At 44.1% G+C, this 72,089-nt stretch overlaps 1 protein-coding gene across 2 annotated transcripts; it reads left to right on the forward strand.

Annotated features, from left to right (window-relative positions):
• Positions 1 to 13,276: 13,276 nt before the first annotated feature.
• On the forward strand, positions 13,277 to 54,570 carry CCDC34 (coiled-coil domain containing 34). 2 transcript variants are annotated; one of them, XM_040328346.1, is made up of 7 exons: positions 13,277 to 13,368; positions 15,320 to 15,576; positions 17,781 to 17,889; positions 21,610 to 21,717; positions 41,634 to 41,792; positions 44,430 to 44,571; positions 54,073 to 54,570. In XM_040328346.1, exons 2-7 carry the CDS (start codon positions 15,338 to 15,340, stop codon positions 54,288 to 54,290), a joined length of 975 nt encoding a protein of 324 aa, XP_040184280.1. In that variant the 5' UTR covers positions 13,277 to 13,368; positions 15,320 to 15,337; the 3' UTR covers positions 54,291 to 54,570. The 2 variants fall into 2 exon arrangements, with proteins under 2 accessions (XP_040184280.1, XP_040184279.1); XM_040328345.1 differs by having other exon boundaries at positions 13,280 to 13,379.
• The last annotated feature ends 17,519 nt before the right edge of the window (positions 54,571 to 72,089 follow it).

Raw genomic sequence — 72,089 nt, forward strand, 5'->3', positions numbered from 1 at the left:
TGAAGGCTGGTAATACTATACTATTGTATTATACCAGGGTCCTCCAAAATTTCACAGTAAAGGCCAGTTTACTGTCCTTCAGGATTTAGGGGGGCCGAAATGTGCCCAGTGAGAAGAAAAAAAATGCCTCGGCATCAGTGCCCCATCATTGGTTTTAATGAGAGAAATAGTGACCCATTCTTGATATCAATGAGGAGAATAGTCCTCCATTGATCGTGTCAGTAGCAGTAGAGGGAATGGTGCCCCATCAATGGTGTCAATTGGTGGAATGTTCCCCCGAGGTCCAGATAAAGGCAAGGGGAGGGCCACATCCGGCCTCCGGGCCGCAGTTTGGAGACCAATGTATTATACCATAAGGGCATTGTATCAACGCTGTATCCTGGCCTAGGCCAACAAGGCCCAGGCCAGCACTTTGCAGGGGGGCAGCGCGGAAAGAGTCTCCGCCGGCTTGCGCTACACTGTTATTGTAGCACCAGTCTTATGGGGTAGACTGGGCTTAGAGGCAAATTAGTCCAGTGCCCCCATAAAGCTGCCGTCTTATCATCCTGGACCACAAACCTTCCTCACTGTGCTACATGTTTTCTGCTGCACCATTGGCATGGTTATATCTTCTTAGTCCTCGCCATAAAATTATCAGAAATTTTTGCTTAAAGTAAAACTATAGGCAATACTTTAATTTTCATTTTGGATAGAGTAAGGGAGGGTTATAACCCCTGTCAGTTTATTTTTTACCATCCCTGTCCCATTGCAGAGATTTCTCTTCACTTCCTGCCCCATAGCTAAACAGGAAGTGAGAGGAAATCTATGCAAATGAGGGGAATTCATTAAACCGAAAACTTCAGGGTGGGTCTTAAACAGAAAGGGATGTTGGCATTGATAGGAAGTTGGGTCATATTTAAATTGGGGGGTGCGCGAGTTTAGTCAGGCCTAGGGCAGCACAAAACCTAAATACACTACTGCATTGTACATTATGTCAGCCTGTTACCATCAAACAATGCCCCCCAAAACAGCAACATTTTCATGTCTACTTACAGTATGGGATTATAGGCAGGATGCCTGGACACACCAAATAACTTGACACTACACCATTGTATAACTTATTTTGTTTTTTGTTTTTTTATAAAAAACACACATACTTAATTAAATATAAATATTACTCAAATATATTACTATTTTTTTTTTGGATAAATAATGGCCGCGGTATAGCTATTGGATTAATTATTATAACCATTAACTTAATCACGTATACACCTTACTCAACCATTTTTTCAAACTAAAACACAACTCAGCCACTACGACTCGAGCTGTAATAAAATGCCTTAAAACAATACAACTATCCCCTTTGTTACTGCAAAGAGATTTATCCACATAGCTTTGCCGCGACAGGGGTGGGTGGGTGGAAAGCTCTGCTGAACGGTCCTCCTCAGGAACGGCTGGCCCCGGACCCCCTCAGCCAGCTCCTTAACCACTTAAGCCCCCGGACCAATATGCAGCCTAAAGACCCAAGGTGTTTTTACAGTTCGGGACTGCGTCGCTTTAACAGACAATTGCGCGGTCGTGCGACGTGGCTCCCAAACAAAATTGGCGTCCTTTTTTCCCCACAAATAGAGCTTTCTTTTGGTGGTATTTGATCACATCTGCGGTTTTTAGTTTTTGCGCTATAAACAAAAATAGAGCGACAATTTTGAAAAAAAAGCAATATTTTTTACTTTTTGCTGTAATAAATATCCCCCAAAAACATATATAAAAACATTTTTTTTCCTCAGTTTAGGCCGATACGTATTCTTCTACCTATTTTTAGTAAAAAAAATCGCAATAAGCGTTTATCGATTGGTTTGCGCAAAATTTATAGTGTTTACAAAATAGGGGATAGTTTTATTGCATTTTTTTTTTTTATTTTTTTTTTACTACTAATGGCGGCGATCAGCAATTTTTTTCGTGACTGCGACATTATGGCGGACACTTCAGACAATTTTGACACATTTTTGGGACCATTGTCATTTTCACAGCAAAAAATGCATTTAAATTGCATTCTTTATTGTGAAAATGACAGTTGCAGTTTGGGAGTTAACCACAGGTGGCGCTGTAGGAGTTAGGGTGCACCTAGTATGTGTTTACAACTGTTTGGGGGTGTGGCTGTAGGAATGACGTCATCGATCGTGTCTTCCCTATAAAGGGAATGACGCGATCGATGCGCCGCCACAGTGAAGGACGGGGAAGCCGTGTTTACACACGGCTCTCCCCGTTCTTCAGCTCCGGGGAGCGATCGCGACGGAGCGGCTATAAACCAATAGCCGCGCCGTGGTCCCGGATCGCTCCCCGAGCGGACCCGACCTCCGCATGTAGCGGGGGGGGGTCCCGATCGGACCCCCCACCCGCTAATAGGCGAGGACGTACCTATACGCCCATGTGCCTGTACGTGCCATATTGTGGACGTACATATACATGCGGTGGTCGGGAAGTGGTTAAATAGGACTTTCCCCACATTCTGGGATGTTCCTACCCCTCAGATGACCCTATCTGACCTATCAGGTACACTTAACATCTTAAATTCTCCCCAGTAACCTGTCTGCCTAGACCAATCCCTGCCTTTCCCGCCTAAGGGCCCTACTGACCTATCCTGGCTTTAGCTTTTACCCCTAGCAACAGCTGCTAACTACCAATCCCTGCTGTTCCCGCTCAAACTAATCAAAAAGGCCTTGAAACTTCCCCTGCCAGGAATCCCATAAGGAAAAGGGGGGCCTTGAAACAGTCCTTTCCCCTTTTCCCTCCATTCCACAACCACAATTTGCAATGGAACGTTACATGCACTGCTATAAGGTGGGCTCCAAATTTCCTTTCCTCTGGTGGCCCCAGTGTCCCAGTCTGACCCTGTACATTTGTTATTCGTTATTTTCAGGGCCACCTGTGACCCACCTGGAACATCAGCATCGTACATTGTTTTGTTCCCCATCTCTTGTGTGTTATCAGCCATGGTGACCCTGGCTTCATTCCACCATGTCAATAAGTACATTTTTTTTATACACATCTTAACAATGGCTCCAGTGCAGGTGCTTGTGCTAGTAATTAAACACTGTTGACTATGAGCACTCAGCAAAATTATAACCTCTACTGACTAGACAGCAGGAGAGAAATAAAACCTCTACTTTGTTTAGACTTGTGTAACACAAGTTTGTTTGCTCCTTTAGGGCTATTAAATATGCAATCAAAATCATTTTGTTATATCTGTTTAACCCCTTCCATACAGGGCATTTTCACCCCCTTCCCGCCCAGCCAGACCAATTTTTAGTTTCGGTCACAATAAAAATTCGCAAATCGCCGCCAATACTAGTAAAAAAACTTGCGTGCTTTGAATGACAATTGCGTGGTCATGCAACACTGTATCTAAACTAAATCTTTATGTTTTTTTCCCCCCACAAATAGAGCTTTTGTTTGGTGGTATTTGATCATCTCTGCGGTTTTTATTTTTTGCGCTATAAACAAAAGAACAGCAATTTTTTTTTTTAAAAACACAGTTGGGTAGATTCACGTAGGGGCGCCTAACTTTAGGGCGGCCTAGCCTAGCCTTTTTAGGCTACACCGCCGTAAATTATTTAGGCTAGTAGTGATTCACAAACCAGTTACCTGCTAATCTACGGCGGTGTAGCCTAAAACGAGCGGGCGTAAGGGCGCCTAATTCAAATGACTTGGAGGGGGGCGTGTTGTATGGAAATGAGGCTTGACCTCACGTTTTTTTAAGTTTTTTGGCACTGCGCATGCGCCGGGCGACTACATTTCCCAGTGCGCATTGCGGCTAAGTAGGCCGTACGGGCCTATTGATTTCGACGTGTACGTAAACGACGTAAATCCCGATTCGCGGACGACTTGCGCAAACGACGTAAGAAATTTGAACCTCGCGGCGGGAATGGCGGCCGTACTTAACATTGTTATTCCACCTCATAGGTGGAATAACTTTAGGCGGCCTATCGCTTACGGAAACGACGTAATGCGACGGTGTAGGCCTGGCGTACGTTCGTGAATCAGCGTATCCCCTCATTTACATAATCTACGCCGCAATGGAAGAGCCATCTAGCGGACAACAGAAACATTGCAAGCTAAGATAGAACGGCGCAAGCCGGCCTATGTTAGCTTTGTTTAAGTGTATCTCTGTTTGAGAATACACTTAAACGCCGGCGTAGATTCAGAGTTAGGTCGGCTTATCTACTGATAAGCCGGCCTAACTCTTTGTGAATCTACCTAAAATATTTTTTACTTTTTTATTTAATAAATATCACAATTTAAAAAAAAAAAAAAAAAAAAATTCCCTCAGTTTAGGCCGATACGTATTCTTCTACATATTTTTGATAAAAAAAATCGCAATAATCGGATATTGATTGGTTTGCGCAAAAGTTATAGCGTCTACAAAATAGGTGATAGATTTATGGCATTTTTATTTTATTAATTTTTTTTTACTAGTATTGGCGGCGATTTGTGAATTTTTATTGTGACCGTGACATTGCGGCGAACACTTTTGACACGTTTTTGGGACCATTCACATTTATACAGCGATTAGTGCTAGAAATATGCACTAATTACTGTGTAAATGTGACTGGCAGGGAAGGGGTTAACCACTAGGGGGCGCTGAAGGGGTTAATATGTTCCCTAAGGTGTGTTCTAACTGTAGGGGGGAGGGGACTCACGAAGGGGAGGAGACCGATGTGTGTTCCTCAGTACTGGGAACACACATTGGTCTCCTCACCGCTGACAGGAGGTGGGTCTGTGTGTTTACACACACAGATCCACACTCCTGCCGTGATCACCGGCAATCGTGGGTGCCCGGCGGCAATAGCGGCCGCCGGGGTCACGAGCGGTGCCGCGGGCGCGCATGCCTAGATCGCCGGGAACACAGGACGTCATATGAAGTCCACCCGGATCGAGGGAGGGTTCCTGCCGGCATCATTTTACAATGCGCCGGTAGGGAAGGGGTTAAAGAAAACAAAAACCCCCCAGCTGATGACTTTCTGTATAAAGCTGTGGTCAAAAGTTTTGAGAATTACACAAATATTAATTTTCACAAAATCTGCTGGAAACCCTCCAAAGTGAGAGAATCCCCTAGACCGGAACTAGTGCCCCCATTGGAGGGTTTCCCCTCTATTACCGTTCTAGGGCCAACCCAAAATTTAGGAATTTTCTTTTACATTCACTTTTGATAATAAATGTAAACAGGAAAAAAAAAAAAGAGTATGGCCCGGATTCACAAAGCACTTACGCCGACGTATATTGAGATACGCCGCGTAAGTGTAACTATGCGCCGTCGTATCTGTGCGCCGTGCCCACAATCTGAGATACGCCTAAAAATAAGCTTCCTACGACCGACGTAACTTGCCTACGCCGTCGTATCGTGGGCTCATATTTACGCTGGGCGCGTTTTCCGCTCCCATTGATTTTCTATGCACATATGCAAATGAGGGAGATACGCCGATTCACGAACGTACTTGCGCCCGGCGCATAATATACGTGGTTTGCGTAAGTTGTACGTCCGGCGTAAAGATATTCCCCATATAGGAGGCGCAACTCATGCAAAGGTAGGGACCAGGGAACACAAGGCGTCGTATCTTTTGGCGTTTACGTAGTACGTGAATATGACTAGGCGTAGGTTCACGTCGTAGGCAGTGATTCAACGTATCTTAGGCAGTTGTTTCGACGTGAATCTGAGCATGCACACTGGGATGCGCCCACAGGACGGCGCATGCGCCGTTCATTTTAAGTACTTCTATGGCGCTTGGCCCATCATTTGCATGGGGTCATGCCTCATTAGCATGGCTCATGCCCGCTTCCACCTACGCTGGCTTACGCTGAGGAAACCCAGCGTATCTTTAAGAGTGAGTGGGAGCAAGTGCTTTGTGAATCCAGTGCTTGCCTCTGTGCACTGCGCCGGCGTAGCGTAAAAGATATACGCTACGGCGGCATAAATATGCGCCGATGTATGTGAATCCGGGCCTTCGAATCTCCCGAACGGGCACAGACGGCAATAAAAATGGACAAGTGCTCTAATCCCGCTACACTTTGTGCAAAACCAAACAAAAATTTTTTTTCCTTTAGTTATACTTGAAACGGCATTCACAAAGTTATTAACATTTTATGATTTTTTTTTCTGATCACTTTAGATAGCTTTATGGTGTTTTTGCAGCACTCCTGTTCTCATAAGCAGCAGGGTGGCGAATGTCCCATTTATTATTTATACTTACAATGTGGAATACTTATATCCACCTCAAAAAAGGCCTTTACAATACATACATATGCAAAACTAGGTATCCAATCAACATTCTTTCTGCCTGACAGAATCTTCTTAATTCCAGAGACATACTGCCACATCCTTTTGTGCCAAAGCTCACCACATTCTTTCTTTCCAGTTATCAGTCATCTCCGTGCATCTGAAACTTGGCTACAGTGTTGCTGTGGATGTCTCTGATCACAGATATTTTGAAAACTATGGCCCGGATTCACAACGGACTTACGACGTCGTATCTCCACGTACGCCGTCGTAAGTCCGAATCCGAGCCGTCGTATCTATGCACCTGATTCATAGAATAAGTTACGCATAGATTTGGGCAAGATACGAGCGGCGTAAGTCTCCTACCCCGTCGTATCTTGGGGTGCATATTTACGCTGGCCGCTAGGTGGTGCTTCCGTTGATTTCCGCGTTGAATATGCAAATGAGCTAGATACGCCGATTCACGAACGTATGTGCGCCCGGCGTATCAAGATACGTCGTTTACGTAAGGCGTCGGACCGGCGTAAAGTTACCCCTCATAAAGCAGGGGTAAGTCATGTTAGGTATGGACGTCGGAAACGCACGAACAGCGTCGTATTTTACGTTGTTTGCGTAAGTAGTCCGTGAATGGGGCTGGGCGTAGGTTACGTTCACGTCGACTAAGCATTGAGCGGGCGTAATTTACTTTGAAAATTCGAAGTGATACTGAGCATGCGCGCGCATGCGCCGTTCGTTCGGCCATGTATCTACACGACCTGCCTACTTTGAAATACGCGCTCTTATGCTTATGCACTTTGTGCATTTCTTCCTGGTCGGTGAAGTAATCCAGTGTGGATGTGTATCTCGGTGTAGGAGCTTCCTGTAATAAAGACCGCTCACTGCTGCTCTCTTTCCTTGTACAGGGTGACTGGTCTCGTCTCTGCCGCAGTGGTGGCTGCTCCATGCACCCGACCCCTAATCTACATACAATGTGCCGGACACATGTTTTTTAATGAGTTTTTTTTTTCTTGAAGCACATGATTAGAGCCTGAGGCTCTAATTGGTTTAGAAAAGGAGTGGGCTTGGCGCGCAGAGCACTGTGCCCTGAGTCCACCCAGTTGTGTGACAACGGTGATGGGCCAGAAGGAGAAGTGACCGTATTGGCCAACCCAATTCATGCAGTATTTTGTTATCTCTCTTCAAGGTGCTAAGTCCCGTTGCTCTCTCCTGACCCGTTCCTCTGTTATCAGCCTGATAACCCCTGAAAAATTCTCTGACACATCAGATAAAAGCAGCCAGAAATTTTTGTCAGGGGAGGTTGCTAAAACAGATTAACAGGGAGCTGGCCCTGTTACAAAACACCTCTGAGAGTCTCTGCCTATGTGGAGAGGGGGTGTGCGCCTTTCCGCCAATCAGCAATTTTAGCTATCTTGGCTGTATGCCCAGACATCACACTCTGTGTTAAACAGGAAGCAAAAACTTCCTTACACAATTTGAACATTATAAACAGTATATAAATGTGAAGACAGCAGATATACATGTAAAACTTATGTAGGGAGATTTGTCATCTCTGTGTATCATCTGAGGCTGTTCACTTCACTGGGTGTATGGAGGGTTTACATCCACTTTAAACAAAGTATTGAGCTGCTTTTTCCAGGATTTGGCTGATTGACAATCCTATGCATTTTCTTTTTCTACTCAATTAATACAAGATACTGTTGAATTCAGTTTGCATTGTGTCTGTGTGTCATTCACTAGGGTATTACTCTATCGCTACCGTGTTTCCCCGAAAATAAGCCCGGGTCTTATATTAATTATGCCAACAAAAGACACAGTAGGGCTTATTTTCGGGGTAGGTCTTACTATGTAATTTGATGTCTTCTCTCCCCCTCCCTGCCTGTCAGGAATCCCCAATGTGAACTGAGTTAAAATGCTTGTAAAATCCTATAATCCACTCTATTACAGTATTATATAATGTACAATGTGTGTGTTTCTGTAATATAATTGTGCCAAATACATTTGGTATAGAGCCGATCTGTGCTTCTGTTACCCGCCGGAGCTCTCTTCCCCCGCAATTATATTACAGAACCACACACATTGTACATTATATACTACTATAATAGAGTCGATTATAGGATTTTACAAGCATTTTTAACTAGGGCTTATTTTCAGGGTTGGGCTTATATTGCAGCCCTCCTGGAAAATAACGCTAGGTCTTATTTTCAGGGTAGGTCTTATTTTTGGGGAAACAGGGTAGGTGTGGTAGAGGGGCTGAGGCGGTTCTTGGGGGTTGAGAGGCAGAGTATCGAATCAAACATATTCTGCTTAGACACTACATGATACCACAGTGCCCAGGGCAGCCGTCTCTCCTGCCCACCCCTTGTCTCAGCCCTGATTGGGACTGAATGTTAACAGTACTGTACCAACATCTTATTCTGGAGAATGTATGGTACAGATACAACTGGATAAGCTGTACCGAAAATGAAGTTATAGTACATTTGTACTTTTATTTCTGGATCTAGTACAAACACCACCCTCCATACCGGTGAGCCTGAGAGACACCACAGGAATTGCGTTACACACCCAAAGAGATTTGAAGTATTCAAACAACGGCGCCAGTGTGAATTAGTATACATTGTTTGCTTTATTAATAAATAAATATAACAATGTTTGACAGATGAACTAATTGTCTTAAGACAGTTTAGTAAACCCCGTCTTGTGAGAACACTACTTAAAAGCTTATCAGTTTTAATGAGAAGCATAACAGGGGCTTAGGGATTGATTCCATCCACTTATCCCGGAAAAACCTTTAAAAAGTAAAATCTCAATTTTACCATGGCTGTTGGGGATTCATGATGTGCCGTGCATCGCCTGGCTTTTATAGCTTTTTCGAAATTCTTGTTGTATGCTGAATTTTATAGAGGAAATCTATCATCACGCCGCTGGATAATATCTACAGCCTCAGGTAGTGGATGTATTTGCTGTCACATATTTGCTTTCAATTATATCTTGAATTATATCTAAAGCCAAAACCTTTTTTAAGTTTTAGATTGAGTATGGAATTGTTAAAAGCCTTGCCAACTTTTTTTTTGTTTTTGCTGTCCCATTAGGGAAATTTTTCCTGTAATGGTGACATGGCAGGAAGTTAGAAAAAAAATCTCTATGGTTGTCAGGATAAGAGGTGTCCCCATCTGCAGATTCCCCATTTCCTGTTCATTTGACAAAAGTCACATTTTGTATTTTTCACTACCTTCTGTCCTGGTGAAAGGGGTCACCAGGGACAAAATGAGAGAGGTTCTCCTATTTGAATGCAAACTGTTCTGTTTAAAATGCCACTTTATGCATTGGCATCCCTCCTTAGACTCAGTGGGGCAGATTCATCAAAGAGATACGACGGCGGATCTCCTGATCTGCCGTCGTACCTCTGAGTTCAGCCGGTCGGATCTATGAGGCTGATTCATAGAATCAGATTCCACATAGATATCCCTTAGATCTGACTGGTGTAAGTGACTTACACCAGTCGAATCTTAGGCTGCAATCTCCCGCCGGCCGCTAGGTGTCGTCGCTTTTTTTTACGCCTCGGATATGCAAATGAGGACAACCGCCGATTCAAGTCCGTACGCCCGCCCGTTGCTTTTTTTTAACGTCGTTTGCGTTCGGCTTTTTCCGGCGGACAGCTACCCCTGCTATATGAGGGGTAGCTAATGTTAAGTATGGCCGTCGTTCCCGCGCCGAGATTCAAATTTTTACGTCGTTTGCGTAAGTTGATCGGGAATTCTGATGCCCGCAATTGACGTAGCCGCCGGAAACAATGACGTCCTAGCGACGTCATTTGGAGCATGCGCACTGGGAAATTTCAGCCGGCGGCGCATGCGCAGTTAAATCGGCGCGGGAACGCGCCTGATTTAAATTGTACACTCCCCCTAGCCGCGGAATTTGCATTCCGCCGGGGGAGTTACGATCCGACGGTGCAATTTTCGAGGTAAGTGCTTTGTGAATACTACACTAGCCTCGCTAAATTGCACCGGCGGATCGTAAAACACGTAGATCGAGCGGATCTAAAGATCCGCTGATCTACATGAATCTGGCCCAGTCTGTCTGGACAGTATGGTCACCTGTTGACTTGACATCATCCAAAGGCAGCTTAACGCTTCAATAAGACACACAAGTTGAATCCAACCAGGGGCGGATCCAGGGGGGGGCAACGGGGCAATTGGCCTCGGTTCGGCGGCGAGTGAGAGTCAGAGAGTGGGCGGTCAGCTGGTCATCTCTGTGGGTGAGTGGGCACCTGGCCAATCAACAAGCCAGGGGAGCAGAGAGATGACATCATCTCTCACCACCCAGCGCCCGCGCTGCATCACTGCAGTAACTTCCGCCCTCACTGTGCAGGCAGCAGAGAGATTACATCATCTCTCTGCTGCCTGACTCTGACAAGCAAAACACCATCTTAGCAAGTGACAATCCGTAACATGTGGCAGGTGACGTGGCAAGTGACAATCTGCATCTGGTGGCAGGCAAGTGACATTCCGCAACTTGAGGCAGGTGATGTGGCAAGTGACAATCCGCAACGTGTGGCAGGTGACGAGCTGCATCTGGTGGCAGGCAAGTGACATTCCCCAACTTGTGGCAGGTGATGTGGCAGGTGACAATCCGCAACGTGTGGCAGGTGACGAGCTGCATCTGGTGGCAGGCAAGTGACATTCCCCAACTTGTGGCAGGTGATGTGGCAGGTGACAATCCGCAACATGTGGCAAGTGACAATCCGCAACGTGTGGCAAGTGACAATCCGCAACGTGTGGCAGGTGACGAGCTCTTATGGTGAGTTGAACCATTTAATTTTATATTACAATGTAATAATATAAATAATGCGCTTCAATCATCCTGACACCATAAAAACCATGGTGCCGTGACCATTGAAGCGCTAACACCAGTCATTTCCCTGATAATTGCGCCCCCCAAAAAAATATTTTCTGGTAGTGCCCCTCCCGAGACTAGACTCTGGATCCGCCCCTGAATCCAACACAATTTTACTTCAGCTAATAGCAAAACAGAGGATGTCTTTTGAAGTGTAAGAAGACAATGACTTACCTGAGCACTCTGTCTGTGAATAACTAACATTGGCTGAGGGAAGAATTGGCGAGAATCTAAGGTCGGCCAAACACCTGATGTAAGAAGGGACTCCACTGGCTGGGGACACCTGATGTCTTTCTTTTTTTAAAGGAGTTCTCCAAGCTAAAACTTTTAACCCCCGCTGTGCCCGGGCTGTAAAACTATACAAAATAAACTTTCACTTACCTGCCTACGATCCCCCCTTGTTCCGATATCGCCGTCCCGTTCTCCGGTCCCGGTCTCTTTCACTTCCTGCGGGTCGGTGACTCACAGTGCGCTCAGCCTATCAGCGGCCGCGACGGGACATTGCTTGTTTTACAGCCCGGGCACAGCGGGGGTTAAAAGTTTTTGCTTGGAGAACTCCTTTAATTTCTTTTTTTATTCTTTTTTTTTTTTTTCAATTTCTTTATTTTCAAAATAAATTTTCCTCTACATTTATACAAAACATGGGAAATAGCAATCATCTAACAAAAATAAATAAATAAAATCAAAGTACATTCAATAGACTTATTACTGTTTTCATCCGTTTGGGTCAATTTCCATTTTTTTTAAATGGAACAAAAATAGAGACTTGTTCTGTTTAAAATAAATGAACCTCAATTGATATGTAACTATAACTAAGAAAAAGAAAAGTAATGCAGCCAGCCATCACATCTAAGAATTGGCAAGCTGCAATCTAATCAATGTTTGCTCTTGGGCTTAACCACTTGAGAGCCGCGTTATAGACAAAAGACGTCCACAGCGCGGCTCTCAAGTGCCGAGTGGACGTCTTTGGACGTCTTTTTCTGTGCATTACCCCTGCGCGCCACTGGGGGGCGTGCAGCGGGTAAACACTGTGCCGGTGCATCGCTGGGAAGCTGATGCGTGTACCTGGCGGCCGCCATGTCCGCCGGGTACACGCGATCGTCGGTAATACAGCAGGGACGTGGAGCTCTGTGTGTAAATGCAGAGCTCCACGTGCTGTCAGAGGAGAGGAGACCGATCTGTGTCTCTTGTACATAGGGACACAGCATCGGTCACCTCCCCCAGTCACCCCCCTCCCCCCACACAGTAAGAACACACCCAGGATACACATTTAACCCCTTCCTCACCCCCTAGTGTTAACCCCTTCCCTGCCAGTCACATTTATACAGTAATTAGAGCATTTTTATAGCACTGATCGCTGTATAAATTTGAATGGTCCCAAATTTGTGTCAAAAGTGTCCGATACGTCCGCCGCAATATCGCAGGCCTGACAAAAAAATCGCAGATCGCCGCCATTACTAGTAAAAAATAAAAAAAATAAATCATAAATCTATCCCCTATTTTGTAGGCGCTATAACTTTTGCGCAAACCGATCAAATACGCTTATTGCGATTTTTTTTTTTTAACAAAAATATGTAGAAGAATACGTATCGGCCTAAACCGAGGGAAAAAATATTTTTTTTAAAAAAAAATTGGGATAATATTATAACAAAAAGTAAAAAATATTGTGTTTTTTCCCCCAAATTTTCTGTCTTTTTTTGTTTATAGCGCAAAAAATAAAAATCGCAGAGATGATCAAATACCACCAAAAGAAAGCTCTTTGTGTGGGAAAAAAATTATAAAAATATAATTTGGGTACAGCGTTGTATGACCGCGCAATTGTCATTCAAAATGCGTCAGCGCTGAAAGCTGAAAATTGGTCTGGACACGAAGGGGGTTTAAGTGCCCAGTAATGAATTGGTTAATAGGACGTCTCTTTCTGGTAGTAGTGTGCTGCTTTGTGTGTATTATATGGAGCAGAGAATAGGCGGGGATAGCCCGCCCAGACGCTGACAGCGGCGGCCACAATGTGCAGCAGAGCCGAAGCATCATGCGTCGCCAAGGAAACGAATCGGGACCGTTTCTGGTCTCTATTGGCAACGCCGGGCGGGGCTACAACAACCCCGAGAAGCGTGCTCTGTGATTGGTTTGGTCTCGCAGTGGACGACGGGATTGCTCTCCGGCGCCGCCATCTTGAACGCTGGCTGCTTTTGGTTCTGTGAAGTAAAGGCATCGTTCTGTCGGTAATTACCGGGTAGGCAGACACTTGTGTGTTCCGGGCCGGACGGGAGTTGTGTTGTGTGCATGTTTATTATTGTCTGTAAGCTGTAGTGCCGCTTTCTGTACCGTGCTAGGCCTGGCAAGTCTCTGCAGGTATAGAGTGTTGTTGTTATTAGTCTGTGTGGGGATAGAATATTCCAGGGATACAGTCCAGCGAATGTCTTATTACTGTTCTAATATAATAGAGAGAAGGCTGGCAACGTCCTGTGTCACATGCTAATGTCCTTGTCACATGCAGACACAGACTAGGGCACCCAGAGTACAGGAGCCGCCAGGTAAGTCTGGACTGATCACTAAAAGCCAAAGCTTTGCATAGAGTGGAGAGGGATAAGAACACCGGATTGTTTTCATTGCTCTTAGTGTCTCCTTTATTTAATTCTCTAAATTGCCGTGGATTATTTCACCTTGGGGGGACTTCTTCTCACTTCCGGTTTGGCTATAGGACAGGAAATGAAGGGAAATCTCCCCTGAATTGGACAAAGATGACAAAAATCTCTGACAGGTTCCCTTACTCTATCCAACATGGAAAAAAAAAGGCTACTTTCACACTGCCAGCGCGGGGGCGTTGGTGGTAAAGCGCTACTATTTTTAGCGTAGTTTTTTGCGGCGCTATTCGGCCGCTAGTGGGGTGCTTTTAACCCCTGCTAGCAGCCGAAAAATGGTTAAAACCGCCTGCAAAGAGCCGCTGCGCTTTGCCGGCGGTTTGGCGGCGCTGCCTATTGATTTCAATGGACATGGGTGCTGTAGGAGTGGTGTATACACGGCTCTTACAGCGCATCAAAGCAGGACTTTTTTTTTTTTTTTTTTACTGTCCTGACAGCGCCAGTGTGAAAGCAGAGGTTCTTTAACAGGGCGCTTTGCACGCGTTATTTTTATCACTATATCACCTGCAAAGCACCTCAGTGTGGAAGTAGCCTTACTTCTACTTTAACTGGCACTTTTACCCCCTTCCTGCCCAGGCCAATTTTCAGCGCTGTCATCGCTTCGACCAGGTGTTGCGGTGTGTCAGTCTGACACACCGCAACACCGATCTAGGTAAAGAGTCTCCATCTCAATTGCGGCTGATCACGATGTAACCAGGAAGAGCCGCTGATCGGTTATTCCTTACTCGCGTCTGACAGACACGAGTAGAGGAAAGCCGATCGGCTGCTCTCCAGGAAGGGGGAGGTCTGTGCTGATAGTTTATCAGCGCAGCCCCCCCCTCGGATCCCACCCAGGACCACCAGGATGGTCATCCCACTGGACAACCAGGTATGCCCCCCCTAGACCCCCAAGGAATGCCAATCAGTGCCCACCCACAATACCTACCAGTGCCACCAGGGATGCCTATCAGTGCCCCCTATCGGTGCCACCCATAAGTCCCCGTTGGTGCAGCCTATCAGTGCCGCCTTATCAGTGCCCATTATTGAAGGAGAAAACTTACTTATTTACAACATTTTATAACCGAAACAAACAAAAAAACTTTTTTTTTTTCAAAATTTTTGGTCTTTTTTTATTTGTTTAGCAAAAAATAAAAACTGCAGAGGTGATCAAATACCACCAAAAGAAAGCTCTATTTGTGGGGAAAAAAGGACGCCAATTTTGTTTGGGAACAAAATGATAGCATTTTCGTTTGGGTACAGTGTAGCATGACCGCGCAATTGTCATTTAAACAGCGACAGCACTGAAAATTGGCCTGGGCAGGAAGGTGTTTAAGTGCCCAGGATGGAAGTGGTTAAGGTAAAAACCTTTTTTTAATGTATCACCACTAGGTAGACATGGCCCTCTGTAGACGCAATGCAACAGATGTATAGAAATTAATTCTGCTCACTCTTGGGCGTTTGTTGTGCGTACACGAGATAGTACCACCCATGTGCAAACTTTTTTTTTTTTTATATAATGTCTCACGCTTGCCACTTTATTTATTTTTTTCAGGAAGTTGGGAATTCAGACATGTCTTCGAGTAGCAGTGGTTCCCGATCTGCCGAGAGACGCCGTTCTCATTCCACCCCTCAAAAACACTCCAAGACAGAATCCTTCTCTGGGCGCTCAGCGAGCTGTGACGTTGACAATACAGAAGGTTCCCCTCGTTCTTTTTCTCCCATCTACCATGACACTTTTGAAAGTGAGAACAAAGACCGTGACTCACAGTCAAGGATGCTGGAGAATGACTCTGGATCAAAGTGCCCTAGGTATTGCTTCCAATTTAAAGTAGCGCTTTAGCCACGTGCAGATATTTACATACTTATAGTAAGCAGTTCAAAATCTTTAAACTGCTCTCCGTACGCTCTGTAGCTGTTGTTTGACTAAAAACTGAACTGCTGAAAGGGCAACTTGAACAGTTTTAGTGCTTCTGCTGTGAAATCTGAGAATGAATTGTTCCACTGTGTCTACATCTGCGGGGGTCAGTAAGGGCTTGCTTTACATGTTCATAGACTCAATTGTGGCTTCATAGCCAATTCTACTTTAACCACTTAAAGCGGTGGTTCACCCACAATAACAACATTCTAGCATTAAATTAAGCATAGTAGCGCGAGCTACAGTATGCCTTTATTTGTTTTTTTTGCCCCGTACTCACTGTGTAATCCTATAGTGAAGATTCCGACTCCCCGCGGGGAATGGGCGTTCCTATCCAGAGGGAAGGTGATTGACGGCCGGCTCTGGCACGTCACGCTCCCTGAAGATAGCTGGAGTAGGTCTCGGCTCTATACGGCGCCTGCGCACAGACTATGCGCAGGCGCCGTGAAGAGCCAAGTCCTATTTCGGCTATTTCCGGAGAAGCGTGACGCGCCAGAGCCGGCCGTCAATCACCTTCCCTCTGGATAGGAACGCCCATTCCCCGCGGGGAGTCGGAATCTTCACTATAGGATTACACAGTGAGTACGGGGCAAAAAAAACAAATAAAGGCATACTGTAGCTCGCGCTACTATGCTTAATTTAATGCTAGAAAAAAAAAATGTATAGGGTGAACCCCCTCTTTAAGGACCGCCTCCTGCACATTTACGTCGGCAGAATGGCACGGCTGGGCACATGCATGTCCTGGGCTAGTACTCAGCCGTGGGTCGCGGGCGCGCGCCCGCGACCCGGTCCGAAACTCCGGGACCTGCAGACCCAATCGCCGCTGGAGTCCCGCGATCGGTCCCCGGAGCTGAAGAACGGGGAGAGCTGTGTGTAAACACAGCTTCCCCATTCTTCACAGTGGCGGCATCGATCGTGTCATCCCTTTTATAGAGATACACAATCGATGATGTCACACCTACAGCCACACCCCCCCTACAGTTGTAAACACACATGAGGTGACACATAATCCCATCAGCGCCCCCTGTGGTTAACTCTCAAACTGCAATTGTCATTTTCACAGTAAACAATGCATTTTAAATGCATTTTTTTGCTGTGAAAATGACAATGGTCCCAAAAATGTGTCAAAATTGTCCGAAGTGTCCGCCATATTGTCGTAGTCATGAAAAAAATCGCTGATCGCCGCCATTAGTAGTAAAAAAAAATAATAAAAATGCAATAAAACTATCCCCTATTTTGTAAACGCTATAAATTTTGCGCAAACCAACCGATAAACGCTTATTGCAATATTTTTTTTTTTTTACCAAAAATAGGTAGAAGAATACGTATCGGCTTAAACTGAGGAAAAAAATTTTAGTTTTTTTTATATATTTTTGGGGGATATTTATTATAGCAAAAAGTAAAAAATATTGCATTTTTTTTCAAAATTGTCGCTCTATTTTTGTTTATAGCGCAAAAAATAAAAACCGCAGAGGTGATCAAATACCACCAAAAGAAAGCTCTATTTGTGGGGAAAAAAGGACGCCAATTTTGTTTGGGAGCCACGTCGCACGACCGCGCAATTGTCTGTTAAAGGGGCGCAGTGCCGAATCGCAAAACCTGGCCGGGTCCTTTAGCTGCATTTTGGTCCGGGGCTTAAGTGGTTAAAGGGGTTGTAAAGGTTTGTTTTTTATTTTCTAAATGGGTTCCTTTAAGCTAATGCATTGTTGGTTGACTTACCTTTTCCCTCGATTTCCCTTTTAAATGTTTTTTTTTTTTTTTTTTTTTTTGTCTGAATTTCTCACTTCCTGTTCCTCCTCGGTAAGCTTTCCACCATCATCCGAGCAGTGGTTAGTCAGCTAGAACAGCTTACTGAGGAGAAACAGGAAGTGAGAAATTCAGACAAAGAAAACAAAGAATAAAAACATTTAGAAGGGAAATGGAAGGAAAAGGTAAGTGAACCAACAATGCACTAGCTTAAAGGAACCTATTTAGAAAATAAAAAACGAACCTTTACAACCCCTTTAAGGATATGTAATGTATGCATTATTTTGGCAGTTAAGTGTAATGTTGATATGTGACCTGGTGACACCCCCCCCCCCCCTTTTTTTTTTTACAGTGATTTAATTGAACAATCTCTAGCGGATATGCACCTCTCCCCTTGGGAGATGTGGTTGCTCAACAAAGAAAGAAAATCTCGCATCGAGCTGCAGAAAAAATTGTCTGAGGTAAATATGGTGCATGCTATCAAAAAAATTAAAAATAAATCTATACATATATGTTGTGTTCTACATATAGGTCCTATTACATTTAGCCTGTAAAGTTTTTATTGTCTTTGTTAAATACTGGTGCGCCTGCTAGTTTCCATTGGTCCTAGCATGGTCCCTTTCTGTGGGGCCTGAATGCCCTGGCTAGAGCACTGGATCACAGTTTGTGGATTCTTATATCGGCAGTGGAGCTGATCACTTTTTATGGTCACTTTCTGTGTCTTCTTCTGACTTGGGAGATACAGAATTCCATGGCTCTGCATGGTGTGCCTGTAGCCTTGTAGTCAGATTCCACTGCCATGCCCCTGTCCAGCCCTCTACACTTTGATTAACAAGTGCTCTGTGGCTCCTGGTATGATGACGGTGGAAGACACTAGAGTATCTTCTGCAGGCTTCGGCCTCAACCCCAGTGTGTATTGCATTATTTTTTTACTCTGATTCAGCACTATTATATGTATCGTATATACTCAGAGTATAAGCCGATCCAAATATAGGCAGAGGCACCTAATTTTACCACAAAAAAACTGGGAAAACATATTGACTTGAGTATAAGTCTAGGGTGAGAAATGCAGCAGCTACTGTAAGTGGAAAAGAGGGTCAACAGTGTCCATCTGCATGCCTCGGTCTCACTGTGCCCATCTGCATGCCTCGGCCTCACTGTGCCCATCTGCAGGCCTCACTGTGCCCATCTGCAGGCCTCACTGTGCCCCTCTGCAGGCCTCACTGTGCCCCTCTGCATGCCTCACTGTGCCCCTCTGCATGCCTCACTGTGCCCATCTGCATGCCTCACTGTGCCCATCTGCATGCCTCACTGTGCCCATCTGCATGCCTCACTGTGCCCATCTGCATGCCTCATGTACCTGATCTCCCGACTCTGTGCCCATCTGCAGCCTTATGATCTCCCAGCACTGTGACATGCAGTCTAGTCGGCAGCCGTCCAGTGTAACAAAGCCCTGCGTCCTCGTCCTTGTCCGTGACGTAACACTATGTTTCCCAGCAGTGAGTCAGTGTTCAGCCTATCACAGACAAGGACGAGGAGAAGGCGGGACTTTGTTACACTGGACGGCCGCCGACTAGACTTCATGTCACAGCACCGGGAGATCATAAGGCTACAGATGGGCACAGTGAGGCAGGGAGACTCGAGTATAAGCCGAGGGGGGGCTTTTTCAGCACAAAAAAAGTGCTGAAAAACCCGGCTTATACTTGAGTATATCCAGTATATTATTTTTAATAGCGCTGCTCATAATTGTTGGTGGTTGGTGGTGTTTTAGTTCAGTTGGCTGTATCCAGAAATCCCAAGCAGACTTTTTGCTGTCTAGTTTCTCCCTGTCAATTGTATTGTTGGTAGGTGTGAGTGTGTTTCCCAATAGGCAAGAGTTTGCAGGTCATAAAAGGGGCTCATTCCCTTAAACAAGTGACAGAGTATTTTATTTTGAATGAGTGATTTGCTCCCAGAGCCAGGGATGTGGAAAAGTGCGACCAAGAAATGCCATTAAATATTTTAAAATGGCCTTCGCTTTTTTTTTTTTTTTGCTTAAATAAAAAGAGATTAAACTAACCTGCTCTACGCAATGATATCGCACAGAGTGGTCTCTACGCATATACAAATCAGGTAGATAAGCCGATTCAGAAACGTACGTCCGCCCAGCGCATTTTTTTACGTCGTTTGCGTAAGGCTTTTTCCGGTGTAAAGTTACCCCTCATAAAGCAGGGGTAAGTCATGTTAAGTATGGACGTCGGAAACACACGAACAGCGTCGTATTTTACGTAGTTTACGTAAGTCGTTTGCGAATAGGGCTGTACGTAAATTACGTTCACGTCGAAAGCATTGGCTTTTTGCGGGTTAATTTGGAGCATGCGCACTGAGATACGTTCACGGACGGTGCATGCGCCGTTAGCCAAAAACGTCATTTATGTGGGGTCAGCCATCATTACCATAAAACACGCCCACTGCATGGAGAATTTGAATTCCGCGGGCTTACGCCGGACCACATACGCTACGCCGCCTTAACTCAGGACAGAATTTTTTTTTTTGAATACGGAACTTGTGCCCTAAGTTACGGCGGCTTTAACGTATCTGAGATACGTTGCGCCTGCCGATAGATGCACAATTGTATCTGAATCCGGGCCATTGTGTTTAGAATTTTTACTTCTTCATTCAGCAATAGGAGTGGATTTTTGGCAAACACTTTGTGACAGCTGATTGGAGGGAAGGCGCACACACCCCCCATTCCACATAGGCAGAGGAAGGAAGGAAGGAATGTGCAGAGCTGTGACAAGACAAGCTCTCTGCTAATCTATTTATAGCACCCACCCCCAACACAAATTTTTAGGTTGTCGGAGAACTTGTCAGTTGTTATCATGCTGATAGCGAAGGAATGAAACGGCAGACACGGCACTCAGGGTTGGAGAGAGAAAAGTAAACACCACAGATATATGTGCCTAGGTCAAATTTCATGAATCGGTTTAAATCCACTTAATGCAAAGAATGCATTAGGGTACAAAACAGTGGGCCAGATTCAGGTACCGCTGCGCACTTCTTACGGAGGCGCAGCGTACCGTTTTTGCCCTGCGCCCCTGCAAATTATCTGCGCTACGCTTCATTCACGAAGCAGTAGCCACGTAATTTGCGTGGGCGCTCCTCAAAATGCCCGGCGTAAGGGCGCGTAATTTAAATGATCCCGTAGGGGGCGTGGATCATTTAAATTAGGCGCGTTCCCGCGCCGAACGTAGTACGCATGCTCCATCTGGAAACTTTCCCGACGTGCATTGCGGCAAATGACGTCGCAAGGACGTCATTTGCTTCAAAGTGAACGTAAATGGCGTCCAGCGCCATTCACGATTCACTTGCGCAAATGACGTAAAATTTAAACTTCGCGACGCGGGAACGACGGGTATACGTAGCATTGGCTACCCCTGCTAATAGCAGGAGCAGCCTTACGCGAAACCCGACGAACGGAAACAACGTAAACTGCGTACGCAGGGCTCGCGTAGGGTAGTGAATCGGCGTTAGTATGCAATTTGCATACTATACGCTGACCACTACGGGAACGCCCCCTAGCGGCCATCGTAAGAATGCAGCCTACGATATGACTGGCGTAAGAGCCTTATGCCAGTCATATCTTGGGCTGCAGTCGGCGTATCGAGGTTCCTGAATCGGGAGCATTCGAAACGCCGGCGCAAGTAAGCAATTGCGCTGCGTAACTATGGTTACGCAGACGCAATTGCTTTTTTAATCTGGGCCTGTGATTTTATAACCACCTAATGGGGGGGGGGTGGTTGGGGGGTCCAACAGGGGCAGTTGTGAAGGAAAGTTAGTGATTGGTGCATCCAGATAATTTTTTTGTAGATAGGTAGTTTACACCATGATCTATACTAAGACCTGAATCTGGAAATCATAGGAATGAGGTAGAAGGGTCAGACTCTCTTTAGTAAACGGGACCAATATAATTTATAGAATAAAATATGGAATTACGGCAGATCCTAGACGCGGAATATCACATTATTATAACGTTGGCACAATGTTTCATTAAGATTGTCTTTTGTACTTTATTTGTTTGTTATTTTATCTAATTTCTTCTTTTTTTGTATATTCAGCGTCTGCACTAAATATTTTGCCATATAACGAATGTCTCAGTTTTAGGCCTCATTAATTACAATGTCTGCCTTTTTTTCCCCCAGGAGATGAAACTAGAAGAGGAAAGGAGAAAAGCTCAAGAGAAAAAAGAACTGCAAAAACGACTGGCAGAAGAACAACACAAGGACTGGGTGCGGAGAAAACAAGAGCAGGTAAAAACTGGGAGCTGTCAACTGCTGTTTCTAACATCAATGAGTCATACCTGTTGTCAGGAAAATAAAAAAAGTTACAGTTATCCCCCTGCCCCCCAAAGCCAAGCCTCCGGGGACTGGCATGGATTTTGGGGGGGCCTTACACAAAAAAAAAATCGAAATGTTTCGGGGTCCCCCCCCCTCCAAATATCCATACCAGACCCTTATCCAAGCAGTAAAGGGGGGCGAATTGAGCGTTGATGAGGACAAGGGTCTCTTTCTCACAATCCTGGCCCAGTGGGGGTGACTTATCGGAATCTAAAAGTCCTCTTTAACAAGGGGGCCCCCAGATTCAGGCCAAGGGGCCCCCCCCTTATATGAAGGCGTATGGGGTAAATAGAACTTATTCCCAAAAAATGACACTTGTAAATAAACACGGAACACTGTTTTTGACAAGTCCTTTATTAAAAGGAAAGAAAAATGTCCCCATCGTTGGTCCACGTCAATCACTATGAACGTTGGTCGCCAACTAAAAGGAAAAAAACCTGCCAAACCCAACTGATCCCATTGCTTGCCGGCACCAAATGACGTTGCCAGTTTTCCGCGCCGCTAAAGTAGACAAAGGGACGGGGCCACCCAGTGACATCACCAAGTGACCCTGTCCTCCTATGACGTTGCATGTGGCCAATGATGTAATAAGGGGTGGGGCCACCTGGTGACCTTGCACATTGCTTACTTTACCGGCTGGGCCAAATGGCAGCTCTGCTTCTCCTGGCACTGAGAGGGCTGGAAGAAAGAGAGGAAAGATCCCTGGTGCCGCACATCCAGAGTCCTATGGTGGTATGAGAGACAACCTCAGCCTGGCCTCCCGCCAGGCCACACCCTCAACGCGTTTCTCTCCGCACCCCAGAGCTTAATCCGTAATAATGAAAGGACTGATGATCATCCGTTTACATCAGTTTGCCTGTTTTTTCATCTGTCAACGGATGGATAAAAAACATAGAGGGAACACAAGTGTGACACCCACATCTGGACATTTGCTGACTATGCCTAAAGGCATGGGTGCTCAACCTGTGGCTCTCCAGCTGTTGCAAAACTACAATTCCCATAATGCCTCAGCCTTTGGGAGACATGCTTGTACCTGTCAGCGGCTTGCAATGCCTCATGGGAATTGTAGTTCCGCAACAGCTGGAGAGCCACAGGTTGAGCACCCATGCCTAAAGGTCTCAGAAATTCCTTTACTGAATCAAATGCCTAGGCACATGGTCACATGACCAACCAGTACAAGCACCTGAAAGATTTCCTGCAGCACATTTAACTATTGCATTTTTAAATTGGACTTTGTTTTTTGTTTTTGTTTTTTTATATAACTTTGGGGCAGGATGGCCAAGATTGTTTGTGTGCATTTGGTTATTATTGGTCTACTTTAAAAAAACAAAGCGACAATCTACAACAGCATAACCTTAGATATTTTAACTGCCAGATTGTGTAAATGATTATATGAATAGCATTCATCTCCCACATTGTGAACTGTGCTGTGCGTGTTCAAACACAATCCTGGTATGTAAAGGTGTGACCACTTTTGTAAGTCAGGCCCAACCTGTCATGTGTTTGTGGAAACAATAGTATTGATGTGTGTGCCAGATGTAGGCTCAGAATAGTAATTGAGTTATGCATTAACTCCAGCCATTGTTACATTTTACCGTGTACATGATTAACAGTAAATCACCGGAATGATTAATAATTATTCTTGCATAATAAACCGTTTGGGTTGTGCCATATTTTCTGATCATTCTTGGAAAGGAACATTATTGCTAAAATAGGAAGAAGAGCTTTAAGAGCTTTATTACATATTTTGAAAGATGCCAAACCTTGATGGACATTTTGGGGCAGATCCACATACATCTGCGCTGGGCGCAGCGTATTTTAAGATACGCTACGCCGCTGTAACTTGCTTTTAGTTGGTTTGAATCCTCAACGAATCCGCGCCATAAGTTACGGCGGCATAGCGTATCTCTCGCGGCGTAAGGGAGCGGAATCCAAATTCGGCGGGTAGGGGGCGTGTTTAATTTAAATGAAGCGCGTCCCCGCGCCGAACGAACTGCGCATGCGCCGTCCGTAAAAACTCCCAGGGTGCATTGCTCCAAATGACGTCGCAAGGACGTCATTGGTTTCGACGTGAACGTAAATGGCGTCCAGCCCCATTCACGGACGACTTGCGCAAACAACGTAAAATTTTCAAAATTATACGCGGGAAAGACGGCCATACTTAAAGTGGAGGTTCACCAGGAAATTACAATTTTTAAGATTAGATTCATGCTCATTTTATCTATAGGGGAATTTTTTTTAAATCAAAGCCGTACTTACCGTTTTAGAGATACATCTTCTCCGCCGCTTCCAGGTATGGGCTGCGGGACTGAGTGTTCATTCTTGATTGACGGTCTTCCGACAGGCTTCCGACGGTCGCATCTATCGCGTCACGATTTTCCGAAAGTAGCGGAACGTCGGTGCGCAGGCGCCGTATAGAGCCGCCCCGACGTTTGACTTCTTTCGGCTACTCGTGACGCGATGGATGCGACCGTCGGAAGCCTGTCGGAAGACTGTCAATCAAGAAGGAACGCCCAGTCCCGAAGACCATACCCGGAAGCGGCGGAGAAGATCGCTCTCTAAAACGGTAAGTACTGCTTAGTTTTTAAAAAAACTAGCCGATTCCCCTTGACAAAATGAGCATGAATCTAATTTTAAATTTTTTTTTTTAGGGTGAACTCCCGCTTTAACATTGAGTACGCCACCATATAGTAGCTTTAACTATACGCCGGAAAAACCTGAACGGAAACGACGTAAAAAAATGCGACGGCCGGTCGTACGTTCGTGGATCGTCGGAAATAGCTCATTTGCATACTCGACACGGATTACGACGGGAACGTCACCTAGCGGACGCCGAAAAATTGCATCTTAGATCCGACGGCGTACGAAGACGTACGCCTGTCGGATCTAGCCAAGATGCCGTCGTATCTTGTTTTGAGGATTCAAAACAAAGATGCGACGCAGGAAATTTTAAATTACGCCGGCGTATCTGTAGATACGCCGCCGTAATTTCTTTGTGGATCTAGTAGTTTTTTTTTTTTTTTTTTTAAACATTAGTTTTACAAACCAGGAATTGTATTTTTGCAGGAGACCCATTTTGGAGCTAGAGGATATCGCACTTTTTGACACATCTACCAATTTCACTAATATATATATATATATATATATACATATACATATACATATACATATACATATACATATACATATACATATACATATACACATACATACATATACACGGGGTGTGAGTGTCCTGGTTGGCCGCTCCATATGGTTCTCATGGGAGGAGAAGGTGGATCCCTTTAAGAGCTATGGGCGGAAGTGACGTTTTGACGTCGCTTCCGCCCTGCAATGGTATGGAGACGGGGGGGGGGCCCATCTTCCCTTCACTCCTCTCCATACCTAACAGGGAGAAGGCTCTGATCTCCTCCACCGCTGCCCGCAGCTCCGGTAAGTGGTGAAGGACACTGGAGAGCAGCGGGAGGGGGTGGGGGGGCGAATCTGCCGCAGAGACCACTTTTATCTGAAACCGGACCGCTCACTGAAGAAGATACCGGGGTTATGGCAGCTAGCTGCTGCCATAACGATATCCCTTATCAAAGTGCAGATATATCGGCGTAAGCGGTTAATGCTGGAGGGAAACCCAATAGAATCATCACTTTTTCAATAAAAAACAAAAAACAAACAAGAGTACTGCTTCTCCGTTAGTGGTCTGGGACGAGATTTAGGGTCTATATCAGATGAACAATGGGAGGCTTCATTTATCCTGCATAGGACTTATCATACATCAGGGAAGCTATTTAAATGGAAGTGTAGAGATACCCCTTTATGTCCTAGGTGTAATCAGGGACCAGCCAACTTTAATACATATGTTATGAAGATGCCCCAAGCTCCATCGATGCTGGCAGGGGATTATGTTGACTATTAATGGTCTCTTTGGGACAGAGCTGCCGCTAGTAGGGATCGTCTGATATCGTTTTTACGATGCCGATATTTCGGCCACCTCTCAGATCGATATTGTCTGCCGATAGATTTAAAAATAAAATAATTTCATACTGGGAAATGTAGTTCTTACATGAACGAGCGATGCTAACCAGGAAGTGAATGAGAGAACAGAAACTAGAACGCCGGAGGTGATATAGATGAAGGAATTTAATAGGTATTTACTCGTTTTTTAACAGAATCATTACACTATTATGTCTGTCTAGCTTGCAGACATTAATTTTAGGCAACGCTTTTTTTTTTTTCCTTTAGTGACCCTTTAATGCATCCTTTGTATCAAGGTGAAAAAACACTTTGCTGTGTCCGAGCCCCCGTTTTACTTACCTGAGCCCCGAATTTACATGGGCGCGATCCTGCGTCGTTCTCTCCACCTCTTCTCGGCTCTTCATTGGATAGATTGATGGCAGCACAGCCATTGGCTCCTGCTGCTTTCAAACAAATCCAATGACGCGGCCACCGGGGAGCGGGACTGAGTCATACACTTGGCGTTTATGGACGCCGATTGTATGGCACAGGAACAATCAGTTTAGGCCGTTGCGTGTTCTTCTACATATTTTTCGTTAAAAAAAAACGCAATAAGCCTTTCTTGATTGGTTTGCGCAAAAGTTATAGCGTCTACAAAATAGGCCATAGTTTTATGGCATTTTATTAATATATATTTTTTTTTACTAGTAATGGCGGTGATCAGCGATTTTATTTTTTTATCGGTACTGCGACCTTATGGCGGACACATCGGACAGTTTTGACCCATTTTTGGGACCATTAGCATTTTTATAGCGATCAGTGCTATTAAAATGCATTGATTACTATAAAAATGACACTGGCAGGGAAGTGGTTAATACTAGGGGGCGATGAAGGGGTTAAGTATGTTCCCTGGGTGTGTTCTAACTGAAGGTGTGATGGGACTGATTTGGGGAAATGACAGATCGCTGTTCATACATTGTATGAACAGACATCAGGCATTTCTCCCCCTGACAGGACCGGGAGCTGTGTGTTTACACACACAGCTCACGGTTCTCGCTCTGTAACGAACGATCGCGGGTGCCCGGCGGTGATCGCGCCCGCCGGGCACACGCGTCGGGAAAGAGCGAGCCACGCGCACGCGTTCCTATTGGCTGATCCGCGAGATGACGTAATATTACGTGATCTCGCGCAGCCGACCCGCCGCCGGCAAGCGGTTAAGAAGCATGGGCAGAAGTGACGTTTTGACGTCACTTCCGCCCTGCTATGCTATGGGGACGGGTGGGGGCCATCTTGCCCTCACTCGTATCCCAGCCGAGGAGAGGAAAGGACCGATCGCCTCCGCCGCTGCCGAAGGCTCCGGTAAGCGGCGGATGGCGCGGGAGGGGGGGCCCTCTCCCCCTGCCGATAACAGTAATCTCGCTGCGGAGACCACCGTTATCGTTTACAGGACCGCTCAAAGAAAAGATGGATATCTCGGTTGTGGCAGCAGTCGTTACCGAGATATCCATCTTTAAAGTACCGACGTATATGTACATGAGCGGGTCCTTAAGTGGTTAATTCTAGAATAATAATATTACTGTGATTATCAGGATTAGGGCTGCAACTAACGATTATTTTCATAATCGATTTGTTTTCCAATTTATTGTTTTGATTAATCGTATAATAGCCTTATAAAATTGTTATTTTTATTTTTTTGGGCCAATTTGTTGTTGGGCAGATTACAAAACACAAATTGCCACAAAAACACATTGGCCCGGATTCAAAGAGATCTGCGCTCTATTTGCGGAGGCGCAGGGCAACGATTTTGCCCTGCGCCCCCGCAAATATTTTGCGCTGCCCTCGATTCACGGAGCAGTAGCTCCGTAAATTGCGAGGGCGCGCCGGCAAAATTGCCCGGCGTAAGCGCGCGCAATGTAAATGATCCCGCCGGGGGTGGTAATCATTACGATCGGCGCGGGAACGCGCCTAATTTAAAAGCGCATGCGCCGTCGGGAAACTTTCCCGACGTGCATTGTGGCAAATGACATCGCAAGGACGTCATTTGCTTCAAAGTGAACGTGAATGGCGTCCAGCGCCATTCACGTATCACTTGCGCAAACGGCGTAATATTCAAATTTCACGACGCGGGAACGGAGGGTATACTTTAGCATTGGCTGCCCCTACTATTAGAAGGGGCAGCCTTACGCTAAAGATGCCGTACGGAAACTCCGTAACTTGCGTACGCAGGGCCCGCGCAACACACTGAATCGGCGCAAGTATGCAATTTGCATACTATACGCTGACCACACTGGGAGCGCCCCCTAGCGGTCATCGCAAGAATGCAGCCTAAAATCTGCATGGCATAAGAGCCTTATGCCACGCAGATTTTAGGCTGCAGTCGGCGTAACGAGTTCTCTGAATCAGGAGAACTCGTTACGCCGGCACAAGTCAGCAATTTTGCTGCGTAACTATGGTTACGCAGGCGCAATTGCTTACTGAATCTGGGCCATTACATGCTTTTCTGCAGCTTCTCCATTGAAGTATATTGAACAAAAAAAAAATAAAAAATTGCACCGTTATGCGTTAAAACTCCTTGCCCTTTCCAAATACGCAGCAGCTGAAAGAAAATCATGGATGAGAACGTGTCCCATAGGAAAACATGTAAATGAACTGTAGTGTGTTTCTGCAAAAAGCACCAAAAAACAGAGGTGTGAACCCAGGCCTGAGATGTTTAGTAACATAATGAGGTTAAAAAAAAAAAAAAAAAAAAAGTACAAAGAGCAAATAATCGCTAATGTGAGGGGTTCATTTTTTTACTGTGGGACAGTAAAGGTAATATTTACAGTAGCGATTTGCTTTTTTGTACTATAAAGGGCTCATTTTAATTTTTTAACCCCATTATGTGTCTGGCCGATTAATCGATTATGAAAATTGTAATCGGTTCATTTCATAATCGATTAGTTGTCGATTAATCGATTGGTTGTTTCGGCCCTAATCAGGATGTATTGTATTGTTTGATTATAAAATGTACTAAAAAAGGATCCGGGACAACTCGGTATGCTTCTGATTAGTCAGCGCTAGCACATGCTGAACCCAAAAACTATAATCTAGTATATTGCTACTTACCGGTATGCAAATGTTTTGGCTGCATCAGTTTTCTTTTACTGTATAAGGCTAAATGATTTTTCTGCAAGTACAGAAAAGTACTTTTTAGAATTTGTAGTGTACTTTGTATGCTCCTGAACTAATCAGTGTTCTCTACTGTCTGTGAACTACAAAGTAATGCATCCTGAGCTAATGAAGAGAAAAACGGCAAACAGTGGGATGATATAGCTGACGCGTTTCACATTGTTGTACAATGCTTAGTCAACATTGGATTAAAGGCTTTTATTGTTTTTTACATTTATCGAAGTGCGGCTGTCCATGCCTTTTTTGCTTCCATTTATGCTTCGTGCATTGCCTGCACCCATTGGATTTTTCTGAGTCCACATTCATCACCGAAGTGCACTCATCTGGAGCGGCAGTCTGAGCTAATGAAGAGGTGGCACTTATGCCTTGCAGCAATGTATTTAATCCCAGCCTGGACACTGTCTGCATTGAGTTTGCATGCTCTCTCTATGCTTGCATGGGTTTCTTTTGAGTATTCTGGTTTACTCCAAAGACATATTGGTGTGTTAAAGGGGGTGGAAAGTTTAAAAAATTTTTTTTAATAACTAACATGTCCCCGAACCTGGTCTTCTGGGGTCCCTCGGTGGCTGTCTCGGCTCCTCCTCGCAAGAACTTAACACCTTCATGCGAGAGAGCTCGCATGGTGTTGAGTTCCTGCGGTGCGCTCCCGTGATACAGCCGGCGGCTATTGCCACTCACTGTATCACTCGGCCCTGGCATGCCGCGTCATTGGATGTGATTGACAGCTGCGCTGCTTTCAATCCATCCAGTATAGCCAATCAACGGCCAGGCTCAAAAATTAGGAGGATGACTGGGGCGAGCATGGGACTTTCAAGGGCTCAGGTAAGTAAAAGGGGGGCGGTATTGTCAGATGTTTTTTCACCTTCATGCATTAGTGGCCTTAGTACAAGTGATTTGGCTCAGTGATTTGCCCCCTAGGGGTGGCATCACAGGGGTGCCAGAAAAACATACTGCTTTTCTTGAACTCAATTCTTGGGCAAGTTTGTTAGCTAGCCTAGAGCAATTTTTATACTGGCAGAAAGGGCCAGCTTGTGTATAGCTCTTGGCACATTTTATTTATTTGATGCACCTATTTATTGCATGAGCACTTGCACACGTACATTTGTTTCCTTTATTCAGAGACAGAGGATGCTGGGTGTTTTTTATTTATTTATTTTTCAGGGCTTGCCTTGCTCTTGAGGAGATGACCTGTAGCTTTTGGGTCTTTTTTTTTTTTCTCCCTCCTCATTGGGTTTTTCTCTTTTTAGTAGAGTCCTCACCGAAGACCTGGAGGATCGGCTTAACTCCCTAAGGAGTTTCCCGCCTTTTTCAGCCTAGGTGGATTAGGGTATCTTGCGGCCCTGGGGATTCAGGGATTGAGGCTCCTCCTCTTCGGAGGTTGATCCATTCTGTATCATTGTGCACATGTTCCCGTAGGCTGGTTTTCCTTTGTATTTCCTATAAATTAAAATCTAAAATGTTAAGTTTTATTTCTTGCCCTTATTGTGATGTAACTGTACATTATATATACACTCTGCAATTGCACTTGAAATTATGAGCTGCAAGCAAAAACTTGCATGTGGTTGAAGTATTGTCAGAAGAAAGGCCATGTTCAATCCACATAATGTACACAATTGGACTCCTACAAGTATACATAGATCATATGCGAACAATGAGCAATCACATCCAACAAACAGCACAAGCAAACACTAACCCGTCTATGTTTTACAAATGACCTGTCGGAAAGGAATTTCTGTCTGTTTTTTCCATGATTCAGCCATGCGGCTATTGAATCCAGCTTGTAAATATCTATCGCTTGGCTAGATTTATGTGCTGTCACTTTCTCATGAAAGTGTTGTAATTTCTGTTGACTGTTGCATGCAGATGATTTGCTGTAAGTGATGGTTCAGCCAGTCTGTGTTAAGAATGTTTAAGACATTTCTGTAGACACATTATCCCTCAATAACAGACACACAAATGATATCATAGGGCTTTAATGATGTCTCCTACAAGGTTTATGGGTACATGTGGAGGGAAAGGTAAACACAGGGAATTTCTTTCTGTATACGATTTTTGTATGCAAAAATTAACAGTATAATAATACAGGGATTAAAGCAGAGTGGAAAGTGTGTGTGATATTATTATTATTATATAATAATATAAATAAATATATATATATATATATATATATATATATATATATATATATATATATATATATATATATATATATATATATTCTCAATGGGTGAGGCGCACGTCAGAAATCAGGTCTTCAAAACCACATACCTACAAATGCCCACATACACGAAAGAATATAATACTCATTATCATCACATAATTTTAAATAACTGAACAATCTGGAATCAATTAATCATAGAGTATACTAAATTCCTTATCAGTACTTAATGTTTCAAGAAATTGGAATGACATCAATCAACCCCCTACATCACAAATATATATAGTCGGTTGGAAACTACATCTAGATGATAAGGATAAAAAAAGAAGAAAGAAAAAAGGCAAAAATTAAAAGGCACCATATTATAATAATAAATATAATCTCGTTCACATCAATATATTTGATACATATTCACAGTCATATAAAGCCTAGTGTAATAATGTATAAAGATATATAAAAAGGGAAAAGTATTAATACAAAAAAAAGGGGAAAGTATTAATAGGAAAAAGGGGAAATGTTAAAGAAATAGATATGGTACATGTCAAAATCTGAGTTCAACCCCTTAGGCCCCATACACACGAGAGGATTTATCCGCAGATACGGTCCAGCGGACCGTATCCGCGGATAAATCCTCTCGAGGATTTCAGAAGATTTCTATGCGATGGCGTGTACACACCATCGCATTGAAATCCGCACTGAAATCCTCTGGCGATGACGTGTCGCGCTGTCGCCGCTATTATGACGCGGCGACGGGCGCGACGCTGTCATATAAGGAATTCCACGCATGCGTCAAATCATTACGACGCGTGCGGGGAATCCCTTTGGACGAATGGATCCGGTAAGTCTGTACAGACGAGCGGATCCATCCGTTGGAATGGATTCCAGCAGATGGATTTGTTGAGCATGTCAGCAAATATCCATCTGCTGGAAATCCATCCCAGGGGAGATTTATCCACGGATAAATATCCGACGGAGTGTACACACCATAGAATCTATCCGCAGAAACCCATTTGATGGGATTTATCTGCGGATAGATTCTATGGTGTGTATGGGGCCTCAGTATCAAGACTGTGTATTCTCTTCTTTCTTTTATTTTCTTTTCTTTTCTTTTCCTTTCCTTTCCTTTCCTTTCCTTTGTCTTTCCTTTTTTCTTTCCTTTTTTCTTTCCTTTTTTTTTTTTCTTTCCTTTCTCTTTCCTTTTTTTTTTTCTTTCCTTTTTTTTTTTTCTTTCCTTTTTTTTTTTTCTTTCTTTTTTTCTTTCCTTTTTTCTTTCCCAACAGTGAGTACACCCCTCACAGTCAAGCATGGTGGTGGGAATGTCATGGTCTGGGGCTACATGAGTGCTGCACTGGGGAGCTACAATTCATTAATGGAACCATGAATGCCAACATGTACTGTGACATATTGACAGAGCATGATCCCCCTCCCTTCGGAGAATGGGCAGTATTCCAGCATAATGACCCCAAACACAACTTGCCAGCGGGAGGAAGGGGTCAGGACTGTCTCTGTGGAATAAAGGGCTATGCGCTCGGAGCTCACGGCTCCTTCTACTGGCCCTTCTGGTGACATCATTTCCTCTTCAAGCTGGACAGCATGGAGCTGACTACCACCTGGCTTTCCTGAATGTACAGCTATTTAGCACAAATTTTCACTTAGGGGTGTACTCCCTTTTGGTGTCGGCGATTTAGACATTATTGGCTGTGTGTTGAGTTATTTTGAGGGCACAGCAAATGTACACTGTTATACAAGCTGTACACTCACTACACAACATTGTAGCAAAGTGTAATTTCTTCAGTGTTGTCACATGAAAAGGTAGAATAAATTATATATTTACAAAAATGAGAGAGAGAGATTTTTTTTTTTTAGAAGTGATCATATTCCCTCTGTTCTCATCTACATAAAAGCTGGGGGAGGAGAAACTGCATTACACTGAATGTGCATGGGGGATTATGTCAGGACAAGTCTTATGCCGCGTACACACGATCATTTTTCGGCATGAAAGAAAACGTTGTTTTTAAAAACGTCATTTAAAATCATCATTCGTAATTTTCAGTTTTAGGCTGCATTCACATCTGAGCGACAGCCGCGATCGCGTGTAGCGGCGTATTTTGCCGCGAGTACAAAACTTTCACTTTTTTTTTTTTTTCTCTCAAAGTCTTCCCATTGCTGTCAATGGGAAAACGCCTATGTCGCCTGAAAAAAAGGGTCCGGGACTTTTTTTCAGGCGACAGGCGTTCGGCGTCTATGAGATGTGAACCATCTCCATAGACAGCAATGGGAATTCTCCCCTCGAGCGACAGAAGCGTCCGGCGTAGGGCGTTTTGTCGCTCAGGTGTGAATGGGGTCTTAAACCCACGCATGCTCAGAAGCAAGTTATGAGACGGGAGCGCTCGTTCTGGTAAAACTACCGTTCATAATGGAGTAAGCACATTCATCACGCTGTAACAGACAAAAAAGCGCAAATTGTCTTTTACTAACACGGAATCAGCTAAAGCAGCCCAAAAGCGAATGGAACTTCCCCTTTATAGTGCCGTTGTACTTCACCGCGCTTTGTTCATCATTTTTGAAAACGATGGTGTGTAGGCAACGTCGTTTTTAATGATGAAGTTGGAAAAACGTTGTTTTTTGGACATGCTAAAAAACAACGTTTTCTTTCATGCCGAAAATTGATCGTGTGTACGCGGCATTATCATTGGAGGAGAGCACACTGAGTTCCCAGCATAGCTGAGGTGATCAAATGCCACCAAAAGAAAGCTCTATTTGTGGGGGGGGAAATTATAAAAATGTAATTTTGGGTACAGTGTTGTGACCGCGCAATTGTCATTCAAAGTGCATCATTGCTGAAAACTGAAAATTTTGGTCTGGGCAGGAGGGGGGTTTAAGTGCTCAGTAAGCAAGTGGTTAATGTGGTCAGTTTTTAATATGAAAGCAGAGGGACTGGCAGGAACACCAGGGAATTCACACAAAGGGTAGTACAAAGATAACAAGATCAGTGACGGTGCGTCCATAGAGGGCGCAGGAGCGCCGCGCCCTCTCTCCTGCACCACTCTATCACTAATATATGGATTTATGCATTGCACCTCCTGTGATGGTGGAGGTGAGCAGTAACGGCTGAACCTTCCTTAGAAACGTCCTAGCAATGTCTTTGGAGCATTCCAGTCAGGCTTCAGGAGATATGGCAAGGGCATTATTCAACTTTAGGTCAGAGCTGCTGTGTTTTTTTTTTTTTTTATCTACAGACACCCTTTATCTACATAGGCAGTTTTTTGTAAATGTGAACGAACGCTTTAAGTATGAGTTACATTTTTTTTTTTATATATTTTTCTGTTTACAATAAAAACACAAATGCGGCATTTAATAAAGCAGCATACCAAATAAAACCTGATCTGTCTTAAAAAATAAATATTTTATTTGGGCAAATTCATTCTAGGGCCATTGCCAATTTAGCTGAGGTATATTGACGCTGCTGAATTAGGTCTCGGCTTTCAGGTTTCAGTGGCCTCTGGTGATGAAGGAGTTAAAAACCAAACCATCCCTGTAGCTCAGCTTTTCTGAAATTTATTATCCCAGAGGATCCTTTAAAATAAGTTTCAGGTCTTGGGGAACCCCTGCTAAAACCAACTGGGCATTGGTGGGGAAAATGTCCCTTACATTGGGGGTTAATGAAAAGCATGGTGGTATCATGCTGTTGGCTTTAAGTGGGGTTGGTCCTGGAACTATGCAGGCAACATCAGATCGGTGGCCAATCTGTCACAGCCCGAGGAACCCTAAGCAACCTCTGGAGAAGCCATAGGGTTCCATGTAACTGATTGAGAATGGTTGCTCTAGATCAGGGGTCTCCAAACTTTCTAAACAAAGGGCCGGATTACTGTCCTCCAGACCTTAAGGGGGCCGGACTGTGGCCATCAGGAGTACGAAATCCCCCATCATTGGACTCCATCATTGGTGTCATTGGGAGGAATTCTGCCCCATCATTGGTGTCATTGGGAGGAATTCTGCCCCATCATCGGTGTCATTGGGAGGAATTCTGCCCCATCATTGGTGTCATTGGGAAGAATTCTGAACCATCATTGGTGTCATTGGGAGGAATTCTGCACCATCATTGGGAGGAATTCTGCCCCATCATTGGTGTCATTGGGAGGAATTCTGCCCCATCATTGGTGTCATTGGGAGGAATTCTGCACCATCATTGGGAGGAATTCTGCCCCATCATTGGTGTCATTGGGAGGAATTCTGCCCCATCATTGGTGTCATTGGGAGGAATTCTGCACCATCATTGGGATGAATTCTGCCCCAACATTGGTGTCATTGGGAGGAATCTGCGCCATCATTGGGAGGAATTCTGCCCCATTATTGGTGTCATTGGGAGGAATCTGCGCCATCATTGGGAGGAATTCTGCCCCATCATTGGTGTCATTGGGAGGTATTCTGCCCCATCATTGGTGTCATTGGGAGGAATTCTGCCCCATCATTGGTGTCATTGGGAGGAATTCTGCCCCATCATTGGTGTCATTGGGAAGAATTCTGAACCATCATTGGTGTCATTGGGAGGAATTCTGCACCATCATTGGGAGGAATTCTGCCCCATCATTGGTGTCATTGGGAGGAATTCTGCCCCATCATTGGTGTCATTGGGAGGAATTCTGCACCATCATTGGGAGGAATTCTGCCCCATCATTGGTGTCATTGGGAGGAATTCTGCCCCATCATTGGTGTCATTGGGAGGAATTCTGCACCATCATTGGGATGAATTCTGCCCCAACATTGGTGTCATTGGGAGGAATCTGCGCCATCATTGGGAGGAATTCTGCCCCATTATTGGTGTCATTGGGAGGAATCTGCGCCATCATTGGGAGGAATTCTGCCCCATCATTGGTGTCATTGGGAGGAATTCTGCCCCATCATTGGTGTCATTGGGAGGAATTCTGCCCCATCATTGGGAGGAATTCTGCCCCATCATTGATGCTAATGAATAGAAAAGCACCCCAAGGGCCGAATAAAATCAAGCAAAGGGCCACATCAAGCCCCCCGGCCGCAGTTTGGAGACCACTGCTCTAGGTCATGGGTCTGCAAGCTATGGCCCTCTAGTTGTTCAGGAACTACAATTCCCATCATGCCTAGTCATGTCTATGAATGTTAGAGTTTTTTACAATGCCTCATGGGATGTGTAGTTCCGCAACAGCTGGAGGGCCATAGTTTGAGGATCCCTGCTCTAGATAAAAGCCAGTTAGCCTAAAAGTCTTTTATTTAGAGGAAACAAACTTCATGGTGGGAAGTGGATCCAGGAAGCGATGTTGGGACAAGGTCATCTAGAGCCCAGGGTGACCATGCTAAACTGTGTCCCCCTTCCCACTATTATGAATGCTTGCCCCCGAACCATAAATTCCCCCTCCTCCCAGTACAAATCTACCCCCCCCCCCAGCTGAAATCCTCCCTCTCGACTCAAATGCGCCCCCTCCAAAAAAAATAATCACCCTTCCTAGCACAAATCCTTTACCCATAACATTTTGTTTCCTAGTAGACACCCCCCAGCCCCACTTCAAATCCCTCCCAGCACAAACTCCCCCCCCCCCCCCCAAATCCCTCCTCCTAGCACAAATCTTCCACCCCCCAACAAAAAAGAACCAAAAATTACCCCCTGTTGAACCCCAAATTCCCTCTTCAAACACAAAACCCCTCACACTCCTTTTGGCACGCCCCCTCACATGATACTATGGTGCACAGGACAGCCACCCCTCCTGCCCACCCCTTGCCCCTGCCCTGCCAGAAGGGTTTACAAGGGAACATGTCTAACTGCTGCACCATCAGGTTGGGCTTCTTACAATGAAGCCTGGGTGTTCCTTTTATATTGTATAGCATCATGGGAGCCATAGCTCACTGCCATTTGAAATCTTCACCTTTTTGTTTTTGTCCTTGTGTTATAATCCTAGGACTTCAATATGCAGGATCCTTTACTAGAGCTGACTGTATGAGTAATAGTTGGGCATTGTTTTAAAAACCTGTCATTAAAGGATTATGACGATTTTAATATGGAAATCCATCTTGGGAGCTCTGTTGCCTATAATTTTTTTTTTTTTTTTTTTTTTTTTTTTTTATAAAGTATGTGAAAGATTGTTTTATATGTCTTTTTAAAGATTGCATATAAAATGCGCCAGGTGTTCCCACATAGCTTGAGCTGAGGTATGAAGCAAGGAGAGTACAGTGTGACAATAAAAGGACTGCAATTATCTTGCCCTGGCAAGCAGCCAGTCTCCTATTGCAGCTATTAGTAAATGTGGCTCCAAGAAACTGGTGGGGCCTTTTTGCGAAGGGTATAATTAGCAAATCAGAAGCTTCAGTTTATGTCATGCATAGTTCTGGCTCGGCTGAAAATAAAGCAGAACAAATAAAATAGGAAGCAAGGGATTACACAGAGACATGCAATAGCTGCTACGGATTCAGGATAAAGAAGTCAAACGAGGCTGAATGAATTGCCTTTTTTTTTTTTTTTTCTTTTATGTCATTTCGTATTTATTTTTCTTCACTTTTTCCGTCCGGGGGCAGAGGGGAAGTGTAAAATAGCGTGCAGGGCATCCAAAGACAATTATTTAAATATGCCCTTTGGAACATGGATTGCACAGAGGAAAAGCTAATTTCCTTTTTGCTGTTTTGAAAGAATTTTTTTTTTTTTTTTTTTTGTTGCTGTTTGAATGTTATTTTCTTCTTTTTTTTTTATTTTTATTTTCGAAAAGCATCTAGCATTGAGTTAACAAGGGGTTAGATTCAGGTAGCAATTACGCCTGCGTATCCATAGATACGCAGCGTAATTGCTAAGTAGCGCCGGCGTATCGACTTTCTGTATTCAGAAAGCTCGATACGCCGACTGCAGCCTAAGATATGACTGGCATAAGGCTCTTATGTCGTCGTATCATAGGCTGCATTCTTACGCTGGCCGCTAGGTGGCGTTCCCGTAGTGGTCAGCGTAGAGTATGCAAATTGCATACTCACGCCGATTCACAACCGTACGCGCGCCCGGCGTTCAAATTTTACGTTGTTTGTCGGTTTCTGCGCAAGTCTGCTCCTATTAGCAGGCGCAGCCAATGCTAAGGATACCTGTCGTTCCCGCGTCGCGATTTTTGAAAATTACGTTGTTTGCGTAAGTGAATCGTGAATGGTGCTGGCCGCCATTTACGTTCACGTTGAAGCAAATGACGTCCTTGCGACGTCATTTACCGCAATGCACGTCGGGAAAGTTTCCCGACGGAGCATGCGCACTACGTTCGGCGCGGGAACGCGCCTAATTTAAATGATCCACGCCCCCTACAGGATCATTTAAATTATGCGCGCTTACGCCGGCCACTTTTACGGAACGCCCCCGCAAATTACGGAGCTACTGTTTCGTGAATGAAGCGTAGCGCAAGTAATTTACGGAGGCGTAGCGTAAAAACGGAACGCTGCGCCTCCGTAAGAGTGCGCAGCCCTACCTGAATCTACCCCAAGGTTTTTTTTCACCATAGTGCATTAAGGTAAAAAACAACCCACTACTTGTCCTTGAACCCTCCCTCCCTCCCTAAACACTTACTTGACTCCATATCACCATTCCAGCGATTTTTCACCTTCACCAGCACTGCTCTCTTCATTTCCTGCTTTCACAGGAGAAACTGAGGGCAGTGGAACCATATGTGCTGCTACCTTCCTTCAATCCTCGGATTTACCTGGTGCTCTAACCGAAAGGGTGCTAAATCCTCTGTGTACTGTGAACCAATAGAGGGACCGTTATCGCTAGGGTAAACATAAAATGGCAATATCCTTTATTGAAATGACATCAAACGGCTGTAAAACAGCCAGTGCGTTTCTGCTGTGAGGCCCTAGTCTTTGCCATGACTAAGGCCTGATGCCCGAAATGCGTTGGCCGACTGTTCCTCCAGTGGTTCACAGTGGAGCCATAGGCTCCTGCTGCCATCATAACAGTAAAAACAGTGCAGCGCAACCTAAATGTAAATATTAATATATAATGTCCATGAGAAGAAAACAGCCCACAAGTGATTGTGAAAAGGCACAATGACAAAAACGACATGCAATGTGAGTGAGTGACAGACAGAACTGAATCGCCTCTGGGCGCTGTATCCATTTCATGGGTAAGGAACCCCTTGACCAATGTGGATCAAACGTGGTCAGAAATCCCTCCATCGCACACAGAGTTGCCTCTCACCTCACTGATTCGACCTATAGTAGGTCACATGGCATGTAACTCATTCCCAGTATAACTACTTAGAACAGCCAAACGATCAGCATACCAAAAAGATGTCAGTCAAGGTCCTAAACTTTGTCTCCAACATGCATATGAAACATAAATGAAGACAATCTAGTGCTCTCTGTATAATGGAGTGTTTAATTAAGTTTAATTAAGTAAGATAAAACAAAAGCGAGTGCTTGCAGACAGCATAGAAAACAAAAGTAACAGCGATGGCTGTGGGTGACGTCTGCTGTGACTCCTCCCCCTTGTACGCGTTACGTCCGTGGGCGGGACTTCATCAGCACGAGGTAGGATGACACAGACTGGACGTCTTTGTGTCATCCTACCTCGTGCTGATGAAGTCCCGCCCATGGACTTAACGCATACGAGGGGGAGGAGTCACGGCATACGTCACCCACAGCCATCGCTGTTACTGATGGGTAGGAATGAAATTAGATGTGTAATTTATGCTCCTGGAATGCCTGACGGTGCTCTTTGCATGTTGAACTTAATCTGTATGTGGCCAGGCTGTGAAAAAGTCTCACATATGTGGTATCGCCATACTCTGGATGAGTAGCAGAATGTATTTTTGGGGTTTAATTGGAAGACTGCTTATGCTGTGTGTGAGAAATAACTTGTTGTTATGACATTTTTGTGTAGGAAAATAAAATAAAAAATTCTTAATTTTTCCAAGAATTGTGGGAAAAAAATGTCAACTTCTAAAAACTCACCAATGCCTCTTACTAAATACCTTGGGCTGTCTACTTTCCAAAAAGGGGTCATTTGGGGGGTATTTGTACTGTCCTGACATTTCAGGGCCTGAAGAAATGAGTACACCAGGTGTGATAACATTTTTAATGATTGGCACCATAGCTTGTAGACTCTAACTTTCACACTAATTTGGGTTCTTTTTCGCAAAGATACAAAAATGCAAAGTGAACATCAAAGGAGACCTATAGCTCCCAACATCCCTAACTTCAATAGTGAAGAGAAGGAAGAAGCCCCCAAGGTTGGGACTTTAAAGGCGACAACAACAATATATATATGAATAAAGATTTATTAACAAGTTTATACAAAATATACAAAATTACAATATTAAAAACCTTGATGATGTAAAAATACGTGGGTGCCCAAGAGGTAGTCCAGAAGGCCCAACATGTTTCGGGACGCTGTTTGTCCCTTTATCCAGGTCTGGATACTAGCCCCTGATGAAGGGACGTACAGCATCCCGAAGTGCGTTGGGCCTTCTGGTCTACCTCTTGGGCACCCACGTATTTTTACATCATCAATGTTTTTAATATTGTAATTTTGTATAAACGTGTTAATAAATATTTATTCATATATCATTTTTTGTTGTTGCCTTTAAAGTCCCAACCTTGGGGGGCTTCTTCCTTCTCTTCACCATTTCACAAAGATATGTAGCAGTATACATTTTGGCTCAAATTTATGAAACCTAAAACCTGCATTTTTTTTTTTTTTTCAAAGTTTTCGCTCTTCCTTTTTATTTTTTTACTTGTATTGCTAAAAAAATAAAAAACCCGGTGGTGATAATATACCACCAAAAGAAAGCTCTACTTGTGTGAAAAAAATGATAAATGAGTGTTGCATGACTGAGTAATTGTCATTCAAAGTTTATACAGCGCTGAAAGCTGAAAATTGGTCTGGGCAGGAAGGGTGTATAAGTGCCCTGTATTGAAGTGGTTAATGTACAGTATTTATTTGGCATATAACACTAACTTTTTTACCCCGAAAATAGAAGGTAAACTGTGCCTGCGTGTTATACGCAGGGGGCTGTGGGAAGTTTTTTTCCTGAAACTTCCCTCTTAAAGTCGATTAAATACGGTACTTTCAGCCTTTACAACTACTTTAAACATGGAAACTTGCTAGAAAGTTAAACTGCAGTGTGTCTCTTCTCACGCTTTTATTTTCTATTTGGACTGCCGGTGTGTCTCACTCATTGACATCCCAGTGTTGTTTCTTAAATTAGTTTTCTATCTGAATAGACAGGGTAGGTTTATGTAGACCACAAATAAAAGGTGGGCAGATTGGTGTCGGCAGTATAGTAGGGTTTATATTTCTGGGTTTGGATTTTAGGAAATACTTTATGCCGTTATCATTTATGAGCACTTTAAATATTTTTTTTTTATGTGGATCGTAACTCAAAATGAAGAGTTGCTATGCAATAGGGAGCATCTAGAAATGTTATTTGTGCCTAGGCAGTCCCCTTAAAAAAAAATTTATGTTGTCCACCAAAATGGCCGTACATTTCCTGACAAGGTCAGGTTGGTCAAGCTGAGGACTTTGAAGCACCAAGTGATTTTCATTGCATATTCTGTGTAGGAAAGAAAGGAGAAGGAGGAAAAACTTCTGAAGGAAAAGCAGAAGACCGAAGTGCAAGAGCAACGGAAAAGTTCTGTACAAGAGAGGAGTAAAGAAAAGTATCAAGAATGGTTGAGCAAAAAGAAAGAAGAGGAACAAGAAAGAAAACGAAAAGAAAAAGTATGTATTTACTTCCATCAAAGCCTAATTTCATCCTCTCCCCTCCGTGTGTGTGTGTGTGTGTATATGTGTATATGTATGTGTGTGTGTATGTGTGTGTATATATATATATATATATATATATATATATATATATATATATATATATATATATATATATATATATATATATATATATATGAATGTGTGTGTGTATATATATGTGTGTGTGTGTGTGTGTGTGTGTGTGTGTGTATATATACACACACACACACACACACACACACACACCATCTTTTTGCAATTCTTTACGCATTTTGTCATGTTACAGCCTTATTCCAAAATGGATTAAATTCATTATTTTCCACAATACCCCATAAATACAATGTGAAAGAAGTTTGTTTGAAAAAAAATTAAATGTACATAAGTATTCACATCCTTTGCGCATTACTTTTTTGAAGCACCTTTGGCACCAATTACAGCCTCAAGTCTTTCCGAGTATGATGCTACAAGCTTGGCACACCTATTTTTGGGCAGTTTCTCCCATTCCTCTTTGCAAGACCTCTTAAGCTCCATCAGGTTGGATGGGGAGCGTTGGTGTACAGCCATTTTCAGATCTCTCCAGAGATGTTCAATTGGGTTCAAGTACATTCACAGAGTTGTCCCGTAGCCACTCCTCTGTTATCTTAAATGTGTGCTTAGGGTCGTTGTCCTGTTGGAAGATGACCCTTTGCCCCAGTCTGAGGTCCAGAACTCTCTGGAGCAGGTTTTCATCAAGCATGTCTCTGTACATTGTTGCATTCATCTTTCCTTCAATCCTGATTTAGTCTCCCAGTACCTGCCACCGAAAAACATCACCACAACATGGTGCTGCCACCACCATGCTTCACTGCAGGGATGGTATTGGCCAGGTGATGAGTGGTGCCTGGTTTCCTCCAGACATGACGCTTGCCATTCAGGCCAAAGAGTTCAATCTTTGATCCATCAGACCAGAGATTTTTTTTTCTCACAGTCTTCAGGTGCCTTTTGGCAAACTCCAGGTGGGCTGTCGTGTGCCTTTACTGAGGAGTGGCTTCCATCTGGCCACTCTACTATACAGGCCCGATTGGTGGAGTGCTTCTTCTGGAAGGTTCTCCTCTCTCCACAGAGAAATTCTGGAGCTCTGTCAGAGTGACCATTGGTTCTTGGTCACCTCCCTGACTAAGGCCCTTCTCCCCAAATCCCTCAGTTTGGCCGGGCAGCCCACTCTAGGAAGAGTTCTTGTGGTTCAAAACTTCTATGTGCGAATGATGGAGGCCACTATGCTCATTGAGAACTTTCAATGCTGCAGAAATTTTTTCGTACACTTCCCCATATCTGTGCCTCAATACAATCCTGCCTAGAAGGTCTACAGACAATACTTGGACTTCATAGCTTGGTTTGTGCTCTGACATGCACTGTTAACTGTGGGACCTTATACAGAAAGGTGTGCGCCTTTCCAAATCGTGTCCAATCAACTGAATTTACCACAGGTGGACGCCAATCAAGTTGTCGAAACATCTCAAGGATGATCAGTGGAAACGCAATGCACCTGAACTAAATTTTGAGTGTCATGGCAAAGGCTGTGATACTTATGTACATGTGATTTTTTTTTTTTATAAAATTGCAAAGATATCAAACAAACTTCTTTCACGTTGTCATTATGGGGTATTGTTTGTAGAGCTTTTAAGGAGAATAAGGAATTTAATCCATTTGGAATAAGGCTGTAACATAACAAAATGTGTAAAAAGTGAAGCAATGTGAATACTTTCTGGATGCACTGTGTGCGTGTGTGTTTTTTATTTATATAATATATATACAGTATATCTCAAATAATTATATAACATATTATTATTTTCGTGCTTAAATAAACACTATGAGACGGTATTTCTTGTTAAGCTTTTAACTGCTATTCTCTTTGAAATTTCTGTCATTTTATTTTTCATGCTCTACATTTTCCTATTTTTTTTTTTTTTCCATGCACCTAAATTTTTTTATTTTCTATTTTAAGCCAGATTTAGTCTTTCTAAATAAAATCGCTAACAGTGGTTAGAGTTGAAAATAGTTTCTTGCTAAGCAGGTAGTGCTGTCCCACGAATGAAAGCCCTTGAGCGCTAATTAAAATGTAATTTTCTTCTGCGGTGACTGAACGAACCCTTCCGGAAGACCCATACTATTTACACTTTTACCATTTTGTGGGCGAAGCACATTCTTGAAGCCCTGAATTACAATCCCTCCTGGAAAAGTAGAGGATATTAATAAGTTCCATAAATACATTTATGGAACGTTTGTAAGATCACAAATAACAAACCTTGCCGAGGTAAAGATCCCAGGGGAGACTGCAGAGCAGCCTATATTTTTTTTAATGAACTGTGCCGTGATCGGACACAGGCCTGTCCTTGCAGTTTGCAGAGCACACGGCTTCCCGCATTAGGCGGCTATTACAAATGTTACATGGCACGTTCAACTGGCATTATGCATCATAGATGAAAGAGATGTAGGACCTCTCGGGATACCTTCTTTTTTCTGAAGGAGGCGTCTTGTATTCTGGTACCCGCTTCAGTCTTTATGGAAAGGTGAATGAGGGCAGAGGTAATGAGGAGGTAATTGGGTTCTTATGTCTTTTTTTTTTTTTTGCAGGAAGAAGGTGAGATGCGTCTAGCTGAGCAGAGAGCTAAGAAAGAACAGGCAGAGCAGATATTCCAGGAGTGGCTAGAACAGGCTAAAAACAAGCCACTACCAACTTCAAACAGCTATGGCTATGTCAACGGGAAATTAACAGGTATGTTACTAGGGAACGTCCAACTCTAGAGCCTTTGCGGTGGGGTCCTGCCCTGCAAGGGTTAAATACCGTGAGGTCCTGCCCTGCAAGGGTTAAATACTCATTGACTGCTTGCCAACCGTATACTGTACATATATACGGTGGCAAGGCACCTCTTTCGCAGAAGATCATGTACCTAGTACGTGATTCTGCACTTCTGGGTCCGGGGCATGCATAAACAGCGATGCAGTGCCGTATAGCAAAAAATGGCCTGGTCATTGAGCCGCAAAATCTTTCGGGGCTGAAGTCATTAAACACAGCGGTCCGATCCAGCGATGTGCACGAGCGCAGTGGCTCCAGACGCTGTCTCTCTCCTTATTGGACAGAAAGCAGCAGGAGCTATTGGCTACTGCTGTAAATCAAATCCAGTGACGCAGAGCCGAGTCCTGCTGTCTGTGTCAATGGACTCCGCAGCAGGACTCCGGGAGCGAGCCCCCAGGGAAATTAGCTTTCCTTGGGGGCACCCGATGAAGAGGAGGGGCCAGGAGAGCCAGCGTGGCACCCCAGAAAGAAGAGAATCGAGGCTGCTCTGTGCAAAACCATTGCACAGAGCAGGTAGGTATAGGCCTGTTTATTGTTGTGTTTTTTTTTTTTTTAAACTAGGGTTTACAACCCCCTTTAAAGTATAACTACAGGCAACATTATTTTTTTTGTTTTGGATAGAGTGGAGAGGGATTAGAACACCTGTCAGTTTGTGTCCCAGTTAAGGAGATTCACCCGCTCTATTTGTTCTGCTTAGCATTGTCATCAAAAGTTGGCTACAGGACAGGAAGTGGAGGGAAATCTCCGCGATGGGAAACAAATGGGAAAAGAAAAACAGACGAGGTTATAACTCTTCCTTACTCCATCCAAAATGGGGGGAAAATATAAAGTTTTTGCCTTCAGTGATACATTGCAGGTGTAGCCTGAATGTAGAGTTTCTTGTACAACTCACATACAGCTACTTCAAATACACAGTCCGTGTTCTAATCCATCTGCCCTCTATCCAAAACTTTTTCCCAAAAGCCAATGAAAATGCCAATATGATGGTTGATGGCTTGGCTTGTTGTCTTCCAAAGTTGTGTTTATATGCCACTTTGCTGTGATTTAAGATGCTTTTGGTCACCACAGAAGGGTTCTTTTTGGAGACAGGAGACCAGCTCTGCACTTGGCTGAAAGGCTAAGGCCCCGTACACACGGCCGAGGAACTCGACGTGCAAAGCACGTCGAGTTCCTCGTCGAGTTTTGGGATGAAGCCGCCGAGGAGCTCGGCGGGCCACCTTCTCCCATAGAACAACGAGAAAATAGAGAACATGTTCTCTATTTTCTCGTCGAGCTCCTCGGCGGCTCCATCGAGCCAAAACTGTACAGACGACAGAGTTTCTCGGCAGAATCCGGGTTTTGACCGAGTTTCTCGGTCAATTCTGCCGAGAAACTCTGTCGTGTGTACGGGGCCTAAGGGCTGGATTCAGAAAGATCAGCGGATCTTTCTGCTGGCGTAACATATCTCAGATACTGTTGCACCACTGTAAATTTGGGCGCAAGTTCCGTATTCAGAAAGAACTTGCGCCCTAAGTTACGGCGGCGTAAGCCCGCCTAATTCAAATGGGGATGTTGTGGGCGTGTTTTATTTAAATTTAATGACCCCGCATATTTTACGTTTTTTACGAACGGCGCATGCGGCGTTCGTAAAAGAATCCCAGTGCGCATGCTCGAAATTCCGCTGCAAATCGTCAATGCTTTAGACGTGAACGTAACTTACGTACAGCCCTATTCGCGAACGACTTACGCAAACGACGTAAAAATTTCAAAATTCGACACGGGAACGACGTCCATACTTAACATTGCGTACGCCTCATAAGAGCAGGAGCAACCTTACGCCGAAAAAGCCTAACGTAAACGACGTAACAAAATAGCGCCGGGCGTACGTACGTTTGTGAATCAGCGTATCTACCCAATTAGCACATTCCTTGCGTAAATCGACGGAAGCGCCACCTAGCGGCCAGCGTAAGATACGACGGTGTAAGGCACTTACGCCAGTCGGATCTTAGGGAAATTCTATGAATCAGGCGCATAGATACGATGCCGCAACTCAGAGATACGCCGTCGTATCTCCTACCTGAATCCGGCCCTAAGTCTACCTTTTTTTCCATGTAACATGTTACACCCATATTTGGGATTTACCATCGTGCCAAGCCTCCCACCCCCAACCTCTTACAGGATCTCAGGGTTCTTCTCCCCAACAGGTCCTCTCACATTTGAAATTTTGTGTGGATGGAACGGCAGAGATCTTTGAATGAATAAACTACAAGTCCCATCTTCCACCATAACAGAGGGACTTGCAGTTCTTAATGATATTAATTGCCGCACTTGTAGTCCAACGACACGTTGCATTGCACCCGAAAATCTCTACCTCAGTACAGACATGTAGCTGAAGGAAGAATCTTCAAGAGCCTGTGCGTTGCCCGGTGATTGCAAAGGCAGTGCTTTCGAGTCTTGCAGTCGTGGCCAAAAGTTTGCGGATTGACATAAATATTTTCACAAAGTCTGTTGCCTCATTTTTATTATAATGGCAATTTCCTTTTAATCCAAAATGTTATGAAGAGTGATCGGATGAATTGCAAAGTCCCTATTTTGCCATGAATATGAACTTAATCCCATACAATCGTCTCCACTGCATTTGTGAAGAAGGCTTCAGGGTGCCCAAGAAAGTCCAGCAAGCGCCAGGAAATATTTGTGTCATTTTAAAAACTTTTGGCAATGGCTGTTCATACAAAAAACAAGCTACTGTATTTATTGGCGTATAACACTCACTTTTTCACCCTGCAAATCGGTTTCAAATAGTGTGTGCGTGTTATACGCCGATACTGCAATTTGGGCTGCCTCAGAGAAAACGGGGAGGGGGGCGGGACGAGCGCCGTCAGATTACAAACAGCGAGAATCTCCTGTTTACTCAGCGGTCTCTGTAATAGGAAGTCCGGTCTCCTGGGCCAGCATTGGACCAGTGTTCTGTCTATCATAGAAGGCGGTCCAGGAGACTTTGTATTAAAGAGGCCGCCAAGTAAACGGGAGATTCTCGCTGTATGTAATCTGACGGTGCTCATCCCGCCCCCCCTTGCTGAGATGGGCGATAATCAGGCTGCATTCATGGCAATAAGGAGGCTGCAGATGGGCATTTATCAAGCTGCATTCATGGGCAATTGTGAGGCTACAGATGGCCATTAATTAAGCTGCATTGATGGCCAATGGTGAGACTGTGAATGGGCATTTATCAAGCTGCATTGATGGCCAATTTTGAGGCTGCAGATGGGCACTGACCCTTATTTTGCATCAAAGTTCTTTATTTAAAATGTACGTATATACTCGAGTATAAGCCGGCCTGAATATAAGCCGAGGCACCTAATTTGACACAAACAACTGGGAAAACGTATTGACTCGAATATAAGCCTAGGGTATCCATATACGTGCCTCACTGTGCCCGTGCCTCACTGTGCCCGTGCCTCACTGTGCCCGTGCCTCACTGTGCCCGTGCCTCACTGTGCCCGTGCCTCACTGAGCCCGTGCCTCACTGTGCCCGTGCCTCACTGTGCCCATGACTAGACTTGGGTTTAACATGAGAGAATATAGAAGGGGTGCCCGACTTTGAAAAATCGGTGCTCCCCAGCCGTAGGTCCCCCGGACAACAAACTTTGCACACTTATAGAGGAAGAGTGGGACTATATGTGTGCCTACGACCGGCCTATACCGGGCCTCCAAAGTCTGGGAGATCGGGCGCAAAACGGTGACTCGAGTATAAGCCGAGTGGGGCATTTTCAGCACATAAAAATGTGCTGAAAAACTCGGCTTATACTCGCGTATATATGGCAAGTTTTGTTGCCATAAAATGAAGGTGCGTGTCATTTGCTGATAAATACGCTACTTTTTTATTTTTTCTGCAAGTGTGGTTGTATTTATTTTAATTTTTTTGCAAAAGGTGGACATGCCTGAGAAATATTCTCATAGCTTGGGAAGACTGCAGGCCTTGAATCTTGAAGCATTTCTTTAGTTAAGTTGTCCCAATTTATTGGCATTTTTTTGAGAGGCCATGGAGACGGCCAATAAAGGGCTGATTTGCTTTATTCCTACCATTGGTTCCCCTTGCTTGGATCTTCCAAGGGTGATCTGTAAGTAATATCTGGTGTAAGAAGACATTGTTTTGTTCCATAACATTTTAGTGAAGTGCTTTTTGTTTCCTTTTTGGCAAACTAATACCACTTGACTGGTTATAAAACGACATCAGATAAGTGTTAAAGTTTAATGCAAATTGTCCTTTAGATTTCATCTCAGGAGCGTCCAAGCCTTTTTAAGATTTCTTTTATAAGCATGAAAACAAATGTACATTTTTTTTTTCCCCCATTAAAATTTTCTCAACCTATACAATAGTAGTGTTTTATGCATGGTAAATACATTTACTGCCTTTCTGGAGTGGAGACAGGCCAGGCATGCTTTTCATACCTTTGTTGGAAGCTCATAAAGTGCTGACAGTTTTCATTGCTGTCTGAAAACACCCCCCTCCCCTGTACATAACATATGCCAGAGCTTGCTCTTAGGGCTGCTCTCAACTGTTTGGTGCCGTGTCCTCGTGGCCGATACATACTGACATTGTGAGCTTCACACATTCCTGCTGTCAGCCAGTGTCTAGGCGTCTGTGTTCAGGAACTGTGATAGTCAGTCACGGGTCACTCAATCACAGTTCCTATAGTCTTCAAGAGGCAAACTGGGGTACTTGCTATGGCATGTGTATTTGTCACACTCATCCACGTGATTGGCAGATAGATAACCTTCATGGTTCACTTAAAGGAGTAGAGATCGGGTGTAAATAAATTTCATTCCAAAGACTATGTTTACCCACTTAAGACCCGGACTATTATGCAGCTTAAAGACCTGGCCACTTTTTTCGATTTGGCACTGCGTCGCTTTAATTGACAATTGCACGGTCGTGCGACGTGGTTCCCAAACAAAATTGGCGTCCTTTTTTAACCACAAATAGAGGTTTCTTTTGGTGGTATTTGATCACCTCTGCGGTTTTTATTTTTTGCGCTATAAAAGAAAATAGAGCGACAATTTTGAAAAAAAATTCAATATTTTTTACTATAATAAATATCCCCTATATATATAGTATGTGTATGTGTGTATATATATATATATATATATATATATATATGTATATATAATATGTTTTTACTCAGTTTAGGCCGATACGTATTCTTCTACATATTTTTGGTAAAAAAAAAAAACCAATGAGCGTTTGGTTTGCCCAAAATTTATAGCGTCTACCAAATAGGGGATAGTGTTATTGCATTTTTATTAATAATTTTTTTTTTTTCTAGTAATTGTCGGCGATCAGCGTTTTTCTTTTTTTTTTTTTATTATTATGGCGGACACATCGGACACTTTTGACACTATTTTGGGACCATTGTCATTTTTACAGTGCTATAAAAATGCACTGGTTACTGTAAAAATGGCAGTGAAGGGGTTAACCAGGAGGGAGCTCTGTAGGGGGTTAAGTGTGCCCTAATGTGTGTTTCTTACTGTTGGGGCATGGCTTAGCGTGTGCCGTCACTGATCGTCGTTTCCTATGACAGGGAACAAACGATCAGTGACAGGAAACACGGGGAGAGGTTTGTTTACACTTGCCTCTCCCCATTATTCCTCTCTGTGACCCGATCGTAGGACACCAGCGGCGATCGGGTCCACTGCTCCCGCGGGGACGGTCACGGAAAGGAGGACCGGGTCGCAAAAGCGCAACCCACGGCTGGGCTCTTAAAGGGGACGTACATGTACACCCTTGTGCCATTCTGCAGACGTATATCTGCGTGCAGTGGTTAATATGAAGGACATTAATACAGAAAATGCAACTCTATACACATTACCTACAAGGATTTCTTAACCATGTGCATATATCCATAAAAATATGTACAACATGTAGATCACAACCTGTGATATTGCATATTTCATCAGAGCGTTTTTTTATGGCGTTCGAATAAAAATATGCACACTCCGATCTCTCAAGCATGCATGGTTTTCCCTATGGAACATGGAGGGGAAGAGATCTCTGGGGTGATTCCTTGCAGGTTTAGCTATGGAAAAATCTATTCATGTGCATACAAAACATAGGAAAACCAGAGCACACTGGCCTCATGAAGTGTGTTCACTGCTTATTGACAATGGGTAAAACAAATTGAACTCAAACTGGACTATATCAGATCCATAGCCATATACAGCCATATACAACCTCCTACCATCAATATTGTGCAGCACAGTAAAGGCTGACGTGTTTAAGGGGTCAATGACCCTTTCTTCAGAGCCTACCAGTGGTGGATTACATACCATAAAAATATACAGTGGATATAAAAAGTCTACACACCCCTGTTAAATTGTAAGGTTTATGTGATATAAAAAAAAAAAAAAACTTTTTCCACCATTAATGTGACCTATAAACTGTACAACTTGGTTGAACAACAAACTGAAATCTTTAAGGTGAAGGGAAGTAAAAAAAAAAAAATTGGTTGCATAAGTGTGCACACTCTTAAACTAATACTTTGTTGAAGCACCTTTTGATTCTATTACAGCACTCGTACCCAAAAACACTATCAGCATGACACATCTTGGCTTGGCAATATTTGCCCATTCTTCTTTGCAAAAACACTCCAAATCTGTCAGATTGCAAGGGCATCTCTCATGCACAGCCCTCTTCAGATCACCCCACAGATTTTCAATCTGATTCAGGTCTGGGCTCTGGCTGGGCCATTCCAAAAATCGAATTATCTTCTGGTGAAGCCATTTCTTTGTTGATTTGGATGTATGCTTTGGGTCATTTTCATGCTGAAAGATGAAATTCCTCTTCTTGTTCAGCTTTCTAGCAGAAGCCTGGAGGTTTTGTGCCAATATTGACTGGTACTTGGAACTGTTAATTGATAATAATAATTCCCTCTACCTTGACTAAGGCCGCTGTTTCAGCTGAAGAAAAACGCCCCACCAAGCTTCACAGTGGGTATGGTGTTCTTTTGGTGATGTGCAGTGTTGTTTCTTTTCCCCAAACATATCTTTTGGAATTATGGCCAAAAAGTTCAACCTTGGTTTCATCAGACCATAACACTTTTCCCCACATGTTTTTGGGAGATGTCAGATGTGTTTTTGCAAAATTTGGATGTTTTTCTTCATAAGAAAAGGCATCCATCTTGCCACTCCATCCCATAGCCCAGACATATGAAGAATACGGGAGCTTGCTGTCACATGTACCACACAGTACTTGCAAGATATTCCTGCAGCTCTTTTAATGTTGCTGTAGGTCTCTTGCCAGCCTCCCTGACCAGTTTTCTTCTTGTCTTTTTATAAATTTTGGAGGGACATCCAGTACTTGGTAATGTCACTGTTGTGCCATATTTTCTCCACTTGATGACTGTCTTCACTGTGTTCCATGGTATATCTAATGCCTTGGAAATTCTTTTGTACCCTTCTCCTGACTGATACCTTTTAGCAATGAGATCCCTCTGATGCTTTGGAAGCTCTCTGCGGAGCATGGCTTTTGCTGTAGGATGCGACTAAGTAAGTGTCAGGAAAGACCTACTAGAACAGCTGAACTTTATTTGGGGTTAATTGGAGGCACTTTGAATGGCAGGTGTGTACTGACTCCTGTTTAACATGAGTTGGAATGTGATTGCTTAATTATGAACACGGCTACATCCCCCATCTTATAAAAGGGTGTGCACACTTATGCAACCACATGATTTAATATTTTATTTTTACAGCCCCTCCCAAAAGATTTTAGTTTGTTTTTTTCAATTGAGTTGTACAGTTTATTGTCACATTACAGGTGGAAAAAAAAATATGAAATTCTTTCTTTTGTCTAATTTTTTTATTTATTTTTTACATCAGACACCTGACATTTTATATTTACTGTATATCCTAAAAAAAGATATACTGTATATATTTATGTGTTTGCTCTATACTGCAATACTCATTAGGCAGGCCATACACAGAGCAAATTTCTTTCCTGCAACTGGTTGCCGAGCTATTATATTCTCCCATGGGGAGAGGCCATACCTGCCAAGAGAAGAATATTGATTATTGCTAGCGACTATACCAGCCTCTAGTGATGATCATATGTAAAATCCAGCAGGCTGGTTGTACCAAAGTTAATTGATCAAGACTGCCCTTATATGGTTTGAATCACGGCAGTTTCTTGCTGAACCTTGAACGATATGTGACGTGGACTTTGGCATCCCATAGTGATAGTCTAGTATGGGCTATTATCTGTCTATGGCAATCTTGAAACCACCCTGCATTTTATTAAAAGTGGTTGTAAAGGCTCACTTTTTTTCCCTAAAATAACAAATATGCTATACTTATCTGCTCTGTGCAATGTCATTGCACAGAGCGACCAATTACCGTATATACCTCAGTATAAGCCGAGGGAACCTAATTTTACCACAAAAAATGGGAAAACGTATTGACTCGAGTATAAGCCTAGGGTGTCCATCTGCATGCCTTACTGTGTCCATGCCTCACTGTGTCCATGACTAGACTTACGTTTAACATGGGAGTCTATGGAAGGGGTGTCCAGCTTTGAAAAATCGGTGCTCCCCGGCCGTAGGCCCCCCAGACAGTTTCGGGTTCAGTGAACCTACGGCTGGCAAGTATTGGGTCCCCAAAATCCCTGTGATCAGGCGCAAAAAGGTGACTCGAGTATAAGCCGAGGGGGGGCATTTTCAGCACACAAAAAAATGTGCTGAAAAACTTGGTTCATACTCGAGTATATACGGTACCTATTTTTCAGGGGTCCCACTCCTCCTCTTCTATGAGTGCTCCCTAAGCAAACTGTGCTGAAGGGGCATTCATACGGGCATACTCCCAAGCTAGTCTGTGTGCATCCATAGACATGTACAGCACAGCTCAGCTTGCCTCCACTCCCTTCTCAATGAATTTAACTGCCAGCAGGGGGAGCCAATGGCTCCCACTGCTCTGTGAGTCCTGTAAGGAGAAGAAGAGAGAAGCCTTGCTGCGCTAATATATAAGATATTGGCAGTATATTTACTTGTTTAACTGGAGTTTGGCTTTAAATGCAGTGAGTACGTATTCTTTCTGCTTAGCAGACAGAACACTGATGCCCAAATGTCAAAGGGGTTAAGAGTTTTCTTGTGTTTCTCTGTAACGGATATGTTTAAGTTTTGTATTTTTTAGCCTTTGACTGTGTCCGTATAGGGCTTAGCACTTAATAAAATGTAAAGAATGGAAGAAATCGTTTTTTTTACAAAACACATATGTTGAAATAAACGGCTATGTGGGTTAATATACCTATCCATCGATAAGGTCATAATAAAACAGATGTGCCGTCTGCTGGACCCTCCCTCCTTTTTCCCCATTCACCTGCATGCATGTTTTAGTGTTAACCACACATCCTGCTGTTTCCTCTCCTCAAATTGAGTATTTTAATTTTTTTAGGCTATTATGATGGAAGTTCCTACCCTGCTCCAACTTTTTATAATCCAGTACCTTGGAAACCAATCCATGTACCTCAACCACCAAAGGCAAGTGTCAAAAACCCGAATGGAAAGAAGAAGAAAAGAGCAGTTTCAAGCTTGTCATATCGGCCTACTACAGCTTTGCCCTATAAGCCCAAGGATAATCTTCATGTTGGTGTGGGAATGATCAAGAGATAGCTTCCATCACATAGACAGCAGAAAAAAAAGAAAAGAGGGGAGTAAAGGCTTCCACGAAGGGTTCGATTTTCAGCAATTCCTGTTTATTTGGCTCAAATTCGAGCTGCAAGTGGCTCTGTTGGTCCCAGTTGACTCAAGACCAAACGGCGTGAAAAATTACAGAATTTATCGGACTATAACGCGCCCCGGCGTATAGCGTGCACCCTCGAACTTGAAGGCAAAATTCCCGCAAAAAAAAAAAAAAATACTTTGTTTGGATGCCCCTCGTCGGTGTCTTGTCCATCGCGTCCTGCCCATCGTCCATCGGCGGCTTGTCCGGTCCGGCGTCCTTCTGCGGCCATCGTGGTGTCCTCCCCGCTTCTCGCGCTGTGTTCGAACCACTGCGTCGACCTATACCGAGCGGAGTACACTCAGGTATAGTCGGGCGGGCCCAGCTCCTCTCGCGTAAAGGACGTACAGACGCACAGGACGTGACCGCGAGAGGAGCCTGCCCGAGTACACCCGAGTGTACTGCGCTCGGTATATGTCGGTGCAGTGGTTCGAACACAGCGCGGGTATCGGCGTATATTGCACACCCACGATTTTGCCCTGATTTTCAGGGCAAAGAAGTGCGCGGTATACGCCGATAAATATGCTATTACCAAAAGCATTGCCTACATCTTGTCAGATGCAGGCACAATTCAACAGCACCACTATATTCAGGCAGCTGGGTGCTTTAAAAGAAGCCTTCACTAATCTCTGTAGCTGCAGCAATTTGGAGAAATTCATCCTCAAATTTCATAGCAGAAGCGTGTAAAGTGTTACTAAACCCAGGAGACTGCATTCACTATATCTGGTCTCCAAAAGGTACACAGAACATGGAAATACAATTTTTAGTAAATATAGGGGGCTAATTATGAAAGGCAAATCCACTTTGCACTACAAGTGCAAACTACAAGTGCAAAGTGCACTTGAAATTGCACTGGAAGTGCAGTCACTGTAAATCCGAGGGGGACATGCAAGGAAAATAAAAAAACAGCATTTTAGCTTCCACATGATTGGATAATAAAATCAGCAGAACTTCCCCCTCATTTCAGATCTACCCCTCAGATTTACAGCACTTTGCACTTGTAGTGCAAAGTGGATTTGCCTTTCTTAAATAACCCCCATAAACTGCTAAATACCCTTTTCTCATTGGCTGTATATGGCGGCTTTGTGACTTATTCTATCTGTGTCTGGTTTAGCCCTGGTTCACACTGGGTACGATTTGGAACGATTTGAGATGCGATTTGACATGTCAAATCGCATCTCAAATCGGCAGCAATTGTCGGCAATGGCACTGTCCTAATCAGTGCGACGCAGCATCTGCGATTTCAAAAAGTAGTTTCTGTACTACTTTTTGCGATTTCGGGCCGCGATTTACATTAAATTGCGGCCGAAATCACGGTAAAATCGCGCATTTTACCGCGATTTTGAATTCGCTGCAGTGTGAACCTAGGCTCAAGCTTGTATGAGTTTTCATACAGCACTGACTGTCCTATCAGAATGCAGGACCCCTGACCCTCTGTCTGGACAGTGCTGATTGGCCCGGACCACATGCAATCTCCCAAGAAAGAAAAAAACTCTCTAGCAATGCACACCAAACTGAGCATGTGCAGTCTGACTCCAGTAACTGTCTTATCCGGACATGTTTTGGAGACAATGCAAGAAGGGGAGGATCTGTGCATACAGGATCAAACAGACTTTTTACACAATGCAGAGGATTAACCCCTTTGTTTCCACATTGAGTAAAACAAGCATGCTTTACTGCATATACACACTCATTTTACTGTTGTGGGTTTAGTAACACTTTGAAGGGGTTGTAAAGGTACATTTTTTTCCCCCTAGATAGCTTCCTTTACCTTAGTGCAGTCCTCCTTCACTTACCTCATCCTTCCATTTTGCTTTTAAGGGCCCTTTCACACGTACGGACAAACGGTCCGTTTATTACAAGTCCGTTTACGGACTTGTAATGTATCCCTATGGGATTGCAGACGTTAGCGGATGATGCATCCGCTAACGTCCGCAACCATCCGCGTCCGCAAAGATCCGCTTTTGCGGACGGAAGAAAACCCTATTTTTCTTCCGTCCGGCGGAACGGATCGGATGAATACGGACACACAGTCCGTATTCATCCAATTCCCCATAGGAGGAGAGACAGGGTGGGCTTTGCACTGTGTGCGGGGACCGCCCTGTCCGCCGACAGCTCAGCAGGGATTTACAGAGGAATCCCCGCTGAGCCAAACGGGCTAACGGAGCGGATCAATACGGATCCGCTCCGTGTGAAAAAGCCCTTAATGTCCTTCTTTCTTCTGAGAAATCCTCACTTCCTGTTCTTCTGTCTGTAACTCCACACAGTAATGAAAGACTTTCTCCCTGGTGTGAAGTGTCGTGCTCGCCCCCCCCCTTGAACTACAGGAGAGTCAGGATGTCCACTAACACAGCTTTCTCTATCTGCAACGTAGAAAGAGTCCTGACTCTCCTGTAGTCCAAGGGAGGGGGCAAGCACGACACTCCACACCAGGGAGAAAGCCTCACATTACTGTGTGGAGTTACAGACAGAAAAACAGGAAGTGAGGATTTCTCAGAAGAAATAAGGACATTTAAAAGCAAAATGGAAGGATGAGGTAAGAGAAGGAGGACTGCACTAAGGTAAAGGAAGCTATTTAGGGGGAAAAAATTGTACCTTTACATCCCCTTTAAGTGGTCTTTCTCAGCCTTCCAGATTTCCAATCTCTAATGTAAACACACAGTAGAAGCTCTGGGATGGGGAGGGGGGCAGGGTGAGCTGAGCTGCTGATATAGTGCTTGTGCTGTGTACTTTGAGGATGAATTGCTCCACACCAAGGGCTTGTTTTTAAGGACACTTACTGCTTGTTATGAATATGTAAATACTTGAATAAGCACGGTTTCACTTTAAAGTGGAACTATTGTGGTTTTTATGTCAATTTTATATTTCATGTTTTAAAGTTTTTATACTTTTTTTTTTTTAATATATTGTGTTTATTTATGTAAAATATTTTCTTTACAAATACACATTTGATAGAGTGCACATGTGACACAGGATTCATAGAGCATTATGATTGACTAAAACTGGAGAGTGCATGATCTGGTGCAGCTCTGCATAGAAACCAATCCGCTTCCAGGTTTTATTGTCATAGCTTAATGGAACAAGCTGAAGTTAGAAGCTGATTGGCTACCATATACAGCTGCGCCAGACTCTGAGTGCTCCAGTTTTAGTAAATCGCTTCCTTTCTGTTTAATTGAATTGGATGGAGCATGTACATAGGAAGGTCAACTCATTCACTTGTGTGAATAAACTTTAGCTTTAGCTACTGAGCTTTGTAAAACCTGCTTTTTCAGTAAATAAAACCTAGACAATGTGAAAGAGAGCCTAGAGCTAAACCTAGAATTTCATATTTTAATTATTTATTTTTAATCCTGACTGTAACAAACCGATCATAAAAATACATCCATACCTTTTTATTCATCTCCTTTAAATGAAGCCTATAGACCTAGAAACATATGAGCTGGCTTCTTTTAGAAAATGCTAGTCTTTTGGCTGTCTATGTGTTAAATGATCTTGTAACTTTTGTACAAACTGACCCAGGATAAGCATGAAGTTGGTTTCTATGACCAACATGACAGCCAGGAAACTGTCATTTTCATGAGGCAGCCTATATATTTCTAACTGTATCAGTTTCCGATAATGGATTAATAGAGAAGCAGTAAGCTTAAGTCCAAATTTACACATGTGCAACTTGTCATGTGACTTTGGACATCAAAGTCAGATGTTTTCTAATGAGAACTGTTTATATATGCGCGACTTAAAGTCACAGCGCCTTCAGAGTGGCTCTTGCCCTACTTTGGTCTGATTTTCATGCAACTTGAGGGCCATAGACTTCAATGGTAAAGTGGTTGCTAAGCCTCTAAGTAAATTACAGGTAATCCCCCTCTGTTAGGCCCCTTTCACACGCACGGATAGAATGGTGCTTTTAGCTGCGGATTTTCTAGTTTTCTACCGCAGCTAAAAACGCACAATGCTTTCTTATGGCCCCGTTCACATACAGCGTTTAGCTGCGATTTTGTTACATGCGAATAGAAAAAATGTAATTGAATGTGTCCAGGTGCGATTTAGCGCAGCTATATGCACATAACCGCAGGTAATCGCAGTCTTTTGTATCAACTGCGGATAGCAGAGTGATTCAAGGGACCAAAAAATAAAAAGGGTTGCTATTGGAATGACTACCGCAGCTAAACGCGGCCGCATGTAATCGCAATGTACAAATGCAGCTAATCGCAGTGCCTGGAGCCTTGAATTTCACAGAACATTAACATGCTTTTAACTGCGGCAAAACAGCCTTCTGTGTGAAAGGGGCCTTAAGCCCTGTACACACGATCGGATATCTGATGGAATCTTTCGTCCGATATCCGATGAAGCATACACACTATCGGACTAAATTTCGACCGTGCCAAAACGCGGTGATGTAAAACACTACAAGGAGCCAAAAAAAGTTCAATGCTTCTGAGCATGCATGGATTTTTCTCCGATGGAGTTCCACACAGACGATCAGATTTTTCAATCGTTTTTTTATCCATAGGAAAAATGTAAAACATGTTCTATTTTTTAACACCGATGGGGAAAAAAACACTGATGGGGCCCACACATGGTCGGTTTGTCTGATTGAAAACAGTCCATCTGTCTTCATCGGACAAACCGATCTTGTGTACAGGGCTTTAGAAATCTCTAAAAAGATTTGCCCGTTTTTTACCTGAATTCGCAGTGCCGTTCGGTGGTCCCTCTCCCAATCTGACAGCTAGACCAGGAGGGGCCGAGAATCCCCCACTGACGTCAGTCGGGAGGAGAGGAGGAGCCAAGACGTCAGCTGGGGAGGAGGGAGCCGAAACGTCAGCCAGGGAGGACAGGAGCAGCGAGGAGCCACGTGAGCGCCGAACGGTGCTGTGAATTTATGTAGAAAGGGCATATTTTTTACAAAGCACAGACACTGCAGCATAGGACTCTTTCAAACATAGGGGATTGAGTGTAATTTACACTGTAATTCCAGCAGCAGGGGAGTGGGCACTGTCACTAGCTAGCAGGGAGGGGAGGGGGAACAGTATAGGGGAAAGAGGACCGAGCAGGGCTGCGGATGATGGAGGTACGTAAACTGACCACGGTTTCCGGGCTAAGAAGCCCTGATAAACCGTGGTCAGTTTACAGGGGGGAGGGCAGGATCAGCCAGGTATTTCAGGTGTTACAGGGGGCCAAATTATACCACACAAGCACTGTGCTGTTTCAAAAAAATTTGGGTTACAAACGCTTTAACCTCCAAAAGTTGCGTGAAAGTCGTACCTGAATGTTTTACATGCTACAATGGGTCTGACTTTGCAGAGGGACAATAAGTCACATCCAAGTCGCACCCATTCAAAGCTATAAGTGTGAATGGAGCCTAAAGGGTGACCAGTAACAGCCATGAAGTATGCTGTTAAAATCCCACTGTTGGAGTCACCAAATTTATATAAAACCCAGTGATTAACGCAGACTACTGTAATCTCCACCCGTAATTGGATAACACAATGGGCTAGATTCACAGAACACTTACGCTGGCGTATCTACAGATACGCAGCGTAAGTGAACAAATGCGCCGTTGTATCTATGCGCCCTATTCTCTTAACTAGATACGCCTGAATTTAGCCTCCATTTGACAGACGTAAGTCTCCTACGCCGTCGGATCTTGGGTGCATATTTACGCTGGCCGCAAGGGGCGCTTCCATTGATTTACGCGCCGAATATGTAAATGACCTAGATACGCCTATTCACGAACGTACTTGCGCCTGTCGCTGTAATCTACGCTGTTTACGTAAGGCGTACGTCCATCGTAAAGTTATCCCTGCTATAGGTGGCGCTACCCATGCAAAGGTATGGACGTCTGAACAGCCGTAGAATTTTACGTCGTTTACGTAAGTCGTACGTGAATGGGGCTGTGTGTAGGTGACGTTCACGTTGTTCACATTGAGCCGTCGTATCTTATGGAGTATATGCGACGTGATTCTGAGCATGCGCCGTTCGATCGGCCCTTCATTTACATGGGGTCACGGTTAATTTAAATGTAGCACGCCCACTACCTGCCTACTTTGAATTAGGCGGGCTTACGCCGACCATATTACGGTACGCCGCCGCAACGTACGGGGCGAGTGCTTTGTGAATACTGCTCTGGGCTCTCTGCACGCCATCGGTGTAGCGAATATACGATACGCTACGCCGGTAAAACTATGCGCCGAGGTACGTGAATCTAGCCCATGGTCACTAGATTTACTTGGGTGCAAGAAGTGTGTAAGCATATACTACTAATGCAAAAGTCTATAGCCCTTGCAGGAACACAAGGTTTCTGTACATAAATGCAAGTCCCTATACATTTGGGACTTGTGCACAAGGGTGTTACTGTCAAAAGCTGCTCAAATGAATGCTGTCAAACACAGACCTGCTTTTCTTGCAATACAAATTCATATCACATAGGATAGAAAGAAATGTGACGCAAAGCAGATCAATGCAGCCCCGGAATGGCCATTCCGATGACCTACGCTTAATGTACACCCCTGAACACAATTCCTAATTGTACTTGTATACAGGCAGGTATGTTTTTTTTTTTTTTTATTATTCAGTTGTTCCTGCAAACATCTGCTTACTCGACCCTGTATACATGAATCCAGTGAAAAAGCAGATGGTTTAAGTAATATTATTTATCCTTTTTTTTTATTATTCTTGGTTACTCCATTAAAAGGTTGAGAAATGCAAAATCCAATTTACTGAAAAAAATAAATAAAAAAAGGCTGTGTTTAGTTGTTTGTAACAGGACCTCTTTTTGCCTAAGATTTGTATTTGTCTTCACTTTGCATGAGATTTGTAATACAATTTTGTAGAATAAAAAATTTGTAATTTTAATTTGAACTGAAATGTTTTGGCATTGTTTTTAAATGTGACGTGCCTTTTTTTTTATATTTTTTTAATAAATTATAACAGATTATCAAACCCGTTTGAGTTTTTTTTTTTTTTTTTAACTATGCAGTTTTTGCTTTTGACATAATTAACCAAGTAATTACAAATGTATCATTGTTTAAAGAATTCAACTGCCCAGACTGGGTTTGGCTAACATTGCACATATTGATCAGACTACTGCACTAAAATAACCTCAACAGCTTTCGCACTGTGATAAAAAAGGAAAGCAGAGGACAAAGCACTAGTCACAGTATTGCTTGTTGGCTTCCCTCTGCTGTCCTTTTCCCTATTACTGACTTGCCATGCCTTGTTCCACACCACATATCTGTGCGGAGACAGCCATCTTGGTAGAGGAGCAGGGCTTTGCTTCTTAATATGAGAGCTGCCCCCACCGCCTTATTATTTCTGATCTTATGATTGATGGGTGAATTTTCAAATGCAGGAGAGGTTTAGAAAGCTCAGATATAAGGAATGGATGAAATGGAAGCGAGGTGAGGTGCAGCTTCCACTCCAGTAAACGGGGCAGGGAAGAGCACAGTAGTGACATCACCACATTTTGATTATAAATCGGGTGATACTGGCAATCGCATGCAGCAGTGCCTTAGGGCCCTTTCTCACAGACTTTCTTATAAGGTTTGCCGGCCCGTTTTAAAGGAAGACCTGATCGGAGGCTCCTTGTGGATCTACAGGCAGGTTGATGTAGTCCATTTACACCTACCTACCTCAGTCTGTTCAGATCTGGAAACAAAAACCATTAGAGGACTGTGGCCTTTTTCGGACCTAAACGTGATGGATTAAAGGTAGCCTGAAACAACGACTGCCCATAGAGCCACCACGGTTTTGCCCGTTTCCTCTGTGTGGATGCACAATGGGCACAGATGTCAAGACCTCTGTGTGGAAAAACGCCTAAAATCTCATACTGCAGACTAAGGCCTTGTTCACATTGGGAATTTTAATTTATGCCCTGTGCCGTGTTTGCCGGCAGGAGTATACACAAGTGTGGATCCCTGTGTCCAGTAAGAATGGCTCTGCACAGGGCACGGATTAAAACTCCGAGGGCCATATCCTCAAAAGGGATACGCCGGCGTACGCCGTCGTATCCCTGGTTCTAACTTTGGAACTGATCCACAGAATCAGTTTTCCAAAGTTAGGCAGAAGATCCGACATGTGTAAGGGACTTACACTGTCAGATCTTAGGATGCAGTACCGCATCCGCCGCTGGGGGCATTTCGAGTCGAAAGCCGCTTCGGGTATGCAAATTAGCACTTACGGCGATCCACAAAGCTTTTCAGCTTCGTTTTTTCGCCGTAAGTTTTAGTTTGCAAGTGTAAAATTAGGGCTGCTTTTACAAAGTGTAAAGTTAGTAACACCATGTAAAAGCACATTCAAGCGAGCGCGTCATAGAGGTGACGGGGATCCGACTTGGATTCCCGCCAATTCTAGCGTCGGCATTTGGTATGCATTCCTGAGGGAGAACTCCACGGCAATTTGTAAAATCAAAACCGGCATGGGTTCCCCCCCAGGAGCATACCAGGCCCTTAGGTCTGGTATTGGTTGTAAGGAGACCCCCCCTACGCCGAAAAATCGACGTAGGGGGTCCCCCTACAATCCATACCAGACCCGTATCCAAAGCACGCTACCTGGCCGGCCAGGAATGGGAGTGGGGACGAGCGAGCGCCCCCCCCCTCCTGAGCCGTACCAGGCCGCATGCCCTCAACATGGGGGGGGTTGGGTGCTCTGGGGCAGGGGGGCGCACTGCGGGGCCCCCCACCCCAGAGCACCCTGTCCCCATGTTGATGAGGACAGGACCTCTTCCCGACAACCCTGGCCGTTGGTTGTCGGGGTCTGCGGGCGGGGGGCTTATCGGAATCTGGGAGCCCCCTTTAATAGGGTGGGGGGCCGGTATCTGGGGGCCCCCTTAAGTGAATGGATATGGGGTACATCGTACCCCTACCCATTCACCTGGAGGCAAAGTGATAGTTATTAAACACACGACACAAGGGTTTTTAAAATCATTTATTAGTCTGCTCCGGAGCCCCCCCTGTCTTCTTTAGCTCTAATACCAGGGGGGGCTTCTTCTTCCGCTCTCCGGGGGGGGCTTCTTCTTCCGCTCTCCGGGGGGGTCTTCTCCGGCATGGAGTTCTCCCTCAGGAATGCATGCTGAGCGACGCTGTCAATTTTTATTTTTATTTTTCCCGACGCAACTTTTTTTTACCCGGCGCGATCCACAAAACTCGGCGTAACGTAACTTCGCGCATGCGCAGTACGGCCGGCGCGGGAGCGCGCCTCATTTAAATGGGAATCGCCCCATGATGAAGAGGACCGCCTTACGCCGGCCGGATTTAAGTTACACAGCCTGAAATTTCTAGGTAAGTGCTTTGTGGATCGGGCACTTAGGTAGAAATTTTAAAGGAAGTGTAACTTAAATGGGATTTTTTAAGTTGCGCCGGCTTTTTGTGGATATGCCCCCCTGTGTGAACAAGGCCTTACAGCTATGAGGCTCAGGCAATTTTTTTCAGGAGGAATTTAAGACAACATTTAAATTTTCTAGGGTACTGCTTTAGACAAACATTTTTTCTTGATGTTCATTTGAAAAATATGGTTTAGTTAAAATGACTTGCGCTATTCCTTGAGCGTTAAGAGGTCAATTCACTAAGCCCGACAATGAGAGTACTGCGTCCAAACCCTGCTCCACTGAATTTTGTGGAAATAGCCTGGAAAGGACCTTTAGACATTGGGGGGCAGATCCACAGAGATCTGCACCGGCGCAGCGTATGGGAGATACGCTACGCCGTTGTAACTTACTTTGCCAGACTTCGAATCCTGAAAGATTTTGCGCCGTAAGTTACGGCGGCGTAGTCTATCTCTGGCGGCGTAACGGCGCGTAATTCAAATTTAAATTTCCCGCCGTGCATTGCGCTAAATGACGTCGCTAGGACATCATTTTTTTTAACATTGACGTGAATTACGTCCATCCCGATTCACGGACGACTTACCCAAAAAAAAAAAATTCAAATTAAACGCGGGAACGACGGCCATACTTAACATGGCAAGTCTAACTATACGCCGCAAAACACCAGCTTTAACTATATGCCGGAAAAAGCCGACTAGAGACGACGTAAAAGAATGCGACGGCCGCGCGAACGTTCGTGGATCGTCGGAAATAGCTAATTTGCATACTCGACGCGGAAAAAAAAACGCAAACTCCACCCAGCGGACGCCGAAGTATTGCATCTAAGACTTGAAGGTGTACGAAGCCGTACGCCTGTCGGATCTTACCCAGATGCCATTGTATCTTGGTTTGAGGATTCAAACTAAAGATACGACGCGGGTAACTTGAAAGTACGCTGGCGTATCCGTAGATACGCCGGCGTACTCGCTCTGTGGATCTGCCCCTGGGTTTTTGCATGGGGTGCAGTCTAGACTGTTCTGGAAAAAGCTGTGGAGCACTTTTCAAGTGCCTCTGTAGACTCACTTTATGAGTAGGCCTAGCACCAGGAGCTACCTCATTTACTTAGGTAGCTGGATACCGTTTACTCCCTGCTCCTGCTGGTTTTGCCATTAAGAGTTAAAGGGGTTGTAAAGGTTTGTCTTTTATTTTCTAAATGGGTTCCTTTAAGCTAGTGCATTGTTGGTTCACTTACCTTTTCCTTCGATTTCCCTTCTAAATGTTTTTTTTCTTTAAATTTCTCACTTCCTGTTCCTCCTCAGTAAGCTGTTCTGGCTGACTAAACACCGCTCGGATAATGGTGTGAAGTTTGATGAGGAGAAACAGGAAGTGAGAAAAGAAAACAAAGAAAAAAAACATTTAGAAGGGAAATCGAAGGAAAAGGTAAGTGAACCAACAAAGCACTAGCTTGAAGGAACCTATTTAGAAAATAAAAAACAAATCTTTGCAACCTCTTTAATGCTGTGGGTACTGAATGCTGATGTCATTCTTGGGGTGATGTGTTGTGCCATCGACTGGAGAGAGACTATCTGATTCACATTTACTCCATTGATCTTACTCTTGAGGAGTCAGTCTACTGGTATTACTCTCAAATTAAAGTGGATGTAAACCCAACATTTTTTTTTTTTGGTGTCACAATGTAGAGAATAAGATTTCCTATATCTGTGCCCAGTCTTGCCACACAGAGTTAATCCAGCGCTGAGCAATCCTCTCTTATTGTTCAGTGAAATAAAATGGACTTCCAGATAAAGACCAAAGTCCTTGCTTGAGTGACAGGTTATTTACTGTACATATCTCGTGCACTAGCTTGCAGACATGCACAGCTTCTATAAAGTGCACAATTCACATCCCCCTCTCCTCCTCTCCTCTCCAGCTCTCCCAGGATTGGCTGTCTTTCCTGTGTTTTGATTAAATGTTTTTTAAAAACAAAATATGGGGTGATCCACAGTTCAGTGTAAACAGCCATCAGAATATACATAGACAAGAAGCTGTGCATGTCTGCAAGCTAGTGCACGAGATATGTGAATAACCTGTCACTCAAGCAAGGACTTTGGTCTTTATCTGGAAGTCTGTTTTATTTCACTGAACAATAAAAAGAGGATTGCTCAGCGCTGGATTAACTCTGTGGGGGCAAGACTGGGCACAGATGATAGGAAATCGTATTCTCTATATTGTGACAAAAAAAAAAAAAAATATTTTGGGTTTACATCCACTTTAAAAGAAGACTGTTATTGGCACCATGCTCACCAGTCTGAAGCCAGAGTATCAGCCTGTTGCTTTTACCAGTGCAGTCTCCAGCCTTGAGTGGTTTAAAAAAAACTAAGGCTGCAGAGACCTTTTCTTTAAACCCAGTTTTCCATCTATTTCTCTATGGATATTGAAAGTATCCTTACAGTGGATATAAAAAGTCTACACACCCCTGTTAAAATGTCAGGTTTCTGTGATGTAAAAAACGAGGTAAAGATAAATCATTTCAGAACTTTTTCCACCTTTTAATGTGACCTATAAACTGTACAACTCAGGTGAACAACAAACTGAAATCTTTTAGGTGGAGGAAATGTGGAGGTGGATCTGTTTACTGTTCCCAAATCCAAAAGGGGGCAGCTACTCCATATCTGATAAAATCCACCAAATCTAGCATAGCCTTCCTTCATCAAGGATACCTGCTGGCTTCTATGGTCATCAGCAATGCTAACTTTAACCACTTAAGGACCGCCTAACGCCGATATACGTTGGCAGAATGGCACGGCTGGGCACAATCACGTACCTGTACTTGATTGTATAATGCCCAGCCGTGAGTCGCAGGCGTGTGCCCCGGTCCGGAGCTCCATGACCACGGCCGCGGGACTCGCGGACCCGATTGCCACTGGAGTCCCGCGATCGGTCCCCGGAGCTAAAGAACGGGGAGAGCTGTGTGTAAACACAGCTTCCCCGTTCTTCACTGTGGCGCTGTGATCGATCGTGTGTTCCCTTTTATAGGGAAACACAATCGATGATGTCACACCTACAGCCACACCCCCCTACAGTTAGAAACACAAATGAGGTCACACATAACCCCTTCAGCGCCCCCTTGTGGTTAACTCCCAAACGGCAATTGTCATTTTCACAGTAAACAATGCATTTTTAATGCATTTTTTGCTGTGAAAATGACAATGGTCCCAAAAATGTGTCAAAATTGTCCGAAGTGTCCGCCATATTGTCGCAGTACTGAAAAAAAATCGCTGATCACCGCCATTACCAGTAAAACATTTTTTTTAATAAAAATGCTTTAAATTTCCCCCTATTTTGTAAACGTTATAACTTTTGCGCAAACCAATCAATAAACGCTTATTGCGATTTATTTTTTACGAAAAATATGTAGAAGAATACGTATCGGCCTAAACTGAGGAAAAAAAACGTTTTTTTTTATATATTTTTGGGGGATAATTATTACAGCAAAAAATAAAAAATATTATTTTTTTCAAAATTGTGGCTCTATTTTTGTTTATAGCGCAAAAACTAAAAACCGCAGAGGTGATCAAATACCACCAAAAGAAAGCTCTATTTGTGGGGGGAAAAGGACACCAATTTTGTTTGGGAGCCACGTCGCACGACCGCGCAATTGTCAGTTAAAGCGACGCAGTGCCGAATCCCAAAAAGTGCTCTGGTCTTTGACCAGAAATATGGTCCGGGGGTTAAAGTGGAGGTTCACCCGGAAATGACAATTTCTAACATTAGATTCATGCTCATTTTGTCTAGGGGAATCGGGTAGTTTTTTTTAAATCAAAGCCGTACTTACCGTTTTAGAGATACATCTTCTCCGCCGCTTCCGGGTATGGGCTGCGGGACTGGGCGTTCCTTCTTGATTGACAGTCTTCCGACAGGCTTCCGACGGTCGCATCTATCGCGTCATGATTTTCCGAAAGTAGCCGAACGTCGGTGCGCAGGTGCCGTATAGAGCCGCACCAACGTTCGGCATCTTTCGGCTACTCGTGACGCGATAGATGCGACTGTCGGAAGCCTCTCGGAAGACTGTCAATCAAGAAGGAACGCCCAGTCCCGAAGACCCATACCCGGAAGCGGCGAAGAAGATCGCTCTCTAAAACGGTAAGTACTGCTTCGTTTTTAAAAAAACTACACGATTTCCCGTGACAAAATGAGCATGAATCTAATCTTAATTTTTTTTTTTAGGGTGAACTCCCGCTTTAAGTGGTTAAAGTTCTGACGTAAAACTAAAAAAAAAATTCTGATGTACACATACAGTTGGGTATTTTTTGGAGCAGGCGACAGAGGAAATGATTTGTATGCCTCAGGCATCAGTCTGAGATTTGTATATGTAACCGGGACAAGTCAAATATTTAAATACCCGTGTAATGTGTTTTTAACCAGCAGCAACTTCCTGTCCTGAGAGAAAAATAACTCTTAATATCATTCTAGATAATAAAGTAGACGAAGCAGGACATATGACTTAAGAATACGTTTTTAAATGCTATTTGTTAAAGAACATGTGAAAGGTTCTAGGAGCTGAACAGGAAATAAAGCTGTAACCGTTCCTTCAAGCCCTGATAAGTTTCTTTGTGCCTGCTAATCCGTTCTAATGAATATGCTATCATTTAAGGAAATGTCTCTTTTAAAAGCATCGTATCAAGTAACCAAAGTAAAAGTGCTGAGGTAAGGTGGATGATTGTGAAAAGCTTTTGTCTGTGGAGGAATGCTTTTAATTTGTCATTGTGACTGATAGAACTTTATTAATCACTGATATTGTCACAGTGCACAAAGCGTCCTGTTTGGTCAGTGACAGACTGACAGTGTTTGTCCTCAGGCAATGTTTGCTGTAAATGTTGTCTCTTCACCCCCTTGGTATAGGCTTGCAATCCTTGAAATGTTTGATTTTTTTTTCCTCTCCTTTAGGCCCCTTCCACACGGGGACAGATCCGTCAGCTGCGTCCGCCAGCTCAGCGGGAGATCTCTCCGCTGAGCCGGCGGATAACAGGTCCCTCTCTGCTCACTCAGCGGGGAGGGGCTTGTTGAGCGTCGCTTCTTGCTATGGAGAGATTGGACGAAAACGGACAGCATGTCCGTTTTCATCAGATCTCGCCCGATATGATCTGCCAGGACGGATGTTGACGTATCGCCATCCGTCTGATTTTAGCGGATTGGATCGGATGTCAACGGACATGTCGCCGCTGACACCCAATGCTCCATAGACAAGCATTCAGGTCTGCCGAAAAAACTGACCTAAACGGTCCTCCCGTGTGAAAGGGGCCCACTGTATAATCGTTTTAATGCTAGAATACCTAGATAAAATGATCTCTGTGTGTGTGTTATCTCTGTAATGTGTGTTAAACCTTCCGTTTATGTATTGTGACAGGAAGTCAGGTAAATCTGTGGGTGTTGTCACAGACGGGACATACATTTCTGCCTTGTTTAGACAATACACCAATTGTTATTAGGCGTCGGCTGCAAAAGTAGCCAGAAAAGGTCTAAAGGCGTTGGAAAACTTCAGCTGTTCAGAATGAGGCGATTAGGGCCTCTATAAGTAATCCAGAGGATTATCACTGATTTGCTGCATCCTGAGGCTTTGTGAGTAAGGAGAGCAGTGTACTGAAAGTCTTCTGAGAAGGTGAGGAGAGGATTGATTTTTCTGTGTGATAAAAATCAAAAGACTATTGTTTTTCTGCTGTATGACCAGCAGTGTCTGCCCAGCACTAGGCTGTGCCAGACTCCATAGATAGGTTCCTGTGTGGTGAAGATAGACGCCCCAAGTGGCCAGGGTTTATTTTATGTTTGATTTTGTTTATGCTGTTTGGATGCTTGCACTTGTTTCCAGCAAGATGGAAGAATAAACCAAAATCTTTGTTTTCAACTGTCTTCGACTGCCAGTCTGTATAAATTCAGTGTGTAGTGGACCCATCCAAGGGGTCACACACCCCGCTACCGAGCTAACCCCTTACAGTATGTTTAACAAAGTGGAGTTCCACTCGTTTTTCTGTTTATTAAAAGTCAGAAGCTGCAAAAAGTAAACACACACTCACCTGTCCCATGGTCCAGCGATGCGACCCCCCCAAAGCATCGGTTCTCTCCTCCGCCTCTCCCCTGCATCACTAGTGACTGCTTGCGGATTCACATCCGTGTGCACACTGCGCATGCACGAGTCACGCTGCGTGTCCTGAATGTCCACAACGTGTCCCAGAAGATTGCAGGGAGAGAGGAAGAGTCGCCTAGGGGACACGAGCGGAAATGGAAGCTTGGTGTCTGTCAAAACTCGGTACCCACTCCCAATTAGTGATTTTTAGTGTGCCATGATTAAGCACTGATTTGTAGTGTGAAACGCGTAGGCTGTTATTCCCGTCTTCTGCTTGTTTTTGTAGTGCATTTTTCCATTTTTATTTTAAAGACGACCTAATGTTTTTTTGGAGTGCAGCTGTCCATCCTTTTTTCCTCAACTAATTGCTTTGTGCATTGCCGGCACCCTTGATCTCCTGAACAGTTGCTGATTGTTCAACATACCCACCTGGAGCGGTTACTCCCTTTCTCTGATTTTTAGTGTGACTGCGACATTGCGGCAGACTGATCAGACAATTTTGACACTTTTTTGGGACCAGTGACATTATTACAGTGATCAGAGCTAAAACTAGCCACTAATCACTGTATAAATGACACTGGCAGGGAAGGGGTTAACACTAGGGGGCAATCAATGGGTTAAGTGTGTCCTAGGAAGGTGTTTTTTTTAACTGTGGGGGAAGTGGACTGACTGGGAGTACAGAGAGATCGCTGTTCCTGATCCCAAGGAACAGACAATCTCACTGAACTCTCCTGTCAGAATGGGGATCTGCTTTGTTTACACTGGCAGATCCCCATTCTGTCTCTCTGAGGAGTGATCACAGGTGGCTGGCGGACATCGGTGTGCACGGGTGCGCACCACTTACAGTGACTTGTGCATGAAACGACGTACGGGTACGCCGTTTCGCACAATAGGGACGCCCAGCCTCAGTACATATGCTGTGGGTGGTCCTTAAGTGGTTAAAGTGCTTCTAAAGGCCCAAGGTTTTTTACCTTAATGAAGCCCCACCCCCAGCCTCTCTCTTTATGCTTACCTGCGCCCCATATCAATCCAGCGATGTGCATGAGAGCAGTAGCTCTCTCTCTCTCTCTCTCTCTCTCTCTCTCTCTCTCTCTCTCTCCTCATTGGCTCACAAAGCAGTGTGAGCCATTGGCTCCTGCTGCTGTTAATGACAGCCAGTGAGGAGAGGGCAGAGGGCAAGGGCCAGGACCTTCAGCGGGGGACCCAAAAATTGAGGCTTGCACAGAGCAGGTAAATATAACGTGTTTGTTAAAAAAAACAATTACAACCTTTAAAATGACTTCCAGGGTGGCATTCTGATCACCACTATAACAGTTGCATTCTTTGTACTTACCACCCATTTAATGGACATTTTTCTGCATTGACCCCTTGATAAACCACTTACCAACTACGCTATAGCCAAAAGATGGGAGGGAGGGCGTCCATGGATGCCCTCCCAGAACCCCGCCCCCTGCGCGCCCTGTCCTGCTGTGTCCTTTGTACACAGCTGATCACAGATCACATGGTATGGGGCTGCTGTGATTGGACACAGCTAATCGGGCTAAAGGCCTATCACAGCTGATCACAGGTAAACAGGTTTGCCGGTTATTGGCAGTCCTTTCTTCACGCACTGTATCTGCATGATGAAAGGAGAGCTGATAACCGGCAATGTCCTCAGTACATTGATCATCAGTATGCTGGTTACCAGTGAAGCCTCATCAGTGCCTATCAGTGGAGTCCTATCAGTGCCAATCAGTGAAGAAGAAAAATTACTTACTTGCAAAATTTTATAACAAACTAAGGAAAACTTTTTTGTTCTTTTCTTTCAATTGTTTAGCAAAAAATAAGACTATAAAAACCACCAAAAGAAAGCTCTGTCTTAAAAAAAAAAAGGTTATGACGGAGCAATTGTCATTCAAAGTGTGATGGCGCTGAAAGCTGAAAATTGGCTTGAGCAGGAAGGGGGTGAAAGTGGCCAGTATTCCAGTATTAAAGTGGTTAGATGGTTTAGTACGGGTTCCCTGAGTCCTGGAAACTATTTTAGTGGTTTCCTCTGGTGTAAAAAGGTTGAGAAAGGCTGCTCTAAAAGTTGTATGGGTTCTCAAAGAAGTAAGGGAAAATCTACCCAGTAGGGACACAGACAGCCAGGGCCATCTTTAAGCAGGGCATAGGGGGAAGCTGCCATGGGCCCTGTCATTGTTTATGGGCCCAAAGCAGCTGCCTCATACTTGCCAACTATGCCAGTTTAAATTCCCTCATCCCTTGAAGTTTTAGTCCTGTGTCCTGATATCT

The sequence above is a fragment of the Rana temporaria genome, chromosome 11 (genome assembly GCF_905171775.1).
Source record: "Rana temporaria chromosome 11, aRanTem1.1, whole genome shotgun sequence".
Lineage (NCBI taxonomy): Eukaryota > Metazoa > Chordata > Amphibia > Anura > Ranidae > Rana > Rana temporaria.

What these genes read in the sequence shown, in the direction of transcription:
- CCDC34 (XM_040328346.1), top strand. Translation starts at nt 15,338, where the DNA reads ATGTCTTCGAGTAGCAGTGGTTCCCGATCTGCCGAGAGACGCCGTTCT. An exon ending in TGCAGAAAAAATTGTCTGAG is followed by an intron (nt 17,890 to 21,609) that starts GTAAATATGGTG and finishes TTTTTCCCCCAG; the next exon opens with GAGATGAAACTAGAAGAGGA. An exon ending in AAAGAAAACGAAAAGAAAAA is followed by an intron (nt 41,793 to 44,429) that starts GTATGTATTTAC and finishes TTTTTTTTGCAG; the next exon opens with GAAGAAGGTGAGATGCGTCT.